This window comes from Sesamum indicum, linkage group LG1 (assembly GCF_026168435.1).
Source record: "Sesamum indicum cultivar Baizhima isolate 11 linkage group LG1, ASM2616843v1, whole genome shotgun sequence".
Lineage (NCBI taxonomy): Eukaryota > Viridiplantae > Streptophyta > Magnoliopsida > Lamiales > Pedaliaceae > Sesamum > Sesamum indicum.
The window spans coordinates 4374069-4446157 of record NC_142657.1 but is presented as its reverse complement, the minus strand read 5'-3'; the positions used below and the strand labels follow the sequence as shown (position 1 = coordinate 4446157).

The 72089-nt window shown below is 38.0% G+C and overlaps 3 protein-coding genes across 5 annotated transcripts; 1 reads left to right on the top strand and 2 right to left on the bottom strand.

Annotated features, from left to right (window-relative positions):
* Positions 1-24563: 24563 nt before the first annotated feature.
* On the bottom strand, positions 24564-24944 carry LOC105157005 (uncharacterized protein At4g02000-like). The gene has a single exon (XM_011073296.1). The coding sequence runs from the start codon at positions 24942-24944 to the stop codon at positions 24564-24566; it is 381 nt and encodes a 126-aa protein (XP_011071598.1).
* Positions 24945-26237: 1293 nt separating this feature from the next.
* On the top strand, positions 26238-27451 carry LOC105156996 (cytochrome P450 monooxygenase 76AD94-like). The gene is made up of 2 exons (XM_011073283.1): positions 26238-26663; positions 27263-27451. The coding sequence occupies exons 1-2, from the start codon at positions 26238-26240 to the stop codon at positions 27449-27451; spliced, it is 615 nt and encodes a 204-aa protein (XP_011071585.1).
* Positions 27452-57253: 29802 nt separating this feature from the next.
* LOC105156986 (geraniol 8-hydroxylase-like) lies at positions 57254-63854 on the bottom strand. Of its 3 annotated transcripts, XR_016064088.1 has the most exons (4): positions 62905-63854; positions 61737-62377; positions 61370-61593; positions 57254-59591 (listed from the first exon to the last, which is right to left on the bottom strand). XR_016064088.1 is itself a non-coding variant. In XM_088877883.1 (3 exons), exons 1-2 carry the CDS (start codon positions 63796-63798, stop codon positions 61766-61768), a joined length of 1506 nt encoding a protein of 501 aa, XP_088734009.1. In that variant the 5' UTR covers positions 63799-63854; the 3' UTR covers positions 60582-61579; positions 61737-61765. The 3 variants fall into 3 exon arrangements, 2 of the variants coding, with proteins under 2 accessions (XP_088734009.1, XP_088734008.1); XM_088877883.1 differs by lacking the exon at positions 57254-59591 and having other exon boundaries at positions 60582-61579; XM_088877882.1 differs by lacking the exon at positions 57254-59591 and having other exon boundaries at positions 60583-61593.
* Between the last annotated feature and the right edge of the window lie 8235 nt (positions 63855-72089).

Sequence of the window (72089 nt, the reverse complement as noted above, 5' to 3'; positions counted from 1 at the left end):
ATTATCTGTGGAAGGACCCATGACACCACCGTGGACCCCTCATTGATAGATTCCCACATGGACCTGAGCTCCTTGAGCTACCGGGCGAAGCAGAACTTAGCAGTGTTATCAGGGAAGGGGAATGGCACTGGCCTATTATCATTGACATTGAGTGCTTAGAGATTACAGAGGCATTACCGACGATCCATGTAGGGAATGACCGTATTGTTTGGAGGTGTTCGAGCAGGAGACCACTACCCAGGAGCTCTATCGGCTTATGATACCAGCAGGACCGAAAGTAGAATGGACTTCTCTACTTTCGGGTCCTTTAAAGATTCCTCGCCATATGTTCATTCTTTGTCTTGCTATCTTGGAGAAGTTAGCCACGATGGATAAACCATGGCTATCCCACCTTGGGTGTTGTGTGTTGTGCAATGACAACATGGTGGAGTCTCATAACCACCTATTCTTCCATTGCAGCTACAGTAGACGTTGCCTCAGCTCTGTTCGGCGTATTGTATGATTCCAATGGCCTGATCGGGATTGGGCTAGAGATATTGGATGGAGAGCGAGGAAATGGCGAGGGAAGCACATCATCAACGTAGCCTACCGTGCCCTGGTTGGTTCGTGCGCCTATCATATTTGGAGGGAGAGAAACCTGAGACGTTTTGAGCATGAGGATAGGCATTCGATTGTTGTGGCTAACTTAATTGTGGAAGACGTCCGTCAACGTATTCTCAGTATTACGTTGTCTAGCTCTGTTAGTATGTGTGCATTATATAGACTGTGGCGCATCCCTTGGCCTGTCGAGGGAGATGTCTGATGAGAAGCACTGTTGTACTATATTTTTTCTTTCAATGAAAATTACATTTACCCCAAAACTATAATTTTTCTTCCCATAACTTAAGTCCTAATCAATTCTGATCTTAATGATTATGAGTTTCTCACTTTCATTCCTATATATTATAAGTTTTATCCTTTTGCACTTCTCTATTAAAAAGTTAACAACGAAGTTGACTTGTTGTTTAGTTACATTATTTGTGGATAAATATTTTATTTTTCATCAAATAACTTATGTATTGCATGCTTTCGATTAAATCAAACAAAAAGTTGATTTTCCTTATAAAAATTCATAAGAATAATTTTATACTTTTTCATTCAATTTATGAATTACTTTAATTTTAGTTAAATTAACTAAAAGTTTAACTTGCTTGTATAAATTCAGTTAGCCTAATTATTGATTTAATAAAATAATTTGTAATTACTTTTATTTTGAATTAAATCATTGAAAGTTTAAGTAAACTCGTAAACTATTTATACTCTAATCTTAATTCTCAATTATCATGGACCCAAATAAATTTGCACTACAACAAAAAAATGAGTTTTTGCTACACTATAAATAGCCACAACTTAAAAATCATGGTAAATTAATACTATTGACAACGCGTAAACAAAATCAAAGTAAAAATTTAAAAATTTTACCAGGATTAATCTATATTTGCCATAGTTTTTAGCTACAGCCAAATCATTTACCATGGCTTGTTTTGGCTGCAGTTGCAAAAACGACGGCCAGTGGTTGTTGTTAAGCCATAGTTAATTTGTAATTACCACGACTTTTGACTATAATAATTAATCGTAGGGGAAAAATTATATTTTTTCTAGGATTGATAGACTTTATGTGATCTCTTATAATCATTTTTAGATAGTAGTATGACATTTTGTCAACTAATTAAGTTACATGTAAACTTTTTATTTAGTGAAAAGTATATTACATATTCCTGAATGTCATTATTGAATACTTGTGCATTATGATTTACATTGAGTAATAGGTCAGGAAAATCTAAGTGTAAGTTATTTTCTTTAATATAAATGGTAATAATAATTTCAAATGAAAGTATACATTCAATAGAAATAATAATGATAAAAACTCTACAATATAGACCAAGTTTTCATATTTATAGGATTTAAACCTACAACCTCTTAGCTGCAAGACGCTAATTGTATCATTTGAACAAGATCTAAACTCCTAATTAATTCAAAAATTCAAATTATTCATCAATACTCCAATAACACATTTATTATGTGTTAAATCTTATATTGATTTTGATTGATCACCTTAGGACATATTTTTTCTAATTGTTATTATACATTGGCCAATAAATTTTAATCAAATATGAATAGAACTGTAATAAATGGGTTGCTCATTCATCCAACATGCGAAACTGAACAGCATTTAAATTATGAGATAAAAAATAAAACTTTTACCTAAAAAAATCAAGCAAATAACGATTAACGTGAGTGTGTTGGAAGTTGATGTAGGTCGCGCGAAATCAGAATTTTCAGATCGGGTCGCTAGGTCGGATCGCTGGGTGGAGATCGCTGATTCCTTTTTTCGAGTTACCTGGAGTGGATCCTGAGAACACAACAAACGTAAGACTAGCCGAGAAGCCCTCGGCGATGGCCCTCCGATGCTTAAGTTAGAAAAGGTGGGGTCGAAAATATGTTAACAAGATCGAGTGAGATCACAAATATGGTGGTAAAAGTAAGTGGTGAAAACGTGTTTGAATAATCATTCATTAGGTTATTTATACTCGTACGGTACCCTCTATGTTTGTGACCCGTGGCTCTAATGATAGTGGGCCACGTCACCCCCTGTAAAGTCTGCTCCCGCCGCTACTGTACCTGTGCACTGAGCCCCACCTGCGCAGTCATAGGGTGCAGTCATATGGTGCATGTGAAAGTGCTAAAAATAGGGGGGTATTACTGTAATTATGTAATTTCCCTCATCAGAAGTGTTCCACAAATTGAGTGTATTATTTAAATAGTTAAATAATATGATTAATTAGAAATGATAATTATATAATTAACGGCAAGGAGTATTAATGCTTTGGGAGAAGCCACTTAATATTTTTGGGTTTAGTCCCCAGCTTAGTGTTAATTAAAATCTATTGGGTCACACATTATAAGGGTTATTAACATGTGGTATATATTACAATGGAGGATGTTAAGGTGAGTGACTTGTTAAGTCTATTGGAGTTTTGTAACTCTGTTCACTCATAATGTGGATTATGAAAACCTAATTATAGTAAGGAATATTAAAACGCATAGACCATTTTGTTTGAGAAAGAAGTGGGCTGCCATGTGAGGTGAAACCACACCAAAGGTTTTATTTAATCTTCAGATGTAATTATAGGAGGATGAATGAAGAGGCACTCTCTCTCCTATTACTACTATGGCCGGCCATATGACGTTGGGGGTGAATTATTTTGCAGAGTGTGCTAATAGATTACAATGATCCTCCTCCGTTATTCTTTTACCACATTTTATCAAAAGTGAGTAGAGTACTATCCACCTACTACATTGGTGAAGATCCTAGCAGATTTCCATAGCCGATTGTTGCTAGTGGATGCAAGCAGAGGAGCTTCACTTACGGCTCTTATGCTTGGAATATTACACGTGAAATCACGCTTTAAGGATAGTACTTCTACTCAACTTTTATTATGATACACTGTATGCTTATTAACTAGATCTTGGGAAGATTACAATTTTTCTCCCTATTATAGTTATAGGTCTCAAATTACAATTATGGATTAAAAGTTATTCCATTATTTTTTCTATTATAATTAATTACTGAATCTAATTAATTCCGAATACTTGTCGAATTGTTCTTAAGTTTTCGGCTTAATTAGATCAATTTTTAAACAAAGTTGTTTAAAGGGTTATTAGTAATATCCGAATAATATTTTGTCAAAAATTGATTTTGGGATTATATAGGTATTTTATGTTGTCCAAATTTTCTATTTAAATTTCAATAATATTTGATATTAAAATTTTAATAGTAATCACCTAAATTGAGTTCCTAATCATAATGGGATTATGAATATCAATCTTATCGAAGTTTGGTTAAGTTTTAGGATCCAAAAAATTTGTTCTACAATCTGTTTTGGTTATTTTCAAATTTTAAAGAGCGACATTTTTATTGTTAAAAGTTTATTAATAGTTAATAAGTTACTTTAATAATTATCTCACTTAATTCTAATTAAGTGGGAGCCGTTTTATTTAACTATTAATGTTTAATTAAAATTATTTGATTATGAATCAAATATTATCATGAAAAATTAATATTTGATAATCTGATTATTATTCATGTTAACATTAATTTGTAAGACTAAATAATTATAATTTACAATTCATGCTATATTTTTAAATTTATTTAATTTTATATGCATGGGCCACTTACCTATAGTAATTGGGTAAATGAATTGAGGTTTTTTTCTTTTTTTTTTTTTTTACATGTTTTGTGACTAGTGTGGCCCAAATTAGGATAGATAATACAGTTTTCATTCCACATCATGTTTCCAATGTAATTTAAATACGATCTGCGAATCGTTAAATATTTTGAAAGTAATAGTTAGACTAGGTTTAATTTATTGCATTTAAATTGCAAGATCCAAATATAATGTTTGGATTTATTTTTTGAATGTTTTGTTTTGTTTTGTGGAGATAGAGAGAGAAAAACAAAGATAAATAAGTGTGTGTTAGAAATAGTATGTATGTTTGGATTTATTTATAGAGATAATTTAAAATAAGTATTATATGTTTAATGTTGTGTTTTGGGAGACAAAAATTACTATTCATTGTCAAATCATGTCTTTTTTATATATATTTATGTATATGTGTGTGTATATATGTATTTATGCTAAAACAGTTAAAAACACCTAAATAAGATGTTTGTGAATGATGTCAAATATTAGGTATGTTTTGACTTGTCTTGAAAATAGTTTGGAAATAAAAACAAACATAGTGAAAAGGTTCATTGGAATGGAGGATTAATTCTTTAGGTGAAGGGGGCCATAGTAGGAGCACTTGTGAATATATTATTTAATTTTATTGCTTTATTGCTTAATTATTAGTTTTAATGCATGCTAGGTTGTTTAAAGTTAATTTTTAATAAATTTACTTTTAATGAATTAAATTAAACAACTTAGATCCTAATAATATTGAGTTTGTTTGCTATTCCAATTAGTAACACTATAAAGCCTTCAATCATCATTTGATAGTTTCGCCAAAGACTGTCATTGATTATTTTAGGTGGTGAAAATTGGTTAAACTGAACAAAGTAGGTCATAAAAAGATGACACTTTGATCCAAGGGGCAAGAGTTAATGAGAGTTACTATTGTTGTTTTCATTATTTTGCATGTCCTTTTATTTGTAGATGGCTAGTAACTCAAATCAAATACGCTTTCAAACTTTAGTTATCGCGCTGTACTAGAAAAGAAAAGGCTTAATGCGGCTAATTTTCTTGATTGGGAAACATAGTTGAGAATTGTTCTCAAACAAGAGAAAAAGATAGATGTGTTCAATACACCACTCCCTGAAAAACCTGTTGATGGATGTAGCATGCTTGATGCTGCTCTCTATGGTCCCTGAATTGCAAAGTAATTTGAGTACATGGAAACCTATGGCATAATCATTCAACTCAAACCGTGTTCGGTAAGGCAGCTAGAGTTGAACGATTTGGGACTATGACTGCTATTCTGGAGAGCAAGCAGAACGATGGCATAATCAGAGCTGGCATGCATCACACCTAATCCACAATGTAGCTGTGGTGCACTAAAAGAAATTGCTGAAATGAGAGCATATGATGAATTGATGCAATTCCTAATGGGGTTAAACAAGGTCTTTGATCAATCAAGAAACCAAATACTGATGATGGACCCTCTTACCCAGTACTAGCAAGGCTTACTCTATGATTCTTAGAGTGGAAAGACAGAAAGAAGTTAGTTCCAGTTAAGTGCATACCTCAAAACATGGCTATGGAGGCAGCTAGAACATTTGAAAGGCAAAAGGGATTCCCAAAGAGGAGAAATTTTCTTGATAAAAGACTTCAAGTTTGTAAACATTGTGGCAAGACTGAACACACAAAGGAGATCTGCTTTAAAATCTTTGGATTTCCTGATTGGTACAAAAATTTAGTGGAACAAAGAAAGACTAACAACAAAGCATCTGTTGCCACAGAATCACAAGAATCAGTGCACAATGCAGCTAATGAGGAGTCAATTGCAGAAATAATTAGGGCAGAACTTCAGAGGTACTTCAGAAACATGGAATTGGACTTACTAGCCACAAGTGTGACTGAAGAAACTGAGTATTCAGGTAAAACACATAAAAGATCTTCCTTAAATAAACTGTGTTCAAATGTTTGGATTATAGACAGTGGTGCAACTTCACACATGTCTAGTAATCCTACATTATTTGATAATCTTGAAAGCAACAAGACTGACTCATCTATTCTTCTTGTAGATGGGACTAAGCATTCTATTATTAGTAAAAGAAATCTGCTTTTATTCAATAAGATTACCCTACATGATGTTCTTTATGTGCCTAATTTAGATTTTAACTTGTTATCTGTTAGTAAACTATGCAATAAGACTAATATTAGATTCAAATTTTACCCTACCTGTTGTATTTTGCAGGACCTGAAGACTAGGCAAATCATTGCAGTAGGAAGCCTAATAGGAAGGCTTTACATTCTTGACAACATATCAGTCCAACAAGAATACATAGACATATTTCTGGCTACCTCTACTGAACTTAGTTTGAATGTAACTAGCACTAGTTCTGAGACTTGGCATAGGAGACTAGGACATACTTCAAACAATGTTTTACATCATACCTGTTTAATAGAGAATAAAAGTTCTATTGTTGAATGTGACATATGTCCACACGCAAAGCAACAAAGATTGCCCTTTCTTTCAAGTGATACTTGTTCTAAAGATGTCTTTGATTTGATACATGTAGACTTATGGGGCCCATACAATCAATACTCAATATCTAGATGTTCATACTTCTTAACTATTGTTGATGATTTGAGTAGATGTACTTGGACTTTCCTCATGCAATATAAATCTCAAACTACTAAAATACTTATTGATTTTCATAAAATGGTCCAAACTCAGTTTGATAAGAGAATAAAAGGAATAAGAACAGATAATGGCACATAATTTCAAAGCATAGAATGTCAAGATTTATGAAAAAGGAAGGTATTATTCACCAAACATCATGCATATATACACCTCAACAGAATGGTGTTGTTGAAAGAAAACACTAACATTTGTTACAAGTAGCTAGATCTCTTATGATTCAATCTAATCTACCTAAGATGTGTTGGACAGATGTAATTCTAACTGCAACACACATCATTAATAGAATTCCTACACCTATCTTGAAGTGGAAAACACCTTATGAAATTCTACATAAGAAACCTGTTAGTTATAATCACTTTAGAACATTCGGTTGTTTATGCTTTGCCACCAATACACTTCCTAATAAATCTAAGTTTGATTCTAGAGCCTCTAAATGTGTCATGTTAGGATATGTTAACAACAAAAAGGGATACAAACTCTATGATATAAATAAAAGAAGTATTATAGTTTCTAGGGATGTCATTTTTAAAGAAGACACTTTTCCATACATAGGGCAACAAACTGATCCAATAATATGCTCTACACCTGTTTTAAGTTCAGATATAGAACAGATTGATACTGATGATGAAATATTGAACCTGAAGATAACATCACTAAGATACCTCAAGCTCAAAACACTGATACGCAACCTACACCTAATGTTCAACTTAGGAGATCCTCTAGGATTACCTCTAAACCTGCTAGACTGTAAGATTCCATATGCTCCGAAACTTCAGAGATCACAGACATACGTAGAGCCACATATAACTCAGAAACATATTTTGACACATGAACCAGAAACAAAATATTAGGCACATGTTGTTAAAAGGAAAGAGTGGAGGGATGCTATGGATGTAGAATTAAATGCCTTAGAAAAGAAGAAAACTTGGGAAGTTGTTGAATTACCAGAAAATTAGAAGGCAATAGGCTGGAAATGGGTGTATAAACTAAAACTCAATTCAGATGGCACTATTGAGAGACATAAAGCAAGATTAGTGGCAAAAGGTTATAATCAAATACCTGGAATAGATTACTTAAACAACTTTTCACCTGTTGCCAAAATTGTCAGTGTTAGGATATTGCTTGCTGTAGCAACAAAACTTAATTGGCATGTGCATCGATTAGATATAAATAATGCATTCTTACATGGCTATCTAGATGAAGAGCTATACATGCAAGCTCTTGAAGGTTACAACGTTCCAAAGGATCATGTTCTTAAGCTAAAGAAATCCATTTATGGATTAAAACAAGCATCTAGGCAATGAAACCAAGAATTCACCTCTAAATTAGAAGCTTATGGTTTTGTACAATCTAAATATGATTATTGCCTGTTTACTAAAATCACTCCCTCTGGTCTTTTTTGCCTTCTTGTGTATGTGGATGATGTTTTAGTTACAGGCCCTTCTGAGGATGAAATTACAGAAATTAAAGGATATCTTGAAAAAGTTTTCTGCATCAAAAACCTTGGGACAGTCAGATATTTTCTGGGACTTGAGATAGCCAGATCAAAAGAAGGTATGACTGTTACTCAGACAAAATACATCACTGACATTATTAATAATGTAGGGATGAGTCAAGCCAAGGCATTTGCCACCCCCTTACCAGCTGGAATCAAATTAAGTGCATATGATGAAAGGCAGCTTGAGAATCCAGAAAAATACAGAAGGTTGCTGGAAAGATTACTATACCTAGGCTTCAACAGACCTGACATTTGCTTTGCTACACAACAAGTAAGCCAGTTCATGCAACACCTCAGCAAACAACACCGGGATGTTGCTTTACATATAGTCAAATACTTGAAGCGAACCAGACACAGAGGACTATATTTTCCATCTACTGAAGGCTTTGAACTTACATCTTACTGTGATGCAGATTGGGCCAGTTGTAAGGACACTAGGAGATCACTAAGTGGCTACTGCATATTCTTAGGTGGAAGCTTGATCTCATGGAAAACAAAGAAGCAATCCACAGTATCAAGGTCTACTGCAGAAGCTGAGTACAGAAGCATGGCTTCTACAGCTTGTGAATTAACATGGATATACAACATACTTAGGGAATTTGAGGTGAAGATTCCTACTCCTATTCCATTTCTATGTGATAATCAATCAGCACTACACATAACGGCAAATCCCGTATTTCATGAAAGAACCAAGCACCTGGAGATTGATTGTCACATAGTGCGTGACAAATATAAGGATGGTTTTCTAGCTCCTGCTCATATCAAATGTAAGGAACGAATTGCAGACTTATTCACTAAACCTCTCACAGAACCATCCTTTACTTACCTCGCATCCAAGTTAGGACTCATCAACGTGCTGACAGAGTCCAACTTGAGGGGGGTTGTTGAAATTCTTGTTATCTTGTTAGCAGCTTGGTCCTGTGACCTTCATCCAACTGCAGCAGATCGTCACAGAGTTACAAGAAGGAGAAGAAGAAGTTCGGAAGAAAGTTTTGTCGCGTTTTATATTTTGTTAACACCTTTACTAGTAGAAACGCATCTTAGCCGTTGTTAGTAATCAGGCGATTCTTGTAGAAGCGTGAATACGCTTTCTGTTAGTAGAAGTTATTAGTTAGTTTTAACTGCCAGTTAGTTCTTGGCTCATCATATAAACAGCAGAAGACTTCATCTTCTGCAACTAAGAATATCTGTATTACTGCCACTTCTTGAAACGATTACTTCTTGAAGAAATAAGCTGCGCATTATCCATGGCATCTGTGTGTGTCAATTCTCTGATTTCTACATGATCAATATTACAAGTTCTAGTTCCTAGGTATTAGATACCAACTGTGTTTCTCACCTTCGTTCCAATGTTCAGAGACTCAGAAGGACCAGGGAACTTGGAAAAGGAGACGTGGACCTACGTGTTGGCAATGGAGCTAGACTCACTACTTTGGCCGTGGGGACTTATGTTTTACCTTTACCATCAGGATTGACTCTTGAACTGAATAATTGTTATTACGTTCTGTCCGTAAATGGAAATTTGATTTCCGTTTCAACTTTAGATTCTGAAGGTTTTCTTTTTTTTATTCAGAACAAATAGTTTTTCTATTCATAAAGATGCAATTTGCTATGGTACTGCTCATTGTGTGAATCGATTACACTTGCTTGATTTAGATAAACAAATATTTTAACGTAAACAATTCCAAGAGACTAAAATCAAAAGATTCTAATCCTACCTACTTGTGGCATTGTAGTCTAGGCCATGTAAATACGAAACGCATACAAAAACTCCATAAAGATGGAATATTGAACTATTTTGATTATGAATCATTAGATAATGAAATCACCTTTTAGCGGAACTAGTGAATGAGCTATCTATTAGGCCTAATACATAGGGGTGTATGTGGTTCACTGAATGCTGAAGCCAGGGGAGGATATAACTATTTCATTACTTTCACTCATGATTTAAGTACATACGGATATGTCTACTTAATGAAGCATTAGTCTAATATTTTTGTAAAGCTCGAGGAATTTAAAAATGAAGTATAGAATCAACTTGACAAAACGATCAGAGCACTTCGATTGGATCGAGGTAATGAGTATCTGAGTCAAGAGTTTATTGATCATCTAAAGAGTTGTGGTATTCTTGAACAGTGAACCCCAGCTGGGACACCACAACTCAATGGCGTTTCCGAATGCAGGAATTTGACTCTTTTAGAAATGGTTCATTCTATGATGAGTTTAGTTGATCTTCAGATATCATTTTGGGGTTATACCTTATTAATTGTTGCTCAAATTCTTAACAAAACTCCGGTCCAAAGCTGTCGAAATGACTCCATGTGAGATATGGGTAGGAAAGGTTCCTAAACTATCTTTTCTAAGGGTTTGGGGTTGTCAAGCTTATGTAAAACGTTTACAATCGGAAAAGCTTGAACCCAGATCCGAAAAGGTCTTCATTGTGGGTTATCCCAAGAAAGCCAAAGGTTATTACTTCTAAAACCAAAGCGAGAACAAAGTATTCATGGCTCGGGATGGTGTCTTTTTAGAAAGTCAACTACTTTCTAGAAAGCCAAGTGGGAGATATATTCATCTTGAAGAAGTTCAAAGCGATAAACCACAAATTACTTCTCCGGTGGGAGCTCAGGATGTAGTATCAACTTCTGTTGAAAATACTACTAATGTGGTTGACCCTATACATAGGACAAGTAGGAAATCTAATCCAGCTAAGAGGAATCCTTTAGAAGGGTACCTTGTTGATGTTGGTTATGATGTTTTCCTATTAGATATGGATGAACGTACTAGCCACAAAGTAGCTATGACGAGTGCCGACTATGAAAAATAGCTTATTGCCATGAAATCTGAAATGGAATCCATGTATGACAACCAAGTTTGGAACTTAGTTGACTTGCCTAAAGGTACTAGACCTATCGAGTGCAAGTGGATTTATAAGTTAATGACTGATCTGGATGGCAAGATAGTTGTGTACAAAGTAAGGTTAGTGGCAAAAGGTTTCAAACAAATTCATGGTATAGACTATGATGAGACTTTTTCACCAGTAGCAATGCTTGAATCCATAAGGATACTCCTAGAAATAGCCTCGTGTTTTGACTACCAGATTTGGCAAATGGATGTCAAAACCGCTTTTCTAAATGGTTATTTGGAAGAGGAGGTGTACATAACACAACTGAAGGGTTTTTTCGAGCCACGAAGCCCAAAGAAGGTGCGTAAGCTAAAAGGCACCACGAAGTGCGAATGAATCTACCCGGGAACGCGCAAGTGGAAGCGGTTAAAATAAATTGCGTAAAATAAAATGAAATTACAATGAAACCATAATTTAAAGGGGTACCCTTGGAGTTCCTGGGCATTCAATGTAGTTAATAAAATTGAACGACAATAAAAGTAATGGGGCTATTGGTAGAATTAAAAATGAGAAGAACAAAAATCATAAATTAAGAATTACCTCTTGTTGATTTAGTTCAAACTTCCTTCGTTGAATTGTACCCTCTAAAGTCGCGTTCACACCACACCGGAACTTGAGATTCCCCAATTCAATTGCTAGAAAAAAATTGAAGAAAAGAAGACACCAAGTGTGCACAAGAGGGGGGTTCAACCGAGTGAAAAAATTAGGGAGGAGAGAAAATTATTTTCTTGCTTTGTTATGTAATCATTAGTTATTCCAAATAACTAATATACATATATATATTCCTTGAATGAATGCAATAAAACATGACTAGGTTCGTTTAACCATCCATACGGTAATAATCCTTTATTCCAAATAAAGGATGACTAACATGGCATTTTTCAAAAATGATTTTGTTAGTCAATAATTTTCTTTTTCAATCATTTTCACCAACTGAATTAATGGGCTTGGGACAATTTTAATTAATTAAAATACCAGGCCCAATTAATTAAATTTAATTTAATTAAGGTCCACTTAATTAAGTCCATCATATACTTAATCCAATTAAATATATGAACCCAATAAGTCTTTATTAAATAATAAGTCTAACTTATTAAATAATAAAGACAAGCCCAATATAAATTAAATCAATCAATTTATCATTGGGTTTATCCCTCCAATTGATTTCTCTCATATATAAGTAATCCAATTACTTACGGAATTAATTTTCAATTAATTCCTTGTCCCTTCTTGGTGATTTGTGTGACTCTTTAGATTCACCTTTCAGCTAGATTTGGGCTAGTGTCCAATACTATTATTAATTAAATCCAATTTAATTAATAATTCTTGATCAACCCTTGATTGAGAAAGCTAGTCACCATGGTTGGCCGTCCAACAATGGTCCATGGCACTAGAGACTAGGCGAAAATCCATAAGAACTTTTAGGCTCCCGAGTCCATATGGGTACGATCCTTCCGTCTATCGTCTCTCGCCTCCTAGCTCTAGTTTAGGGCAAATTGGGCGTCGGTTCCCATCCTGGACTAGGCGTCTATGCTTAATACTTGAGATCCCGTGATACCAAATTGCTCGACATAGGAGCCTCCTCTACGTATTCGATCAATGACTGTGGCCACAACTTTATAAAGCTTAGACGCATCTCCAAGTGCATAGGGGATAGCTCTATCACGTTTTGATAGGGGACGGATCCTCTTCTTCGAACTCACCATCCTTACAACATACTTTGAATGCACTAGAAAAGACTTATGGTGATCATGTTTGAGACACGATCACCTCTGGCACAAATCTAAGATACAGTCATCGCATTCACGTGAATGTCATGATTCCTCAAGTCTGAGACTCAAGTCATACTTACAAGCCTCCAAGGCTTCTATATCATGATTCCCACGAGTCAGTTCAGTCAATTCGGCACTTATTCAATCGACCTATTAAGATCAACATAGATGTCCCACGTTTGTCGCGGATGAAACATGACACTCATCAAATAAATACGACTCTTAGTGCAGGTATCCTTAGAACATTTTGATGCCCATTCTCACAGTCCTCGACTTGGAATATTTTAGACCCAACGCCAAACAGTTGGTTTCATGACCGCCATCCAATGCGCAGTCCAACTGTTGCGTGGTTGTTCAACGTGGTTTGTGGGCTTTGTTATGATGTTTGACATAAATGCAAACATAAATGTAATGAGCACAACAAATGAAATTCTAATAGAGAATACTCATTTTATTCACTGAATAATATTACATAAAATCGAGTTATTGTCAGAATAGATTACAAGCATGCCAATCCAATTCGCTTTCAGGTCACCTATTCTAACATAAGTTTCAAAGATCTATTTTTGGATTAAAGAAAATATCATGGAGTTGTAATCTTCGTTTTGACGAGGTAATCAAAGGGATTGATTTTTCTAAAATCCTGAAGAAGCTTATGTTTACAAGAAATTGAATGGGAGAAACGTTTATTTTTAGTACTGTATGTGGATGATAGACTGATCATATGAAACAATATTCCTATGCTAGAGTCTATAATGGCTCGCTTGGGAAAATGTTTCTCTATGAAGGACTTTGGAGAGGCCCAATACATCTTGGGTATTCGGATCTATAGAAATAGGTCCAAGAGGATGATTGGACTCAATCAAGAAAATTATATAAATAAGATTCTTGACAGGTTCCAAATGCAAAACTCTAAAAGGTTTTTTTACCAATGTCTCGTTGAAAATATCTTACCAAAAAGAAAAGTTCCACTACTCTTGATGAACTAGAGAGAATGAGCAAGATTCCATATGCTTCTACAATTAGATCTATCATGTATGCCATGGTCTTTACTAGGCCAGACTGAAGCACCGCGAGGTGCGAGTGGATCGGCCCAGAAACCCACAAGTGGAAGCGGCGATCATAAAAATGCGTAAATTGAAATGAGATCTCAATAAAATCATAGTTCCAAGGGGTATAACCTTGGATTTCTCGGGCATTCGATGTAGTTAATAACAATAAATGACAATAAAATTAAATGGGGCTAATGGTTGAATGAAATACGATATACTAGAACGTAAATCAATAATTTGATTTACTTCGAACCATCATGATTTGATCCGTTTCACACGAAGCTTCAACGTGGAAGCCGTCTAAAGTTGCATCCACACCACACCGAAATTGGAATCCCTCAATTCACTTTGCTAGAAGAAAATTAGAGAAAAAAAAATACACAAGTGTGTATACAATAGTGGTGTTCGGCGGAGTGGTGGAGAGTGTATATGAAATTATTTTGTGTATTGTGTATTCATTCATTAGTTATTACAAATAACTAATACACATATATGTACCTTGCATGCATTAAAGTATGTCTACGTTCATTTAGCCATCCATAAGGTAATAAAATCATTTATTCCAAATAAAGGATGACTAACATGACACTTTTGAAAAGTGAATTTGTTAGTCAATAATTTCCTTTCCTAACAATTTCCACCAACTTAATCAATGGGCTTGGGCTGATTTTAATTAATTAAGATACAAGGCCCCATTACTTAAATCCAATTTAATTAAAGCACACCTAATTAAGTCCGTCATATATTTAATCCAATTAAATATATGAGCTCGAGAACCCTTTATTAAATAATAAGTCAAACTTATTAAATAATAAGGGCAAACCCAATATAAATTAATTCAATTAATTTATCCTTGGGCTTATCCATCCAATGGATCCCTCTCATATATAAAATGCAATTACTTATAGAATTAATTCCCAATTAATCCCTCGTTTTTTCTCGGTGATTTGCTTGTTACTCTTTAGTTTCACCTTTCAGCTAGACTTGGGCTAGTGTTCAATACTATTATTAGTTAATCCAATTTAATCAATAATTCTCGATCAACCCTTGATCAAGAAAACCCGTCACTATTGGTGTCTGTCTAGCAACAGTACATGGCACAAGAGACAAGACAAGTTTTCATGTGAACTTTTGTGCTCCCGAGTCCATAAGGGTATGGTCCTTCTGTCTACCGTCTCCTGGACTTCATGTAGGGCATGAAATTGGACGTCGCTTCCCACACTAGATTAAGCATTTATGCTTAATACTTGAGATCACGTTACGCCAAATTGCTTGACATAGGAACCTCTTCTTCCTATTCGATCAATAAATATGGCCATAGCTTTATAGAGCGTAGACGCATCTCCAAGTGCATAGGAGATACCTCTATCACGTTTTGACAGCGGATGGATCCTCTTCTTGCAACTCACTGTCCTTGCTACATACTTTGATTGCACTAGATAAGGCTTATGATGACCATGTCTGAGACACAATTATCTCTCGCACAAATCTATGGTACATTCATCGCATACACGTGACTGCCGTGATTCCTCAAGTTTGAAGACTACTCCCGTACTATCGGAGTTGGGAACTCAAGTCATACCAACCAAGCCTCCAGGGCTTCCACATAACAATTCTCTTGAGTCAGTTTAGTCGATTTGACACCTAGCCAATCGACCCATTAAGATTGCATAAACGTCCAACATCTGTCGTCGATTAAACACGGCACTAATCAAATGAATGCGACTCTTAATGCAAGTCTCTGTAGGACTTTAGACGCCCAGTCTCAAGGTCCTCGACTTAAAGCATTTCAGACCCAATCCAAAATAGTTGGTTTCATAACCGCTATCCAATGTACAGTCCAATTATTGCACGACTGTTAAAGTGGTCTGTGGGCATCTATTGTGACGTCCAAGCAGTGCTTGACATAATTTGGTAAGCATAAAAGATACGTATGCCGATAACGAATTATTACAACATTAATCAGGACAACATTGCTTAATAAAGATTGCTTGAATGGTTCTCAAAATCGCTAATCCAATTGGCTTTTGGCCACCCATTCCAGCAATCTTCCACTGGATCATAAAGCCAATTACTCATTTATTTCAAACTGAACTGATTATGAGCAATCTGCGATATCGACTAGGTCTTATGGGTCTACTTTTCATTTTTGCGAATGTCCTGCGGTCCAACCACATGCTACATCTTCCTATCATAGCTCCGAATAGATGATGGTGTCTATAATTTTTTTCTTGGACTTGTGATGAGATCTCGGTCCTTCTACCTTGTTCCATAGCCCAATTGTCATCCTCCAAGGTGACTAGTAGCGCGGCTATGCTAGATAGCACACTAACAGCTGGTCCCATGAGGGCCCAACCATTTTCCATTATAACTTTAACTCCCATGAGTCTTGGCCTGGTAATGTGGTAGAAAAGAGGATTTGAATAACTCCCATGAGTCTTGGCCTGCATGGGTCTTCAACACAAAGCTCTGAGCAGATATTGCCCAATCGGGTATCAGTTTCTCTACCTCCATCTCAGCAAATTTAAAGGAGGGGGATCTGAGTTCTACCTGAGATTCCTTCCACCAGGCAATGAGTTCGTTGACGACCTTCAAATTTTTCTCTTCGTCGGCTCTTGTAGTAGTTGCCTTAGCTCTCTTACTCGAGGGGCTTGATCGCAAGCTTTGGTGTTTTCTTTTATGCCCTTCGGCTACCTCTTTGCCCTTCCTTGTTAGTGGCTTAGGGTTCGATTATTCGATTGATTCCTCGACCAATGGAGGTGGGTTCTTGATCGCAGGGTCACTATCCTCGCTGGCAATCTCGTTTGGACTAACGGATTGATATTGGAGCTGGCCTTCAGGAATAGTAGAACCGCGATCCCCTTGAGATGCATGAGCATATTCAACAGAAGCCGAAAGGGGTCAGGAAGAGTCTGTGTTAGGAGTGGTAGCTGGTTGGTTGGTTTTTCTAGCGTGGATTCTCTTCATAATGCGAGCCCCCATTATAATGTGGCCTACAAAGGAGTTCATTTTTAGTTTCAGTAACTGAAAATAACAAGAGAAACAAAGGAATAGACTGATCTCTAAGGAGCCATGTACTTGGAGAGGGGCAGGGCTGAGACCAACCATCCTTAGGGTGTTCTCCATCAAAAGTTGTTTAGCTTTGTACTAATATCAGGTAAGACTGTTAATCAAGTCATCGTCTAGCCCCCCCCTCCACAAGCCTTAGGTTCAGGTTTGGAAGTACGCCACTCACAAAGAAAAGGCCAAGCCTGGTTCAATGGAGGTTGGATGAAGAAAAATTTATCCTTCCAAGGACCGATGTTTGATTTTAACTTAGAAATGAAGGCACAGTGCGGTTTAGCAGTGGGATAGAGTCACCCGACCTCTTCGAGGTCATGAACTGGTTAAGCGACCAAAAGTTATCGAAGTTAGGTGCAAGTCCCAAGTGGTTCATGACTATGATGAAGACAAGTATATAGTGTATAGAATTTGGAGCTAGTTGCATGGGGCACACTTCTAACCTAGATAATATTCGGCCAACAGGTCGAGGAAGGGAAAAACTTAAACCCGCATCTAGATGAACTACATAGATAGGACAGCTACGTAGAGGAGGTTGGTTCATCCGATCTGAAGATGAAGGCAGGATGATCTCAAAATCTTGAGGAATGTGATATTTCGTCCTAATCGTAGCAATAGTCATATGAAGAGTGCTTTCAATTTTAAGCCAAGGTTCGTTAGTTAAAAGTGTTTCGTATCGCTCTAGGGTCATGATGGGTGTAGCAACCTCTGGGTCACCTATGTTTATCCTAGCAGATTGGCCGACCTGATTTTTACGAGCTAAGGGCAAACGTGAGGTCGTAGATGTACTACTGAGTGATTGACTAGAGGAACTATCAGATGAACTAGAACTACTCGACTCAGAACTTGAAGACATAATTAAAATGAGAGGAGGTCGCAAAGAAATACTTGAGTGTGAACCTAAGCAGAGCAGATCGCAGCTAAGGAAGGCAGATCGCACTCAGAGAGTTGGAAATCGCGAGTGAATGGGAAAGTTCCAGTCAAACTCCTCTCTATTTATAGAGTTAAGGTCATGGAGATATGCGCCATAATCAATGGTTAGATGTTGAGGAAGCAAGGATGATCTGAAGGTCGAGATCGAGCGCCTTTTCGACTTCCCTTACCCTGCTTTGTACACTAAGAGAAGTGAGGGAGTAATGATGGAAAAACACTAATTTTTTCTGAGAAAGACTATTTTGCCCCTAAAAGGCCCCAAAGTTACGGTTTTACCTGGAAGATCTGCGCATTTCTAATTGGGGTAGGGCCGCTAGCAACCCAGGACACGCGGAAGACGCTATTAGACCAATAAGACCCTTATTCTTACACTATAAATACTCCCTAGTCAGTGCATTTATTGTACGCCCTTTCTACTACTCTTTGCTTTTTGGTCGCTTAGGCTCGTCAGTTCATCTACGACTACTTTCACAATCTTGAAACCAAACATTGACTTAAGCATCGGAGGGTCTTAGCTGGGGGCCACCCTGCAAGCCTAACGATCTGCTTCTCTTTCTCAGGGCTCTAACATCAGTTTGGGAGAATTAGCGACCAAGGTCACGCATATTTCAACCCGGATCACATTCATTTTCTTCAAACTACCAAAGTCTCAAGCAAACACAATAGAGCAGAACATGTGTATCAAAAACAAATGCATAAGCTTCAAAAACAAACTGCAACAAGGAAAAAAATATGCCAAAGCTATAATCACTCTTTATGAGAGAATTCAAGAATTAAAATGGGTTTAAAAGGTTAATACGTAAATTCAATATGGAAAAACCATCCTGTAGCAAAACTTTGGTTCAGTAGTTTGAAGAAGAACATAATGCAATATATTGTTTCATTGGACATCTTCTTATTGCTTTCCAACCTAGCATTTTCAAGAAAATTTTATGATTGATTTGGGAGACTTGAACTTTGACTTCTCTCCAAGAAAGAATTTCATCAAGATTTCACCGCGTGCTGCAACGAAAAATTGTATGGTCATGTTTGGAGTTATTTCAGCAAAATTAATTTACGTTTGAAGGAGATAACAATATCTGTTTATAATTCCAAAATGCAACTCTAATTGCAGGACCTACACTCCATTACAAGTCGCACTATGTATTTTACATTGGAAAATAAAGTACAATGTGTTTTCTCAAAATTAAATGTCAAATGGACCTGCTATACTCAATTGATCACACTTTGAAACTCACTAATTCAAATACAATTTTAGTTTAGTCCATTCTTCAAGGATATGTTTTTTATTTTCTTTATTCAATCCTCTTTTCTATTAATTATGTGAATAAGTAATTTTTTTTTCACATGTTGCAGACTCTTGTTATTCCATGTATCTCATCATGAGGATATTCCAAGTTCTGATCCTAGTGAAGAGGTACGTGGACAAAGTATCTCATATTGTATTCTTACAAGGGGTTCGTACAGTGAAACGCAAGTAAGATAATTTTTCACATTTGTTTTTTTATATAATTTCTTACGCATTAGACAATTTCTATTTTTGTTTTTTCTTTTTTTGGTTATAGGCTGGTGAAACAATACCTTCAAGATCTGAAATTGAATAAAATACAGGATAAAGTGAAGATATTGTATCACATGAATGTTGATGTGGATCCAATAATTGAGCTCAGATCCCAGATCATCCAAGTAAAAGGACAAAAGTGACAGTGGTCAACAACCAGTAATTTCAAAGCTTCTAAAAATTGAGCTCTATTTCTTAATTTTATATATTTTTTAAATTTTTTCTGTCGGAATAGATTTATTGAAAGTGGTGTTACAAACCTCACAAATGATATTGAAGACATTTTCACTGAGACATTACCAAGATGGCACGCAGTGCCAAAAGCATTTAAAGATTTGCTATGGGAGAACTTCAAGGTATTATATACTGTTTATATTTAATCCAATTTATTAATTGCTAAATTACATAGACATATTTTTGTAATTATTTCATGTGATTTACTATTTTGAAATGTGATAGAGGTACTGCTGGGATAATCTAACTGATGATGAAATGATGACGGTGTGGAATGAAAATGCAAGTGATCGATTTCGATAGATGATGTACAAAGCTAAGCAAAAAGCACTGAATGATGCTCATAAACAGTTAGGTAGAGAACCAGAGATGAGTGATATGATTGATAGAAATTCTTATTGGTTAAATAATCTATTATGGAATTAGCTAGTTCAGAAATATTGTGTCTCAGAAGAATATGTAGAAACATGTTGAATTGCCTGAAAAAATCATTTGACTGAAAAAGATAGTTTGATGACAGAACACACTGGTGGATCTATTCGTGTAAGGGTACATAGGCAAAAAATGGTAAGTTTTAAGCATAAAGTTTATAGATATCTTTTAAAATTTTTTGACATGTGGATTAAAAATTTGCTGGTGGGTCTGAGCAGCAACAACAATAACATTTTGAGAAATGTCATTAGTTTATTTTTTCTGTTGGTTGTTTATGACATAGTTTATGTTATTTTCGGTTGTATTTTTTACTTACTTTTTTTGGTTCAGGAGTGCAGAACTTGATATTATTTGGTAGAATTTGGATAATAAAATGACATCAATTATATTGTTGTTGGTTGTATTATGAGTATATTTTTTGTTAATATTTATTGTTCTTGGTTTGACAAATTCAAATTTTGGTATTAATTGAATATATTTGATGGTATAATGACCAGGATATTAATTTGGGTACAGAAATTAAAAACTCTATCAAAAAACCAATAAAAATTAGAGATGGATTAGAGATGAAAAATTGTGAAAGTTTAGAGACAAAATTAGAGAAGGCAATTTGTAAGGATTTACAGACAGATTAGATGGAACATTTTGTCTGTTTTAGAGACGAAATTAGAGACAAAATTAACAAATAAAAACTTTACCTTCAGCGACGGATTAGAGACAGAAAGTATTTCTCGTTATCGATGAAATCAGAGACGGATTTTCTACGGAAATCAAAGACGAATTACTCTAAAACTTTGTTCTTGTTTGTCGAAAAAATCAGCGACAGAAATGTTCGTTCGCAAAATTAGAGACATAATATATCTGTCGCTAAATGTTTTAGCCACTGCGCTTTCAGCCAAAGATTGCGATGATGGCTTTTTCCGTGGCTATTTCATTAACAGACAGGAAATAATACTTTCAAAGATGGAATTTTCCATTTCTATACCCTGTTTTCTTGTAATTTCAGTATCGGGTTCGATTGTTCGAGAGGTAAAATGACCATTCAGTGAGCTATACAGGATTGAACTACCCTCATCATTGCACAAATACACAAAAATGGATGTGAGTAGTTTCTTTTTATTCTGCTCACTCCTTACATTAGGCCTCTATTTCATTCTTAACACTGTAATGATCAAGAAAAAGAGGCTTCCTCAAGGCCCGACAGGCCTCCCAGTGCTTGGAAGCCTCATTACAATTCGAAACAGACCCCACAAATCCTTAACTAAACTTGCTAAAACCTATGGCCCCCTCATGATAGTGAAATTCTGAATGGTCAAAATGATGGTCGTTTCATCAGCAGAAATAGCAAGAGAGATTCCAAAAGAATGATCGGGCCTTCTTTTTTTTTTTTCAGTAAAGGTAAATTTCATTAAAACATAAATGTACAATAGTACAGTATAAGACGAATACATTGAGGAGGCCAAGAAATCCTCCATAATCTAGACAATGGGATGGTGCTGAGTGTAGTCGATAGTTCTGTAGTAATAATGCGTGATCTCATGTCATTTAGAATAATGTGAGAAAATGTAGGAGCATCTCTAATGATTTGCTGGTATCTTCTCCAATTACGTTCCTGCCATAAGTGGTAAATAACGGAGGCTAGAAATTGTCTATGGGTGGCATTAATTGCGGGGTAACCCCTCCATTTTCGAGAAGCAATGAGTGTGTCAATTGCCCATCCATGATCAGACCAACGGAAGCGGACTTGTCGTTGTAGTGCTGTAAAAGCATTGTCGGGTGTATGGGCATTAAAAGAGCAAATGCTGGTGGGTCTCCAATTCACCTCTTGAGCAGAGAACACAAGAGCCATCCGACTGATTCAGCTAATGCTTGTCCATGGTAGAAAGTCATTCCTGTAATGCAAGCCATAAGATGAACGAGTTTTTAGGAATCTTGAACGGCTTAAAAGTAGTGAAAACCAACCTAGTTTTGGCCAGATGTTAAAAAAATATCATATATTTTCCGGTGGTCGAGAGCCCCACCATCAAGTAGAATCGTGTCACGAGAACCATAAATCGCGGGAGGCTGAAGAGTGATATCCACTATAAATCTATCTATAATACGAGTTCAGTTCCATGCACTATCCCGAATGACAAAATCAAGGTTATCATTTGAGAGTGTACGGGTAAGAAGGGGGCCACATGCAAACCGCTGAATTAAAGAACCTAAAGAATGTCAAGGATCGTGCCACAAGGAAAATAGTGCACCATCTCTAATCCAGAAGTGAAGGTGAGGGAGAAGGGTCCTATGCAGTAGGAGTAATTTTTGCCATCCCCATGCGCCCGATGTAGCACTAATAGTCCAAAAGGACTTGTCGCGGAGTCGATAGTGTGGTATCCAAGTAACCCAAAAATCGATGAGGGGGAGTCCTGAATGATATACCAAACGTGTTGGCTCATAAATGCCAAGTTAATGCCAGCAATGTCCTTGATGCCCTGGCCACCCTCTTCGATTGGAAGGTTAACTTGTTTCCAAGCAACTTTTAGATAATCAGCTTATGAAGAGCCCTTCCATAAAAAGGCACGTAGTTTCTTTTCAATTTCTTTGATAGTACCCTTAGGCAAAATAAATGCTATCGCCTATTAAACGTGCAGTGCCATCAGAACTGATTTAATTAGTTGGATTCGAACTGCAAATGACAATTGACAGGCATCCCAACCCTGCAGCCGTTTGTCAATCTTCACTAACAATGGTTTACAATCGACAATGGTCAACCGAGAAGAAACAAGAGGTAAACCAAGATAAGTGAATGGTAGCTTCCCTTCTTGAAATTCGAGAATATCAAGCAGCTCATTCCTCCTGTTCTGGGCTGATCGTGAAAGAATGAGGTGACTCTTGGCTGCGTTAGTGTGCAGCCCAGAGAGTGTAGAGAAATGATCCAATCCTCCCTTAAGTAACTGGATCGAGCTCACATCAGCGTGGCTAAAGAGGAGAAGGTCATCTGCAAAGCATTGCTAAAAGAGACTTATATCTTGACACCTCCAGTGGTACAAGAAACCTGGATCTTGATCAATGAGCTATTGGAATAACATTCTGAGCACTTCCATAACGAGCACAAATAAGTAGGGGGACATAGGATCACTCTGCCTTAACCCCGGTGCATGCAACTTTTGTTTTCTCATTGCCCTGAACATCGACTTGAGTGCATGCAACTTCCTCGTAACTGCATACATTGATGTCCCAGTAACTTGATGTCGCCAAAGTGATTGTACTACATCTAAGAAATTATGGGATGAAGCCAAGTAGTTACCAAAATCTAAAGATACTTGGTTAAGACGCGTTCCTCCTAGGAGCAATAATGGTGAATGATCCGAAGTTAGAGGTATGAAGCTCTGGTAATAAGCCGATGGCCAGCATTGCAGTACTCATCATTCGCATGTCTGATATCCCCCAAGGCTCCACACACTTCACTCATGTCCACCACAGTATTGAAATCGCCCATGATAAACCAAGGTTCCAGCAAAACCGCTCAGCTAATATTGCAAATGTCCGCCCGTAGTGTACGCCGGTTTATGACTTCATTCATGCTATAAATGATAGTTAATAAGTGTTGTTGTTATAAATGAATCATCTAGTTACTGACAGTCACGATATCAACTCCTATTTCCTCATCATTCCACGCTAACGAAATCCGATTACCAATTGTAGTATAATCAACAAACCATTTCCACGAAGGCAATAAATTATTTTGAATTTGTAGTACATTATTAACAACAACACGAGTTTCTAGTATACCAAGAACAGTAACCTGTGAGTAGTTGCTATGTCTTTTACAGCCAATTGGTGATCAAGCTGATTAAGCGCTTAGACATTCCAGAAAGTTGTAGGAATTATGTATCACCCTCGGAAGGGAACATATGTTAGGCCCTCATTCATTTTTTCTGCATAAAAGGACTTTCAACATTCAGAGTTCAAATGTGTTATACAAGACAATCTCTTTACCTTTGCTCACAAGGAGGGATTGCTTTTCTCATCCATCTCTTTGTCGCTCACTAGGCCCCTGCATTATCTTAGTCTTGGATGTATTGGAATGAGCATTGGGCTCGGATGTTAAGGGATGAGCAAGCTGCAATTCAGGCACCATCTGACGAGGTTGTTGCACATACACATTCACTGGAGGCCTCACTTTCAATCTGACAGTAGGGCACGTTCGTACGTCATAACCAAGATTCATTCATGTGCAATATTTCAGAGGTAGCCATTCACATTTAACGTCCACCCTACAAGGCACTTTGCCCCCATCTTCAGTAGGCATTAAAATCACCATTTGCTTCGGTAGTTTAGAAGTAACATCAAGCATCACACATAAACGAGTGAAATCTAGTCTCGTGCATGCTTTCATGATAGCATCAGGGTATAACAGCTTCCCCACTCCACCGGCTACAACACTAAATCCATCTGGCATCCAGAATTCCGCAGGTAGATGCCTCAATTGAATCCACACTGGCACTTGAGTATGTTTATGTTTCCTGAGTGCTATTCCCAGTTCCCAACGCTGGAGGACGGTAGACTGTCCTTGGAACAACCATGGCCCTCCCTTAATGATGTCCTCCATCGTTATGTCATTTTAAACAAAAAGAAGTAAAAACCGTTCGATGGTGCAATAACATCCTTAATAGCCAGCCAAACCGAACGAACGTAATCATTCAATTGACAAAAGTATGGCTTTTTTCCCAGAAAATAACCAACAACCATATTTTTTGATGGTTTGGATCCTTCACGGATCATATTTATTGATGGCCGAATTACTATCTCGCCAATTTGAGTAGATGGTGCAACAAATTTCAATGCTCGACAACCCGAATTATTAAAACCAGCAGTGATCATCAATCTCATTCAGACTATTCGTAAGGCGCAAAGTAACATTACCTCTATAAATTATCGAAGGTGCGTGCTCAGATGGTGGTGTTTGTGGCCGCAGTTCATTGAGCATTGGTGCAGCCATGATTTCTAGAGGTATAAGCGTTGGTTCCTTATTATCCGTTGTTCCAAATGATTCATCAACAACCATAGGAGGCATGTCCATAGGGGCAGAAACCCTAAGGTTTGCATGCGCCGCCAATTGCAATCGTTGAGTATGGTTTGGTACGAAGTTACTGAGGACTTCGGGCGCTTGCTTCGGTTTGGGAAGTCTTGGAATCTGTCTAGGAAAACATTGTACTTTGATCGGCCTAAACGGGGCAAGTTGATGGCTTAAAACCAGTATAAAGCCCTCGCGATTTTTGTCCCCGCATTTTGCGGCCTAACGAATTTGAAGCTCTCTAATATCAGCCACGGATTCCTCATCACTGCTGTCAATAACCTTATTCGCCAAGACAAGAAATTATTTGATGTTGAAAGACTTACGGATGTGTTCTTCGCCTTGTGTCAATCTTCCATGGAAATCGTCTTCAAGCAATGAATCTTTCATGTTCGAGCCCTTCCCATCAATGAGTGTTGATGATCGTGTATGGATGCGTTATCCTCTCTAGAACCATAGCCATCTGCCTCCAAGCCATCCTCTACCGCTTGATCTTCATCATTTCCGCCGTGTAGAGGGGTGTGTGTGTCTTTAATGTGTGTTCCAAGTGGTGTAGGAGTGTGAAAGAGAATTAGAGTCCTTCATTTTTTTGTTTAAGGAGTCAGTTTTCTTGGGTTTTATGCGATTTTATTAACTAATGATCAGGCCTTCTTGGGGAGGCCCACTCCAGAAGTCGAGGTTGCTGAAAAGGATTATGACATGTCGATGGTGTAGTCGTTAGGGCAAAGCCCGCACTGGAAAAAGCATAGAATGATCTATTACAATCAGCTTTTTACGACTCAAACATTGGACGCTTGCCGAGAATTGCAGCATATGATGATGCAAAAAATGATCGAACCGGTCAATGAGGCCCGTCAAGCTCGACAACCCCTTGATGTTGGGAGGTTAGGTTTCGACACCAAGTTGAACTTTCTATCAAACATGATGTTTTCCAGCAACATGTTTAATATGAACTTGAATCCGAAGATGGAAGTAAAGGAGCTAATCGGTGATCTGATTGAGTTTGTGGGCAAGCATAATGTTGCTAATTATTTGCCTTTCTTGAAGCCATTTGACCCACAGGGCATCAGGCGTGGCCTCATGTTGTTGTATGAGAGATTGTGGAAACTCTTAGATGTGATTATTGAGCAAAGGATTAAGCACATGGCCTATGGAGTAGATAGATATGGGGATTCCTTGGATGTTCTACTTGATCATACTAAAGAAAATGGCCCGCTGGAGCTTAATTATCAAAGTATTAGTGTCTTGCTCATGGTAAGCTTTTCTTATCTTTTTAATTCTCTATTTCCTACTCGCAAATACGGTGGAGAAATCGAAAATGCATTGAATACAGGGGAAAATATTAGTAAAATTGGGGGTTCATCTTGAAACTTTCAACATTATCTTTTCAATCTAGCACGAACTGATGTTATAAGTTGGGTAAACTATAGTTTTGGTCCCTGTATTTAGGTCAAAATTGATTTTGGACCTAATTTTTTGAAACATAATTTTGTCTTTAATTTTTATAAATTTTTATGATTTTGATTTTTATACTTTTTTAGATACGATTTTGGTCCTTTTTTTTGGAAAGGTAAATCATGTATAGATTAAATGGCAAGATTGAGAATCAACAACAAAATCAAACCAAGGGGTATATTAGAAGAGTCCCCTTCCAAGTTTAGAACCTATCGGGCTAAATGATGAGCTACTGAATTGCCCGATTGGCCAACAAAAGAAAATAAAACAGTCTCTAATGGAGCTGAACAGGATACAATGTCAAAAATGAGGGGACCAAAGAAGAACGATCCTGATGAGTAAAGGAGAGCTTTGATATGATTATAGTTCAATCCCCTTTGATCGTTACTCTACGCCAGGATGTTCAGCATGCCAAAAAAGTTGCTTCTCTTGCTACAAGAGTCTCTACCAGAAAGGTTGGGCTTTTCCTGTCAATTCGAAGTGAAAACCACGCAATGCAAGAGCACAAAGAGTCACGAGCCACCACACCAATACCCAAAGAAGTTCTTGCTGCCAGAAGAGTATCGTCAAAGTTAATTTTGATGTAATTCCCTGGGGGGCTGCCAAGAATGATGTAGCACAGGATGGTTGGGGGGGGGTTGATATAACAGCAATCTGCACTTCAAAAGCATGTTGATAGCTCCTTGCAACAACAACTTGTGGGGGTAGGAGGTTACTTTTTTCAACAATTTCAAGTTTCTCGACCACCACATCGTCCAAAAAATTATAAGAGCACATGCGAAATCCCTCGAGTACAAGTTAATCGAAAGGTTAATGAACCATTCCTCGGCTGAGGGGGCAGGATGATTCAAGTTTTTCCAACAAATATTCGATAAAGCCAATACCTATCTCGTGAAATAACACCTCAGAAGTGCATGCAAAGTTTTTTCATCCGGTGTAAAACAAAAGGGGCAGCCAATTTCCTCATGTGGTAGTCTCTTTCGAAGGTTGTACACGGTGGTAGAGCGTTTCTAATTGCTAGCCAAGTGAACACCTTGACTTTTTTTGGATCTTTTGATTGCCAGAAAGTCCTCCACAACTTTTTAGACCAAGCGCTCCCATAACTAGTGCCTGTAGGGAAATCTAGTGAGAGTGCAAGATGATACTCACTATGAACCGAGAAAAGGCCATTGTTAGAGTAGTACCTAATCAAGAGATCAGGCTCTCTTTAAATGCTAAGTGGAATCTCTAAAATACCCTCTCCATCCACGGGCCACAAAAGGGAATTAATAGTTTCCACATCACATTCCCTAGACGCTGACAAAATAAGATCACAAACACGCATCTTTTGAAGATTATATATATTTGGTGTAATGATCATGAGAGAGGGCATCCAACGGATCCACGGATCTTTCCAAACATCACCAAATGTCCTATCCGAATCCTCTATCTACAACCCAAGCGTAGGAGGTCCCTTGCCTCAATAATACTTCTCCAAGTATAAGATAGCCATGTCCCCACCTAAGTTTCAAAAATATGGTCGTAAGGAAAATATTTAGCCCGCAAGACCTTACTAAAAACCAATATGGGAGGGTGGATGCGCCAAAGATATTTAGCGAATAGCGCCAGATTGAATGCATTAAGATTCCAAAAATCGAGGCCCCCCTCAAGCTTACTTCAACATAATTTATCCCATGCAATCCAATGAGTGCGAAGTGATCTCCATCATGCCAAAAGAAATCCGCTGCAAGTGACTAAAACTCCTTGAGAAGTGTTTTCGGTAGATGGAAACAAGACATTACATAGGATGGGATTGCTTGCACGACCCACTGGATAAGAGTAGCTTTGCCTGCTTGAGATAAAGTTTTCTCATGCCACTCGTAGGTCCTCTTACAAATTCTATCTTTGAGCAAAGCAAACAACTCTTTTTTTTAGGCGAAATGCAACTACTGGGAGACCGAGATACTTCTCATGCTTGTTCTCAAGTGGGATTCCAAGGAGATCAGCCAGGTACCTCGGACATCTGGTCGAGTGTTCCGACTAAAAACAATACAGGACTTTTGGAAATTGATCTCCTGACCTGAACCATTTTCTAGTAAGCAGGGATTCCAAGAATATGTTGCAGCAATATTTGATTAACCGAATAAAACATCGTAGTATCATCTGGCAAACAACAAGTGAGCAATTGTTGGGGCGCCGCTGCACATTGTAACACCTAGGACCACACCACAGCCCTCAACTTATCTGGACAACGAACTAAAAGATTCTGTACACAAAAGAAAAATATAGGGGGAGAGAGGATCCCCTTGCCGGAGTCCTCACTGTGGGGTAATGGAACCATACTGTGTACCACTCAAAACAAATAAGTAAGAAATAGTAGAAATGCACATCATAATAAGCTCAATAAACGAAGAAGGAAAACCAAGCTTACCTAAACCCACTTGAGAAACAACCATTCGATCCGATCACAGGCCTTGCTGATGTCTAACTTAAGATTCATAAAATGCTTACGTCCTTCAATTTGGTATTAAGGAAGTGGTTAAGTTCAAAAGCAAGAAAGACTAATGATGCTCCCTGGCACAAAAGTTGACTTGGATAGGAAAATGATTTTATCCAGCCAGGTTTTCAGATGGTTAGCCGTAGATTTGGAGGCAATCTTATAAACCATGTGGCACAGGCTAATTGGACGGAAATGAGCAAGAGCCTCGGGGAGTTTGTTTTTTGTTGTGCAATTAAAGCCAACAGGCAAGATATCAACATTAAAATCTAAGGGAACAATGAACAACATCAGACATTACAACATGTCAAAATCTTTGGACAAAATAGCTGGGGCATACGGGGCCGAGCAATTTCAAGGGAGCATATGAGAGAGGACTTTCAATACCTCGTCCTCTGTGAAGGGACGTTTAAGGTCGTTTGCCATAGTCGTATCCACCAATGCTTGGAGATAGTTAACGCCTCACTGGATATCATCAGAATGGGGCCTGTTGGATGTGAACATGTTCTGAAAGTAATAATTTGGTCCTAATCTTTATAAATTTTTACGATTTTAGTACATCCAATTCCCTTCGTCTTAACATCTTTAAACCCAATTCTAACGATTACACAAAAATCATAACAATTAATAAAGATAATGATTAAAATTGTGCCTAAAAAAATTATGGACCAAATTGAGTTTGACGCAAAGTATAGGTCTAAAAAGTATAATTTACCCTTATATGATAGTTAAAAGTTTTTGTAAATTTATTTTGCAAATTGTGATTCGTAGTTAGTGTTGTTATATTATTATCACTGTAAGAAAAACATATAACACTAACTACAACATTGAGTGTCCTTATTAAAATTATGACGAATTATATCTATTAACCAACAGTACAAGAAAACAGAGTTTCACAGACGGATTTTTCCATCTCTAAAGCCTATAATTTCGTCTCTAATAACATCAAAGATGGAAAATTTTCATAGAAAGATCTGTAGATGAAAGTCCAATGGCTGATTCCGTAGCTAAATTCACCTCTATATTTTAAGATGGAAAGTAATTTGTCTTAGAATCTGTCATTGTTTCAAAATAAACTTAGACAAAATACGTCTTCGAATTTTTCTTTAATTCGGCTTTAATTCATCTTGATTTCCATTTTTTATTTTGTGGCTGATTCTGACTCTGAATCCATCTCTATTCCATAGCTAAAGACAAATTTCCATCCTCAATTCCATCCCTTTTGTTTTCTTAAGCAAAGCTGGAGTAGAATTAGACTAAAATGAGACAAAATGAAATACCATGACATAGCACAAATGCAACAAGCATCCTTCATATCTAGAAAACCATATAGAAACAAATAGACCAATTAATATAGTTACAGTGGAAGTGTGGCAACCACTATCATTGTCTACAAAGAAATACGATGCTTCATATTCACAAGTACTGTACCAAATATAAGCACAAAAACTTTTGAAACTCCACATTGTTCAAGATCTTGTACTCTTTACTTAAATCCTAGGATATCATTATTTATGGTTTTTCCCATTGTTCTCTAATTTGCTTTACAGTCAATGTCAACAACTTGTCCATTGCTCAGCACAAATTTCTCAGCATGGCTTGTTGAGATGATATTTTTCAGTGGGGTGGCTCTCATTTTCCACTAATGCTAAGACGTCTGCATGAAGAAATAAGGATTAATTCTAAATAAATCACAAGAATTGACATACTTATTTCTGCACTGTTGAAATTGACTTAACCTGAAACACCTTTCTCATTGAGCATGGAATTGTTAACACCATAATGCTGAACTGGTGTTAACACCAATTTGTACTATGCATGTTCGATGTTTCCAATGTCCGTCGCCATGATCTTACAAATAGGAGTGTTCCCATTCTTACTTAGAACCTTCAAGCTTGGATGAATTAGAACGCCATGCATGGATACCCTGTCCCCAATATCCAGATTACTCCGATCTACTTCAATCTTTGTAGGAATGTGCTCAGCCAGACACAAGTACTTAAAACTAGGTCTTATCTGACTTAGACGGTGCCTGTATTTGCATAACAAGATGATTGAGTTAATGTCAACATTATATATTACTGTTTTGATCAAAGAAATAAAGAACACAGAATAATTCCATCCTTCTCATGGCAAATAAATAATTGTTATAAATTTATTAGACACAAAAGTGAAGACAAAATTCCCTAAGGAACAAAAAAAACCTCTTCAGAAAATAGCAAGGCTAGCATTTATTCAAAGATATAGCAGAGATACTAATAGGTTGGATGACGTGAGAAAAAATTACTACCACAGAGATCATCTTTAGATATTATCTGAATTGATGGAGCTTAAGGACAATTATTGAGTGAAGGTGAATGTAAAATTCATAATAAATCAGTACAGGATATGCGTCCATGTTTATGACTAACCTTTGTTCCAAATAATGTCAGGTACCCATTTCCAACAGCTGATATCAAACTTCACTAACTCTAAGAATTTCATTCTATGAAAACTATTTGAATCATGTAGGATTCACAATTCAAAGAAGCAGTAAATTTCCATACTTGTTCAGAGAAATCGCTAATCAAAGGCATAAGTTCCATTGCTATTTTGAAGTTCTATTACAACTAAATGAAGAAGAAGAAGTTTGTTTAAATAAACAGAGTTACTGCCAAACCGTCTAACTAACCAACAACCAACTAATCAGCCTACGTGGCCCAATAGCATAGTTAAAAAATGACCTAAGCGCTGACTGTTCAATGAGGCTAAAACACTAAAGAAAAACGTGAACACGTCATGTTCCTGGAGTGCGAAATGCGACTAATCCTATCCATTGTCCAACAGATCAACAACAACGCCAGCGCCAGTAGCAACTTGACTTCATCTCTGCTGCATTGGCAAGCCATGGCAAGTAGAGATGATATGGAAGATGAAGTCTGAGTTCCAACAGCCCCCCCACAAGTGGGATCGGGGGCAAAGCACACAATGCCAACTTGGAAATAAACGAACTGAAAACCTTGAGGGAAACAACTTTACTGAAGACATCTGCAATCTGAGCAAGGCTTCAAACCAGAACAGGGGTGATATATCCCTCCTTATACGCATCATGGACAACATGACAATCAATTTCAATGTGCTTCGTCCGCTCGTGGAAAACTGGATTTGCAAGAATGTGAATTGCAGCTCTATTGTCGCAGGAGAGTGAAATTGGTAAATTGACTAAAATCCAAAAGTCAACAAGCAAGTATGACAACCAACGCAATTCACACACTGTGGCGGCTAAACTACGATATTCAGCTTCGGCGGTCGAACGAGACACGGTCGACTGCTTCTTGGTTTTTCAAGAAATGAGAGCCAGCCCAAGGAAGACACAAAAACTAGTCAAAGAGCGTCTAGAATCAGGATAGGATGCCGAGTCCGCATCACAAAAAGCTTGAAGGTCAAGAGAGTTGGCAGCAGGAAGAAAGAGACCAAGTGAAGGACAACCTTTTAGATAACGCACTACATATAGTGCAGCCTTCCAGTGGGCTTCGCAAGGCTGGTTGAGGTATTGACTTAATTACTCCACGGAGTAGAAAATGTTAGGACTTGTGAAGCTGAGGTAAAGCAGTCGGCCTGCTAATCTTCTGTATGAATCAAAGGCTGGGAGCAAGGGACTAGTGTTGGAACTCAATTTGTGTCTAGGTGGCAGAGGCGTAGCAGTAGCTTTAGCTTCAGTTAAACAAGTGTCGGCAAGATTGTCCATCACGTATTTGGTTTGAGCTAAATAAATCCCTTAAGAATTGCGGGCAATTTCTCAATGTCTAGAAAATAACGAGCTTGGCCAATGTCCTTAATCGTGAAAAGTTGATGCAGGTGGACCTTCACTTTCTTAATATCACCGATATCAGCACCTGCAAGGAGTATGTCATCGACAATCACAAGGAGAGAGAGCAAGCCATTAGCAGTGTGCAATAAGAAAAGGCAATGATCACGTGCGCTTTGAGTGAAGCCAAATTGTTGCAGCTTCAGCATTAATTCGACATTTCATTGACGCGGGGCTTGTTTCAAGCCATACAATGATCGCTCCAGTTGCAAACGAGACCTGAATCTACCTTATATCCAGCAGGAGGCGTAATGTAAAGTCCTCCTCTAGGTACCCGTGAAGGATGGCGTTATTAACTTCCAATTGTTTAAGTTCCCAACCACGAGCTGCAGCCAAAGCGATGAATAGGCGTACAGTAACTGCCTTTGCCATAGGCGAAAAAATTTCTGTGTAATCAACCCCTTTGACTTGATTGAAGCATTTAGCTACTAGGCGTGCTTTATACGGTTCAATGCTGCCATGTGCCCGTAGTTTGACCTTGTATACCCACTTAGAGCCCATTGCACGTTTTCCAGCAAGTAAGGTTGTTAATTTCCATGTTTGGTTTCTTTCCAAGGCCTGCAGCTCAACATCCATTTCCGCTCTCCACTTAGGATGCTTCACAGCCTCAGCAAAGGAATAGGGTTCTTGCAAATTCGTCAATGAAGCCACAAACGAAGAGTAACTTGTAGAAGTTGGAAGCAGAGAAGAGGATGCATGGTGACAGACAAAATCATCAAGCCAAAGTGGTTTACAAGTGACTCTGGTGGACCTACGAAGAGGTGTTTGAGTACTTGAGGCACTGTTATCCTGCTGAACTCCACTACTGGGCACAGGTATCGAATCAAGTGGATCTGCAGACGCAATTGGACTGGAAGCAATATCCTGAGCGTCCCTGTAACTAACCCCAGCTGCAATTGTTGGAAGAGGACAGTCAAGGGACTCTGGAGCCTGTTCTTGGGCAAAAGGGAAGACCAATTCATGGAAGATAACATCTCTGGATTCAAAGAAAGTGTGATCCTCTAAATCGTACACTTTGTACCCCTTCCGTGTTAGTGAATAACCAAGAAATATACATCTGTGAGCTCTTTTTTGAAACTTAGATTTTTGTGGGTTGGTGTTCATAGCAAAACAGAGACATCCAAAAATTTTAAGATGACTGTATGTAGGCACAATACCAAACAACATTTCAAAAGGATTACGCCAATGTAGAATGTGTGTGGGAGTTCTATTAATAATATAGGTTGCAGTCAGTATTGATTCGTTCGAAAATCGAAGGGGAAGAGTAGCTTCGAACATTAATGCTCTGGCAATGTTGAGTAATTGTCTATGTTTTCTCTCAATTCTCCCGTTTTATTGAGGAGTGTAGACACAAGATGTTTGATGTATAATTCCTGCTTTGGACACAGATTTTGACTGTGTACATTCAAGAACTCGGATCCATTATCCGAACAAATCACCTTAACCTTAGCTGAAAATTGTGTTTCAACCATAGTTGTAAATGCATGTAAAGCAGAAACCACTTGATCCTTTTGTTTGAGAAGATAGGTCCAGAATGATCTACTATAGTCATCCAAGACAGTCAAGACATAATTGCAACTTGTCAAGGTAGATGTCTTGTATGGACCCCAAACATCCAAATGTACCAGTTCAAAAGGTGAAGTAGTGTGTGAGTCACTGCACTTAAAAGAAATTCTGGACTATTTGGCCTTAGGACAAGCTTCACACTTCATTTCTAGTGAATCACTCGAGAGTTTACATTCTTGAATATGCTTGATAGCTGCCGTAGAGGCATACCCCAATTTGGCATGCCGGAGAGTATCATTACATTCAGAAAATGCAGTACAAGAAGTAGGAAAAAACTTGGTGGAGGCAGTCGAATATCCAGAAACAGAGGCCTTCACTTTGTAGAATCTCTTGTGTAGCATTCCCTTAACCAGCACCCTCTTAGTCACCTGGTCCTGCAACACGCATCCAAACTTATTGAACGTACAACTGTAGTTACTTCCATTGCAAAGTTGACTCACAGAAAGAAGGTTGACAGAGAAGTTTGGGATGTAAAGCACTGACTCAAGCTTAATGTCATTTGTTAATCTCATCGTTCCAACATAAGAAGTTGCCTTCTTTGATCCATCAGGAAAATGGATGTAGTGTGCATGAGTAGGGGCAGAATAAGACTCAAAATTCGATAAATGCGCACATATATGGTATGTAGAGCTAGAATCAATTATCCAATCACCCATTCCAAGTGTTTTAAAAATGAAGGTGTTACCTGCAAATTCCTCGTCACATGGAATGTAGTTCACGATGTTGGAAATAAGATCTGATGGCGTCTGTTTATTCCTCATGAGCTTCAGTAATTCTGCCATCATACTGGAAACATCCGTTTGTGCATCTACCTTAGTTGATACCACATTTGTTTTGTTCATCTCTTTAGTGTCTATGTTTCCTGTAAAGTTGTAGGTTCCACCAGGTTGTTTCTTCCTCTATTTTAGTGCTTTATACCATTCAGGCATGCAATGTATTTGAAAGCAAGTCTCCCTTAAACGTCCTTGTTTATGATAATGAGGACAAACCATCCCTTGCTTATCTTTCTCCAGTGATGTTCTGTGCCTCTATACTTACCTTTGTGAGCCCCTGTTGTCTCTTAAAGCCACCTCGTATGCTGTATTGTTGGCATTAGTAGCAAGGTGCATCTACACATTACGTTGCTGCTCCACAGCGAAAATCATGGAGAAGGCCTTCTCCAGGTTAGGCAATGGGTCCATCATGAGTAGTTGGCTTTTCCCCTTGTCAAAGCTCTCATGGAGCTCCACGAGAAACTGCATAAGTTGCGTGGCAATATACGTTTCTGTAATTGCTTTGTTTATACCACAAGAGCACCCTCCACAAGTACACTTAGGTGATGGTGCTAGGCAAAAAAAGTTCATTCCACAATTTCGTTAGCTTCGTCAAGTAACTGGTTAATATCATGTCTCCCGCTGTAACTGATAGATTGTGGGACCAGTGCTACGTCCATATCTCCCCTCCATCTCCAGCCAAAGGTCACGAGAAGAGCTCACATACATAAAGCCTTCTACGATTTCTTTAGAAATCAAATTCCATAGCCACGAAGTAACCATGAGGTCTGCTCTCTGCCATTGTTCAAACAGAGCAGATCGTATTGCCTGTTGAGGAAACGTTCCATCGATAAACGCAAGCTTCATCTTGCATCCAAGAGCAACATGAACTGCTCTACTCCAGGTTAGATAGTTAGAGCCGTTCAGAGGTAAAGAAGCAAGCACAAAGCTCGAATTATCTGAGGGATGAAGATAGAAAACTTCCCTTTCATACTGATCGGTTTTCAGTGTTTGCGAATCCACCATAACTTGGCTCCTAATCGCATCAATTTACAGAAATAAGATCACAAGAAAGTCGTATCAAGAGACCTTCAAGATGAAGGCTCTAATACCATGTAGAATTTACAATTCGAAGAAGTAGTAAATTTCAAAACTTGTTTAGAGAAATCACCAATCAAAGGCATAAGTTCCAATGCTATTCTGAAGTTTTGTTACAACCAAAAAAGAAGAAGAAGTTTGTTTAAATGAACAGAGTTACCTCCAAACCGTCTAACTAACAAGCAACCAACTAATCAGCCAACGTGGCCCAATAGCGTAGTGAATAAATGACCTAAGCGCTGACTGTACAATGAGGCTAAAACACTAAAGAAAAACGTGAACACGTCTTGTTCCTGGAATACAAAATGCGACTACTCCTATCCGTTGTCCAACAGATCAACAGCAACGCCAGGACCAATAGCAACTTGATCTTCATCTCTGCTGCATTAGGAAGCCATGGCAAGTAGAAATGATCTAGAAGATGAAGTTCGAGTTTCAACAAATCAGCTGAAAAGTGAAAGTTCTCCTTTAGTATAGAATAGCTCAACTTCTGACCTAACACTTTAATCCAGAACCATGCATTTTTTAATTCAATCTTGAGTTCGCTTCGATATCTCATAGAACTTCGGAATGAGTTCCATGGTTGTTTTTGCAATTTGCTTCCTTTTTTAGTCAAGTTAGCCAATTTAGCATTGGATTTGAGAAGTTCATTTCTCTTTATCGAAATGAACAAAAATCTTTACCTAGATAAAAAACTATAATAAGAAATGAAGATAACAAAGAAGCTTGCAATTTCATAGTGATATCAACACTATATCAAGTTAAAAGCTAAGTATTAATGTTGCTTATATAACCCTTAAACTATTGCTGACACCTAAAACATCGACAGATAGGCTTCCGAATGATGCTTGATACCATTCTAATTGCATATAACCTTCTCTGGGCCCAAGAATGAAAAATGTTTGATGTAAAAATACAGTTAACTAGCATATCGCAATACAATAAAATGTAATCACTATAAGACCAACCTTTCTTTATATTGGGGTATACATCTTCTCCTTCATAAACAATTTGGCACATCCATCTTCTCAAAGCAACGAGAATGCGAGTGGATCAACCTGGGACGCATAAGTTGAAGTGGTAATATAAAATCAATTCAATATTTTTCAATAAAGATTAGCGAATGGCAAAAAACCAATCCAATTGGCTTTTTATATCCCATTCCAACACAAAATCCATTGAAATATGGGATTGTGGAAAAAATCATTTCAAAATAAGTTACAATTTGAGACAGTTTAAGTACTTAGAAATACTTGTATTACAATACATGTTTCTAAATATGATATTTGTTAAAAATAGTATGGGTTCCAAGTACCGTTCAAACGTGAGCTACAATTTAGAATGGTCTTAGTAGACCATTAATGTTGTATTATAATACACGTTCCAATATGTTACAATGGCTAAATTTTAACGACTACTTTGTCGTTCCTAAACGTGTTCTAGTATCCGTTCCTAAATGTGATGCAACAGCTATTTTCGGAGTTCCAAACATCATTCAAATGCCCATTTTAAATTTTCTTATATATATATATATTTTATTCTTATACTCTTTCTCTTTTTCCTCAATCTCTCTCGAATTTTCAGTGATATTTGAAATATTTTGACCATATAACAACTCGAACCCTTTTTGGTCAATTAAGATACATGCAATACTTATTAACTAGTTATATTTTTTCTACTTTTGGTTAATTATTGATAAAAAAAAATTATTATTCGTGTGTAGGTGGGCAACTTCATCCAAAGAAGTTCGTCATCGCTAAGGCTCAACTGACGAGACCGGTATGGCTGGCTGATGAGGTCAGGCACTAGCTATAGTTGTACTAGGCCCATGGCCAAACATCCTCAAATGACTTCATACTTGGCGGACAACATCCCCACACATCAGGGAAGTTCCCATATGAACAGTATTGCTATCTCCAATCGGTAAAAGTCTCTGCTCAAAAACCATTTGCGCCCTTGCGTGTTGGCCGGCATCCCCTAGCCGCCCGCACGTCCTCCACAAGTCACTGCCGACCATCTAGCCCAAGGTGCAGTCAGTGACACTCTCCCCCACTCAATCTGTTGACGTCCTCGTCAACTCATACAAGAAGGATCGAGGTGTATGCGGTGCCCAATACTCTCTCTTAGTATCACACAACCCTAGACCGACCTCCTGCTCTTCGAGCTCTCCAGTCGTGAAGTGCCCCTCCAGCACAATACGTAATCTCCCTCGCAAATCGTATCTCTGCTGCACCCGATGCGATCAAATCAACCCAAATGGAAGTCCGTGTACTCGCTCACACCCTCTTCCCAAATCGGTGCCAAGCTCCCCCACAAATATAGTGCCTCTGATGCACTCATTCAACACGAAACTTATAATAGAAGTTTGTGCCTCTCTCTGCACTTTCTTCCCAAGGTGGCAGGTAGCTCTCAACTAATAGTGCCTCAAGCGCACTGCATGATCGCCTAAAGTTGGATGTCTGTGTACTTGTCTACACTCTCTTTCCAAATGTGACCCACATTAGAAGTCTGTGCCTTTCTCTACACTCTCTTCTTAATGTAGCCTACTAAAGTCGGAGTCTGTGCCTCGCTCTACACTCTCTTCCCGACTGTTGCTCACTGAAGTCGGAAGTCTGTGCCTGGCTATACACTCTCTTCCCGACTTTCTCAACTGTGCTCCAAGTCATTTCAAGTACGCCTCTGAAATCTCTGATGTCCCTCAAGGCAGTGCCTCAAATACACTTAAATTGATCTGGAACGAAAGGAGTGTCTGATGTTCCTCAAGGCAGTACCTCAAATACACCCAAATTGATCTGGAACCAAAGAAGTGTGGAGTCTGTGTCTGTTGTCCCTCAAAACAATGCCTCAAATAGACTCGAATTGATCTTGGAACAAATGAAGTGTGGAGTCTGTGCTACGCACACTTCACACTCTCTCCCCCACTCGAGGTGTTGCCATTCTCGGTAAACACGCAAACCAGCCTCCACAGTAGACCACACTTAAACACTTGCAAACACATAGGCCGGATGCCTAACTATCGGAACCACACTGCTCGTGGACCAAACGCCTCTCAAAAGGGTTCTCGCTCAACCCAACATGAAAATGGGACCTCTGCCCCAAATCTGGCCGACAACCAAGCTCAAGTCCTACCTCGACCACAAAACTCAATCTCATGTCTCGGCCCGAGCGCCTGACTGCAACTGCAAGGATAGGATTTTTGAATCCCCGTCCGGCAGCAAACCTCAAAACGCAAGTCCGCATCGGTCCGATTGCTAACAAGGTTGGGGTTTCCATCTCCCCAGCCCGGCCGTAACATCAAGTTCAAATTTGGCCTGCACGCATCATGTATAACATCGATCGGAAGATTAGAATTTTCCAATCTCAGCCTGTGCAAAAGTCCCGCTCAAGTCTCAACTCGAGCGCACCATGCCGCTCATGGTGTCAATAGAGCCTGCTGCTCCCCTCGAATCTCCACAGGGAAGTCCCCCTCAGAAATCTTTAGACCAAAGAGCAGGGTTTCAGAATCCCCTCGAGAAACATTCTCAATTCAACTCAAACTCGTGCTCCTGATGAGCACCCAACACACGGCTTTGTGGGCTTCCCCCACTCAAGCTCCGGACAAGTTGCCTTTCTCACATAACGGATGCCTATGCCCCTTGGTTCTTGAAGCGTGTCGTCTCTCTCTAGACGCACCATCATCTACCACAATAGCACTTCATCCCATAATTTTGCTCGACCGCAGATGACTCGCACTGACAACTGCCCATAACAGAAGGGTTCTCAACGTGCACTCCTCGTAGCCCCACAGGGTGGCTTGTTTCATGCACCTCATGTGCAATCGTGCTTCGACACCTGAATATTCAGCACATCCTTCCCCGCTGGAAGGTTCTTCAGACTGATGAGAAGGTGGCCCCTCATCCACCACTCTCAACTCAAGGTGGTATCTCGCCTACCAAAATGGCCTCGTCGCCTAGACCACCTCCTGACTTGCGGCAATCCGTACACATGGTTGCTTTTCTCTCGTAGTCCACCCGACGCATCGGCATGTCCCCCTCTCGCTCAAGGAAGCCAAGTGAATTCTGAAATCTGAATATCAATTTGCCGAAAAAAATATTTTGGACCATGGTTAACATCTCGCTCAACACATCTGCGACGCTCACATAACTGCCAACCAACAACAACAAAGTTGGACCGTAGCCGCTTGCTCTCTCAAGCAGCCCAAACGTGCACAAAAGGACTCTACCCAACATAATCTCTTCGGTAGACATCCCCAAAAATCATATTGTTGTTTGATGGTATGTTTTTGTCTCAACTAATAACCACTCGACTCTACCTGACGTAGAGCTCATGTGCCACTTGTCGACCGGGAGGTCTCGTCCTCCAAGTTCTCAACTTGTTTCGCCCCATGAAGGCAACGAGGCTCTGGTACCAACTGCCACAGGCGTGCTCTTTTCTCTCGCAGCGGAATGTAATTCTCATATATTTTTCGCCTGTGCTGCATCTCAGATGCCTAACCTTCGACCAGCCGTCGCACATATCAGAGTACAGCGACAGTCTGTCGCGTGTCGTCGACACCGAAATTTGCTAGCGCGACATCTGAACGCCTCCCTACACGGCACTCGTGTCTTAGCGTCTAGCACACAATCTCGGAACTTGCCGGCAAGGAGTATCCTCGTTTTGCCTCGGCATTACGGCGCTACGCATGCGCCCGCAATGCCCATCTCATGCCCAACACTCACTCGGTGCATCCTAGGCGCACGCCTTCATCATGGCCACTTTTCATGCCTCGCCCGAGTAGGATCATAAGTCTGAGGCACATTCGATATGCTGACATCTTGCCTTGATCTCACTCGGCATGCCCGAAATGCACTCTTGCCTTTCGGTTTGGCTTCACAATATGCCCACAGTGCGGCGTCGTCCCATAACCGCTCATCTTTAGCCAACAAACCCCCATGGACGGCTAGAACTCGATAGCGCATTCCATGAGTTGGATCACGAGGTCTTGGAATGCTTGCCTCGATCACCCATTCGCACGAGAGGTGTTGCCCCTGATATCTCGCAGCCTGCGGGGCAACCTTGTGCGTCACACAGAGCCTCTCGGCAGTATAAGCGCCCAACGTAGGCCATCCTGGCCCTACGCTGCCCGTCAGGTGTCCAAGCCCTTCGGGGCCTCTGGTACTCCTCTTAGCTGCCTAGAACCGGCTCCTAAAGGCCACAATCATGCCCCCAAGAGAATGCTCATTTAGTGCAGATGTCGTCTCCTGCTTCTGCCGTCGTGCACGGGGAGGGCTGGCTGGAGCTCATCCCTGCATGCCCCCTTATATAGACTTAAAAAGATTTTTTCTTATTCCAAGAGTAGAATACTGAAAGGGTCGAGGAGTGCACTTTCTCCGCATCTCCTTTGGCCGACGTCCAAACCACGTCCCACTTGAACTATAGTGTAGCCTACGACTTGCACAACATAATTATAGAGTTTCAGCCCCATCCGATCATCCATGGCTGAGGAATTGTCTCCACCATACTATGAAACTACAGTCTCCCACTACACTGGCAGACTCTAAACATCGTCGTCGTTCCCTACTGAAATGGAACCGTCTACGCGTGAAACATCTTGGAGGTGCTCCCAACACTCCAAGGATCTCGCAATTAAAACAGTATTGCAAATTGCCAAGGATAAAGTACTCTGCTTCACACAATTCTCTCCTACTCGCGCACAAGGTGGCGCTTGATCATCGCCCTTATATCTCCGTGGCCAAACGTTATCGGAATGATAGCATCCCCACACATCAGGAAAGTTCCCATACGAACAGTATTGCAATCCCCAATCGGTAAGAGTCTCTGCTCGAAGATCATTTACGCCCTTGCGTGCTGGTCGGCATCCCCTAGCCGCCCGTACGTCCTCCACAAGTCACTGCCGACCGTCTAGCCCAAGGTGCGGCCAGTGACACCGGGACCTTGAGTAACAGCCTCCGGGAAACTCTTATGCCCCAAACGATGACGACATGGACCACGTTGATGAGGGAGGCGAGGGATAGATTAGTTTTTTTTACATTTATAAACATAGAATTTTTATATTTATATAATTTTTTTTCATAATTATTTATGTTTTCATATTAATTGCATCCCATTATTTAGTATTTATTTAATTAATCAAATTATGACAAACTAATTAATTTTACTAATTAATTATAATTATAAAATTACTATTTCAAAATTAAATGAAATATTTTTTTAATAAATCTAAAAATTAGGAATGGGCTTGTCAACGGTTAATGAATGTGTTTAAGCAAAATAAAATCCGTTCCAATTGTAATGATTAAAGATCGAAGGGAATCGAAAAAAGCCTATAATTGTTCTGACCATGAATTCCAATCAAAGGACAAAGTCGTTCCAAAATATATTCTAATGAAAGGTTCAAATTATGTTCCAATGAGCGTTCTATAATATTCAAACAAAATAAATGTTATTCCAAATTTAGTGACTAAATATCATAGTAACTGTTCCAAATAAAATCTTACAATCATTCCAAACATGTATCCCAAACAAAGGACACAATCATTCCAAAGTATATTCCAAATGAAAATTCAAATTGTGTTCCAATGACCGTTCTAAGATATATTAGTCGGACATAGAACAACCTTGCCAAAATATATTTCTAAAAGAGTGGGAACATGCATCTTTCTTACATTCAAATTTATGTAAAAAAGTGTTATAAATATCATTTCAAAAATATTTGGAAAAAATTAAACCATTCCAAATAGACAAAAGTGTTCCAGAAAAAAAATTTATATTTTTAGATAGTCAAACGTATGTAGAAACAGTAGATGAATAAGTGGTTCAATATCCATTACTAATTAGGAAACGTTACCACCCAACCATTCTAAATAATAGGGACACCGTCTATACGACAGAAGGGCTCCTGGTACATAGTCGTTCAAAACTCACAGTGTCAAGCTATTAATTCTGGTTTCGTAAAAAAAAAAAAAACAAAAAACGCATTCCTCATCCCTCTCCAAATCCCACATTTTCTGTAGTATATGAGTTTATAAAATCGTTTAAATAAGCTAGCCAAACACCTATTTGTAATTTAGGCTATAAATTGTTAGTATTTTTTCCAGCGATGTCAAGCCTTGGTGGTAAAATTAAAATTCTATAAATTTTTATTTGAGAGAGGTCTTGAGTTCGAATTCATGTATCGGGCATTTTTCAATTTGTATAGTTGATTTTTCTGCATGTATTATGTATTTATGATGATTTGTTATGTTTCGATGTATTTTTTGAATTTATTAATGTACTTAATATTTTTGATGTTTATATATTTATTGTTTCGATGTATTTTTAAATTTATTAGTGTATCAACTAAATTAGGTTTTTAAGTGTTTGTGTGTCGAGCTCGTCCAAAACATAAATATGTGTAGATACCATGTTTGGTGCATTCAATTAAAGTCCAACTAATTCCTCTGTTGGCCCTTACACTCCACAATTACTTTAAATAGTTAATTGGGACTACCAAAGGACATTGACTCAATTTGCATACTTAAATTTCAGCTTTCATTTATTGATTTACATTATCCTGTTTCAAGATATATAGTTGCAAAATTGGAACTATAAAGTATATATAGAATATTCTGTACTTCATTTGTAAGGATAAATGCAATTTAAATATTGTAAATGGAGTGTTGATGTTAGTCCTCTAATTTTAAAAAGTATGGCAATTTTAACCTTTTTCGATTATTTTGATTGAAAAATTCCTCGGCATCCCATGTAACACCTAAATTGAGGTTTCGGATGAATTTCATGACATGACAATATCCATAACATATATTTTTTAGGAAAGAACTTGGCAAAAAGAAAATTACCACTTAATGATATGATAAGTTTTTCAAAGTTGTAATTTTCTTTTTACTAAGTCATTTTCTTCAAATATATATATATATATGTCGGAATACGATGTGATCAATTCTCTGAAAAAGCCTCAATTTAGGTGTTGACATGGCTGATGATATGAAATTTTTCAGCTAAATTGGCTAAAAAGAACTAAAAATTACCATAATCTTTTAAGTTTTAGGATCAAATTATGAATTTTAATTTGAACATGACAAAAATTGCTGCCCCCTACCTAATGGGACTACAATTATTTTTTTCCTCATTTATATTAGAAGCTTAATTTTTTTCGGTATATATAGGCGTAAAAGGTAGTATTACTACCTCTTATTTTAAAGTTAGTAATTAAGAATATGAGTATTAATATTGAGAAGATGAATCATTTGGTAGTATTTGATCCCAAGTTGGGGTATAATTTTGTAATATCTAATTCCGGAAGGCATCCTTTGCAATCTAGTCTTATATGTCAGAGATCATTCTGTAAGACTTCTAATGTTTTTGTTCTTATATCTTCTTTTATTTTTACATAAATGTTCGAATTTATTACTTGTTAAAAGTTAATAAATAAGTCATTTCATCCCTCTATTTTATTTTTTAGATCATCAAAGACCGAGGGTGGGGGGAGGGGATGGGGTGGGGTGGGGGCTATTTTTTTTATTTCTGCAAATAATAGTTTAATTTTTTAAGTTATAATTATACATATAAATTCATTCAAGAATTGTTAAATTTTCTTTCCTCCAAAACATATCCAACATGTCTTCCAACTCATATATAAAAGTAAATAGGATTAAAAACCCCAAAAATTGTCCAACTCGGCTGCCATATCATCTTTAGGCCAAAAATTAAAATTTCGGCAATAGGAGGACTATTTCTCAATATTTTTGTAACTTGTGGGACTGAATAAATAAAGGGTATTTGATCATCTATTTCAAAGCAGAGAAAAAATTAATATATCATCAGCGTTGCTCGTTTGACTACACTAGTCAAGTTCATCACGAGCCGTTTATATAAAAATAGAGAGATTAGTGGGTGAAAATTTATCCGAACTCCACGTTTCCGTGGTGGCGAAGGCTGTGGTGGTTGGTGATGGCTGTACAGGGTTTTGGAAATGGGGGCGGCTGCGGTAAAGGTAACTGTGGCAGTACTTCTGGCCTTCAACGACATTTTTGCTGCACCTCCATTTTTTACCATCTGTTCTCCAGCATCTACTGGGTTGTTTGTCAATATTGTCACAACCATGATTAGATCATTACAAATGAAAAATTTATCCGAACTGCACATTTCCATGGTGGCGGTGGCGGTTGGTGATGGTTGTACATGGTTTTTGGAATGCGGGCGGCCACAATGCAGGTGGTTGTGGCAATACTTCTGGGCTCAGGGTCCATGCTGCCTTTAGGATCGCAGCAAGGAGGGTTGTTTGTTAATACTGTCACAACCATAATTAGATCATTTCAAATGAAAAATAAACTTATATATATGATTTCTGAAAAATAAGTATATAAAATTAATCTTCTTAATTATTGCATTATTAAAGTATTCAATTTGGGGTAGCTTGTAAGATTTGTACAACATTTTGTAGGTACAATATGTAGGTAAATGTTTCTACGAGATGATTTTATATTAGGGGTCCTATAAATTTATTTCAGAAAAGTAAAGAATTCATAACTTCTTTTAACATAACAGCAGAATCTTTTTGTTTGAGTATAATTTATCTATAAATTACCATCACAAGCATTTGTTAATTAAGAGCTCACAGATATAGTATAAAATTTATAAATTTATAAGATTTTTAAAATAAATTTAACCAGACATCCTTTAGTCCGTCTATTTATATACTTCATTTGTCCCAAAATCTAAACACTCAATTTATAAGCACGTTAAATGCAATTTACCTCATTTGATATTAAAAACAAATAATTTATCTCTCTATAAAAAAGAAATAACAATTTATTCTATATGTTTTTAAGAATAAAGCAATTAAGCATGCCATGCACTTTCATGCAATATACGCATATTTTTCTAATTTTGTTGTTTTAAATTATAAAATTATATTTGCCTTATTTGATGACTATTGGATCTTGATTGAATTGAAGGTTCAAATTTAACTAACAAAATCAATAATTCAAATTTCACTTCATTTGAATCACTAGCCTAAATTTAGAATGTATATTGACATAATATATATTTATATAAAATTTAATTAAAAATATATGTATTGTATACTTATTTTCAATTATAATTATATATAAAAATATATCTGTGGAGATATATATATGGGGGGGGGGGGCGGTGATGGGAGGCTTGGGTGCGATGGCGGTGACGGAGGGCTGGGGAATGGGCAGGGGGGTGACGGGGGACTGGGGTGCGATGGCGGCAACGGGGGGTTGGGGAGGGGAGGCGATCGAGGGAAGGGAAATAAGGAGGGGGCGGCGCTTGAAGGAAAGGGAGGGGGGAGGCGATGGGGGAAGGGGAGGCAATGGTGGCGACGGTGGTTTCTTTTTCTAGTTATACATATAATTTAATATTTTTAATACAATATATGTGTTATTATAAATAATAAATATTATTTAATATTCAAGAAATAAAAATAGATCAAAATCTTGCATAACATGTCTACCAAGATTAAAAGAAATCGATCCAAACAGGAACTCCTATCTCAGTACCCTCATAAATTTTCAATTGATAAAAATTCTCTTAAAAGAGGCTTTCTTTCAGATGTAAATACGTCTAAACAGAAAATAGTCTATGAATAGTTTTTTTAATCTCAAAGTTCAAATATCGGATTTGAATGGTATGAATTTATTATATATCTAAACAACATGTTTCTTTTTTTTCATATTTATTCCAAGCATAAGGAGAAGACAAACTAACAGTCATCTAAAAAATCCTCAAAAAATGAATAAAAATGGATGAATCAATAATCTCCGTGAGCATTTGCCATTAGGGAGATCTAGGATTTTCATAAAACGTCAAGTCATCTAGTGCAGTCCTGTTAGTGATCCAAACATCAAGGAGGTAAGCACTGCTAAATTAAACAACATACTTTTTAAAATTTAGCTCTCCATTCTATAGAAAAACAATTAGATTGTATTGAAATCAAAATTGAAGAGATTTCAGAAAAAAGAAATTCAAAACCATCTTCTTCTATAGTTACTTCCAAAGATTCAACCTTCCATATTACTGCTAAAAATCTTCCTTTCTAAATCTTTAATTATATAACAAAAGTAAATCCAAAAAAATCCATTCTATCCATGCTAGAGCGAGACGTTGGAAACAACAGTTGTTGGGTATTTTTTGGGGAAAAAACTCTATTTTTACCACCTCAAGAAGTATGCCAAATCTATTTGGTCGGCGCTACAAGATGTCACAGCCACGACGAATGGGTCCTTTTTCTTTCAGTTTAAAACTGTTATTAATATGGAGGAAATTATTCAGGGTGGACCGTGGTTGTTCCAGGGACAACCTATTGTCCTCCAAAAATGGGAGCCGGGGATGGTGATGAGAAAATTGAAACATACGTAGGTACCCGTATGGATTAAACTACGGCATCTATGGACAAAGGAGGGTCTTAGTACGGTTGCTAGTGGCATGGGAAGACTGTCTTATCCGGATGCGATTACTAGAGCATGATGCTTGTTATTAGCTCCAAATTATCGAAACATATCATTATTATGACGCCTGATGGGGATGGTGGGGAGTCACCCTATAAAGTTGATGTTGAATACGAATGGATTCCTCCAAAATGCACTTGTTGTATGATTTTGGGCCATGCCGCTAAGGATTGTACGCTGAACAAAGCTCCCAAAATAGTAAAGCCACCTGTGACAGTTTATGTACCAAAAGCGGGTCCATACCGAGCGCCAGTAGGGGTGGAGAAACCCTCCAACACTGTCACTGCACCAGAAGGGGGGGCATCGAGAGCCCCTGTGATGCCTGAATGAGATAGGGACCGACCTACGTTCATATGGTGGGGGAGGAGATAGAGAAGCTTGAGAAACCTATTACTATTCCTAGTCCGAGTCGTGATCATAGGGGTAAAGCTCTTATTGTCTGTAATTCCTTTGACGCGCTACAATTACTTGATGATGCAGTTGGTTCTCCAAGGGGTCCTAAAACGTGCAACTCCAAAAGCGTTGATCCATGTTGAATGCGGCTGTATGGTATGTTCGTGGCCTGAACAAGAGGGACCACCAACTAGCTGTCAAAAATCTAGTTTCTTTCAGGTTACACTTTATTGGTCTACTTGAAACTTGTGTTTGCATTAACAATGTCTCTTGCATTCAGTCATTTTTATTGCCCCAGTGGAAATGGTTTGTGGATAATGCGCCTGTTGGTAACTGTATATGGCTTGCATGGGACGACAACTTTGTTGATGTTGATGTGTTAGAATTGAGTTCACAATATATACATGTTCGGGTTAACATTCTAGCAGTGCATGGCCTATTATCTACTGTTATTTATGGTGCGAATGAAGTAGCCGATAGGAGGGATTTATGGGATTCACTTGAACTGCTTGCTACACAATATGTGGACTTACTATGGATTGTTGGAGGTGACTTTAATGCGGCAAGGGAGTTAAGCGAGGTCTGTGGCTTGTCGGGAGATATACGAATGGCAATGGAGGAGTTCAATATATGTGTCCAAAATGCTGGATTACTGCCATTACCCATGCAGGGTAAATGGTTTTCATGGCATAACTGTAGTGCCAGCCCGCGGAATCTATAGAAGAGGCTAGACCGGATGCTCACTAACGATACCTGGGCGGCGAGGTTTTCGATAGCATTCTATTCCTACCTTACACGCACATCTGATCACTCGCCGATGGTAATATTAGGGGATAGTCAAAGACAGTTTGAAGGTATGTTTTGGTTCGATAACTACCTTACTCTCTCACCGGACTTTATTCACAGTGTGCAGAATATTTAGCAGCATGAAGTTATAAGAGCTCCCATGTATGCAGTCACCCGGAAGTTAAAGGCTCTCAAACCTATATTTTGGGAGCAGCGGCGGAAGAAGGGGAACCTGACACATAATGTACAACTTGCAAAAGGATTCCTAGAGACGACACAAATTTTGGCCAGCTTGAATAGACAAGAGGAGTTGTTCATATTCTTGGAACACTGCTTTCGCCTTATTTATTCTAAGGCGGTAAAACTTGAACAAATTATGCTACAACAGCGAGCTAAGATGGAGTACATGAAGGGAGGGGACCAATGTTCTCGCATGTTTTTCTGCAAAATTGCACAGAGACGGACTACGAGAAGGATTCTTCAAATTGATGATGCTCATGGGACCACTCACATGGAGCCGAACGCTGTGAGCCATGAATTTGTAGCTTATTATCAGTCCTTATTGGGAGGAGTTCGACGCCGTGAGGTTATGGATTTTCAATACATGAGACCATGGGCGCAGCATGTATTATCTGATGAGGAGGCCTCGTCTTGCCATTTATGCTGGAGGACATGAAACTTGCGGTTTTTGATATTGCTAACGACAAAGCTCTGGGGCCTGATGGTTTTTCTTCAGGATTCTTTCAAGCTGCTTGGCCGGTGGTGGGTAGTGAGGTCACTAACGCTGTTCTGAATTTCTTTACAACGGGGAGGCTACTGAAGCAAATTAACAGCACACTTTTGGCACTTATTCCTAAGGTACACTCCCCTATGACTATTCTTGATTTTCGCCCTATTTCGTGTTGTAATATATTGTATAAGATTATTGCAAAACTACTTGTGCAAAGATTGATTGTGGTGTTGGACAAGTTAATTAGTCCCTGTCAGGCTGCATTCATACCTGGTAGAAGTATTAGGGACAACATTATGTTGGCACAGGAACTCTTTACCGGCTACAATCAAATGCGGTTACCACGGAGGTGTGTGTTAAAAGTGGACATTTGCAAGGCCTATGATACAGTAGAATGGGATTTTTTGTTAGATGTGTTGTAATTCTTTGGGTTTTCAGTGGTATTCATGAAATGGATTGAGGAGTGTGTCACCACTACCTCATTCTGGCTAGGGATGAACGGAAAATGCATGGTTTTCTCGCAGGTGCCCGGGGCCTTCGACAGGGCGATCCACTCTCGCCATACCTATTTGTACTTGTGATGGAGGTGATGCACCTGGTATTCTTACAGATGATCGACCAGGACGGGGGCTTTACCTTCCATTGAAAATGTGAGCCTTCTCGTATTTTTTCAGTTGGGGTTCGCTGATGATCTCTTATTGTTCTGCAGTGCTGACATTGACTCCGTTAGAGTATTCAAAGACAGATTGGATCGGTTTGGGACGTGGTCGGGACTACGATTTAATGTGGAGAAGAGTCATCTTATTATCTCCCGATCTGCACAAGGAATGAAAGAGTAGATGTTAGCGGTGCTTGGATTTCAGGAGGGGCTTATACCAATGAGGTACTTAGGCCTTCCCTTGATCTCTTCTAGACTGTCTATTTCTGGCTGCCAACCTTTACTGAAAAATATTGATGAACGTATTGCTGGTTGGGAGGGCTTGATACTCTCATATGTAGGGAGGGTGCAAATTATTTCATCTGTACTCACAGCTCTAAGTGTTTACTGGGCTTCGACATTCATACTACCAAAAGGGATTATTAAGAATATTGAGAAATGCCTTTGGACTTTCTTATGGAAAGAAACGGGGAGCAGTGGTTACGCCAAAGTGGCGCGGAAGGAGGTTTGTAAGCCACTAGTTGAAAGAGGACAAGGGCCGAGGAATATTAGCACAATTAACCATGCTCTCATATGCAAAAAATTATGTGATGTCATCCGGTGTGATAGGACTTTCATTTGGGTTGATTGACTATACCCGGGGCGACTACGTGATGCTTCAATATGGACTATCCCTGATCATAGAAGCTCGTGGGGTTGGAAGAAAATAGTCCGTCTGTGAACATGGCTGCGACCAATGGTGGAATACCATATTGGAGATGGAGGTGACTTTTAACTCTGGAAGGACCTATGGCATTATCTCGGTCCTCTTATGGAGAGATTCCCGAGGAAGCCGATCACCCTTGGTCTTCACGAATTCATCAGACTTAGCTCTGTCATCCAGGGAGGTCAGTGGCAGTGGCCTCTCATTACCGACATAGAGTACTTGGAGATTACTCACACGCTTCCAACGATTCATAGGGATAATGATCAAATTGTTTGGAGATTTGCCGGTGGAATCCCTATGACCCAGGCTCTATACCGATTATTTAATCCACCAGGCCCGAAAGTAGGTTGGGCTTCACTACTTTTGGGCGCTTTAAAGATACCTCACCATATGTTTATCTTATGGCTTGCTATATTGGAGAAACTACCTACGACGGACAAATCATGGTTATCTCACTGAGGTAGATGTGTATTATGTGATGAGGATGAGGTCGAGACACACACACACCTATTCTTTTGATGTTGATACAGTCGCCAATGCCTTCACGCTATTAAACGAGTTGTACACTTTGCGTGGCCGAATAGAGATTGGACGACAGATGTTGAGTGGGCTGCAAGGAAGTGGAGGGGTAAACATATCGTGAATGTGGCTTATCATGCATTACTGGGTGCGTGTATCTACTATATATGGAGAGAGAGAAATCTTAGGCGATTCCAGCACAATGAGCGGAACCCGAATATTGTAGCTATCTTAATTGTCGATGATCTTAGACAGCGTATACTTGGCATTACCTTAGCTAGCTCTATTAGTACACATGCACTTTATAGATTGTGGCTTATCCCTTGGCCTGTCGAGGGAAACACTACTTGATTCATGATTGTTGTACTATATCTTTTCCTATTTATGAAAATTACATTTATCGAAAAAAAAATTCATTCTATTAGGAATCCAAAATATACTAAGAGATTTAGGCAAAGAAAAAGTTATTTACAATGAACAAAATTCTAAAGTTTCAAATAATAAATAAATTACAAATTCAAATTACCCTGTTCGACATTTACAACCTTATAGAAATTATGATAAACCAACTCCGCCTGATCTAAAAATTTAAAGGTCCAAAACATTAGGTTCTTTAATGGAAGTTCAATTTATGAATGAAATTTAGATACTTTCTATGGATATAAAATCCTTCGTCTGTGTAAACAAATGATTATGATTACAAATATTTATGAAGAAAGAGCACGTCTAATAAATGAAATATTGTAAACAATCTTATTTTATGTTTCATGGTTAATTAAAAGGATGGTGGGTTAACACCATAACTCCTCTGATACCATTCAGTACCAGGATATCACAAATCACGAAAAAGATCTTAATAAATAATGATTAGTACAATATATAAATAGGAATTGTAACAAGAATAAGATATGAAGCTGGAATTAAAGATAATTGTAGAAAATTTGCTGGATTTCAGAATTTCTGTAGAATGAATTTTTATAGAATAAATGGATGTTCAAATATATTAATTATCAAAGACATCCGATTTCTGTATCTTGAAAAAAGAACTGAAAGAAGAACTAAATGAAGAACAAGAAGAATAACTTGTGATAAGAAGCAAATGCTAGAGTAGAGTGTGTGAGAAAAATGCTCTTAAGTGAGTTGTGATTTTTCTCCTTCAATTGCTCCATTTATAGAAGTGGATGATCCTCCTTTCTTCATCTGCTTCAGTGATTTTGCAAATCATGCCGTCATTCAAGTCTCAATAATGCAGGTAGTGGGCTGGAAAAGCTGAATTTTTTAATATTTTTTTAATTTTGATTTTTTTTGAATTATTACATCATCATCAATTTCTATGGAGTTGGGCTAAATATTCCAAAGCAATCATCCTCATTTTCATCTCCAAGGTTGATAGGCGATGGAGACTCTTCCCAGTCACTTTATATTTTTTCAATAATTTTTGGCATTTCCTCTGTTGTGGTTGCTTTGGCTATTCTTGCTACTCAAATTGTTTTTCCTCAGTACAAATTGCTTTTGATCGAAATTGATCTCTTTTCCAAGAATTATTGATGTTTTGCACATTATGGGATTTTGTTTGAGCCATTCAAGAATTGTTGTCCATCAAAAGTTTCTGTATTCATTTTGTCCCACCATTTGATACAACATTTATTCCCCAAAGAAAATATAACTATGTCTTCGTCAATTTGGAGAGATTTAAATTTTGGTTCAATTTTCAGTATCCAGGTGAGATTGAATTGAATGTAAAATTTGAGCAAATTGGGAAGGTGTTGTCCTGGATACATACTGATTTTCAGGTACTCTGAAAAAAATTTGAAGGTTTCTTTAACTGATTTTGGGAGAATTTGTGGTTCTGGATGAAAAAAACTGCCACCATACAAACCAATTTGGGATTTTTTCAGGGGTAATTTTGGTACCAAAATGAAAATAAAAGGATATGGTATTTTTCTCATTCTGTTGAGGAGACAATATTGGAAAGCTTTGATATAATCCCAATAAGAAATCAATGGATATTTTTTATTTGGAATGTTTTGAAGCTCATATGGACTTTTTCCCCAATCGGACAATGAGAGAATGAAATTTATGAAGATTTTTCAGTAGCCAATTTATGATGAGTTGGCTGGGGCTCCTTTGGGAGCCATATTTTGAATGAAAATGGATCTGGTTGAGAAAAGAATGTCCTCATAGAATTGCTGAGTTTTGAGGTGATCTTCACTCATATTTTTTATATTCATTTAGTAAAAAATAATCCTATAATTCATTTAATATAATTCTCAAAGTAAACATATCTTAAAAAAAGAGAATTCTAGACTCAAATATATTTTAACGTTAATGGAAAATATGTGAATAAGACATATATCACAAGTTTATATAATTTTTTAACATTAACCTTTATGACAGCAGAACTCTGTGGATAACGGTATGATATTTTCATCTTATGTGAAATATATGTGCGATCAAATTTATTTATTTTAGAAAAAAAAATATCAACCAACTCTTATTGAGTCAATCCTATAAAAGGTCTGGCCTTATAGCAGGAGAAATTATTTTAAAAATGCAGAAAAATAAGAAAATTAAAGATTTGAAGTGATTTGGAAACTTTTAAAAAAGTAAGTCATAATTTTTATTTAAATTTTTTCTTCTATGTCACCGCAGTCATTAACCGGACTGACATGGATTTTTAAAAAAAAAAAATTTAATGCGCCAATGATTATTTTAATTAAAAACAATAAAACAGTTGATCAGGTGCTGAGCCACCGCGCTTAGACAGTGCGGTGGCTCAGCATTTATTTTGGCCACACTTGCCGTGACATTGCAGCTCACACTATTTAAGTGGGGAAAAGTATTATTTTAGTCCGCTAAGTATGCCTAAATTTTAATTTTAGTCCGATAATTATGTCCATTTTTATTTAGATCCAGTAACTTAGGAAATTGTTTACTTTTAGTCCTCTGGTAGATTTTCGGACAATTTTACCCCTATGCAACTTTTGAAAGGCAGTTTTAATCCATATGCACTCATAGGAATAAAATTATCCGAAAATCTGCCAAATGACTAAAAGTAAGCAATTTCGTAAGTTACTGGACCTAAACCAAAATGGACATAGTTATCGGACTAAAATTAAAATTAGGCATACTTGGCGGACTAAAATAATACTTTTCCCATTTAAGTGTGGCTGCAATGGAAGTGCTCACAGCACATCTTAAACATTTTTCCTCTCTGCATTCTCATTTTGTTCTTCTTCTTGGCCAATTTTTCTTGTTCTTGTTCTTGCACAACATTTACACCTTTCTCTTTAAAAACATTTGAAGTGAGTATGGCTAATTTTGACCCTACTGATACAAGTGTTTTGTCTGGGCAGTTAAAAATCATCGGTTAGAAAATGTGTCCGAAAATCTGCATACAACTTTATCCGTACGACGCGGTGACATAGCTTTCTTTCGTGTCCTTCAACTAGTCCCACGTCACACTCGTGTTTTGCAAGTACTCCAAAATATGGGGTTTCTTTGTGTTTTACAGTGTGGGCATATTGAAATTGACCCCCACTTAACTACTGCATAGTAGAGTGATGGCGCCCCGAGACGCATACTTTTCATGTATCGGTTGGCGAAGCAACTATCACATTGCAGGATATCGCCATCATCTGGGCACTCCCGATGGAAGGTAATCTTTTTACTGGGGGTAGATACAAGGTATAGTACTCAGCGGTGGCAAAATTATTGTCATCAATGATTGGGTTTTATGCCAAATGAAGATGCTTTTAGATGGTCAAGAATAAAACTAACAGTATTATATGAATATATACTAGAAAATACATGTGATGAAGATAGCCCGTTTGAGGCTGTATTACAGGAGGCACGTTATATGTGCCATGTGCATTCTCGGTGGGGTGTTGTGCCCTTATGCTACGGTGAACACCATGTCATTGTTGTATCTATGGCATATGAAAAATATACACGAGGAATATACCTCAAATTGGGGTTCAGCTGTGTTGGTTTATCTATATCGGGAGTTGTGTACAGCATCACAATGAGAGAAAACTAATATTGGCGGTGCCATGCAGTTATTACAGATATGGGCATGGTCTCGCATCATAACACTTGTACCCATTCCTTCGAATGAAACTTCAACTCTAGTGCCAACCATAATGGACCCTAAAAACATTCTGCCTAGCCCTCCATATGTTGCACGGTATGGACATTTTTATTTATTTATATAGTTATAAAGAATTTTGATTTAACTTACTTTTCTTCATTTTGATTTTAGGTGGTCGTATCATATATCTCGTACTCATACGGCGCATACGTATAATAAGAAACGTGTTGGATTGTATGCAATTAAATGAGATATACCATTGCGATTGATTTTTTACATTTAGTGTATTTCTGAGGCATTTGTTCAAACTATAGTGATTGGCGTTATATGGTATTCTAGTTTATTTAGAATCCGTATGATGATAATGAACTCGAGCTTGGGGCATTGCCCTTTTATGCAATGCACACACCGTGGAATATACACTGCCCATTGATCAATTATTCGCTGGTGGGGATGCATCACCCGGAGAGAGTTATTCGCCAATTTGGCTATGTGCAAGATATCCCCCCAAACCCATTGATCAGTGAACGGCGTCTAGACACAATAGACAGGCGGGGACGTCATGACATGGACTGCGCAATGTTTCACTCAGACTATGTTACGAAATGGAACGATGTGCAATCATTGGTGGTGGAAGGACCCGTTATTGAAGGTGGTCGTGATACCGTTCCTGACATATGAACTGGTATCACGACATTGCTCGGATCCAGATTTCACATAACACATTGTCTACGAACATGTCGGGCTATCGACCAACTGACGCCCGCGATTGGGAATATGTGGTAAGCACATTGTATGTTTTATTGTTCATTTATTTTAGCATGATGATTACGCTGCTAATTTGATTTTGTTTACCAGTATAATAGAATGGAGAAGCTAGTTATAGACTGTGAAAATTCCGGAGATGATCAGCAGTCATTAAGAGAAACTCGAGCGCGAGCCCGTACGATCGGACGTGAAATTATGAACTTTTCCAGTTCACGGTATCCAAGTGTTCGAGTCGAACCAGTTGACACAGCTCGTGGCAGCGCATTCACAGGGGCTGGCCATTCAAGTGTACATGCATAGAGGCTGGACCATCGAGTTTTTACCCGAAAACAGGTCCATCAACTATTTACACTCCATATGCTCCATACATGCCATCATTTGATGATATGTTTACATATAATGTTAACCCATAAATTCGAAGACAATATGTTGCATCACCGGTTCCATTCGAAGGCTCGGAGAAACAGAAGACGTCCACATTGTGGCACTGGAGGGCATTATTAGAGTTGTGTATTACATATGGAAAGCATAAGAATATTGCATACGGTTGTAAAAACTTTGATGTATTCGTACATATTTTCTCATTTGTGACAAAAGTAGAGTTCATTTTCTTACACAACTTCATAAATTCGTGTATATATCAAGATAGAATCATTCCCGAGCTTGACGAGCCTGATATTGTTGGCGAGCACGTACTTGTGGTCTATCCATTTCGTTCTGTGTTCGAGTAGATACTTGTCTACCCGGGCCTCGACGAGCTCACACTGTGGGATTGTGCACAAGTTCAAAATCCACCGGATCCCAATATTCTTCATCGTATACAGGCTCAAACCTCCCCTGATATATTTTCTTGTATGATTGTACACTTTAATATTGAGGAATAAAATTTGACGCATTAACCCCAAATGTCGACATGCCTGAATGGCATGTGAACATGGAATTCCATGTGTACCCCACTTGCCACAAGAACACATATGATGCTTCAACTTGACGACATAAGTATGGGAGCCCTGCCCGATCAAGCTCAGTGTTAGTACTGAGGCAGATTGTTGGTTGTAGTCAAACTTCTGAACAATGTGACGTACTGCCTCAGCTTGTCGGGCCTCGAAGAACTTGAAGCAAAATCAGCCCATTGTTGATTTGCATTGATTATACGATTACACCATGTAGAGCGCTGCATGAAATACTGCACTGAGTGGGAAAATGTTATTTGCATAATAGCCATTATTGGTAAGCGTCTTGCACCTTTTAATATTCTATTTATGCACTCTGACATGTTTGTAGTTAGGATACCCGTTCTCCAACCATCATTATGCGACAACGTACATTGAGCCTTGTCAATTCTCCCAGCCAATCGTATGCTTTCTCGTTCAATGATTTGATTTATTCCATTATTCTATCAAACTTTCAAGGACTGACTTCTGCTCCTGCTCTCCAGCACATATCCTTCAACTAGATGTTCTTGAATTTGGTATTAAAATTCGAACAGACATGCCGTAAACAAAATCGATGTACTCCGCGAGGAAATTTGAACGTGGGAACATAATTTATAGCATTGATCAAACCAGCATGCCTGTATGAAATCAAACATACTCTGTCATCCTCACACGGCAACAAATATTTGGAAAGCATTTGGAGGAACCGACGCCATGACACAAGCGATTCTTCGTCCACGAGTGCAAATGCTAATGGCAACACCTGCTGATTTGCATCTAAAGTTACTGCTACCAGCATCTTATGCTTGTACTTCGTGTACAAATGTGTTCGGTCTACATTTATAACGTCACGAAAAATAGAGAAATCCTTCAATGTATGGTATGAAAGCCGAGAAAAGATAATTCAACATGTGTCGTCCTGGACTGTCTGTTTCAACATGCAATCACTCCACAACGGTCCCAGGATTCCATTTTCGCGAAGCCGCCATACATCTAGTCAATTTCTAAACAGAACTCTCCCAAGTACCGTACACTTGTTCTCTAGCGGCTTTCAAAGCATGCCAGGCCTTATGACATGGGACTTCAAAACCAAATTTATCTTTCACAATCTTCTGGACATATTTTATATCACAAGATGGGTCTTAACGAACCATACCCAGCAGATGTGTTGCGATCATACTCTTCCCTAAGTTACCATGGCCAATAGAAATCTCATTCATCAGATATTTATGTAGTCCGACATACTTGGTAACTTTAAATAATCCCATACTTGATTTGAATATGGCCCTTAGCATCCAACAACACCCAGTCTGTTCATCATATTTGCAAGCGACTTTTCATAATTTTTTATTGCTCTTCACCACTCGGTATTCTCGTTCTGCAAATCGGACCGAATAATCTTGTACACTTGCTTTCAAATGCTCCTTACTTTTAAACATCATTTCGTTGGCAAGCTCTCCAGTATTTGAGTCATAAAAATTACCCCATTTACCAGTAGGGATATCAATCAAGTCAGCAGGGACTTCTGGATGTGTTGTGCTGAAAAATGAAATAACCGGTACAGGTTCATTTGGTCAGGCACGGCAGGCATATTTAAATCAAAATGCTCTTCTGCATTCCCACCAAGAATATCCATCATAACAGGTATGCTTACATCACCATCATCGTCATTATTTTGGTCAATCTGGTTTTCTACTTCGACCTCATCAGGTTCTGAGTCAGCTTGCTCAGTGTTCAACAAACTATCGCTTCAAACTTGGCATTTTCATCATTGTATTCAGATGAACCCGTATAATCTGATGAACCTTAATATGCAGATGGACTTCCATATGATGATAGGCCTGCATACGACGATGGACCTGCATATGATGATGGACCTATATACGATGATGGACATATACGTTCCCCAATCACCAACAGCTGAGTCATCTGATACAACATTTTGCAGAACTTTCACCGCTTCGACAAAAATATCAATCGACATATCCATTCACCGGATTTAAAAAAAATTGCATAACACGATCCTTCTTAATTGCCAAAAACATCTCATTCCTTTGGCCAAAATTAAACGTTATGTATTTAAAAAATATATGCAACTTAAAATTATTCCTATCCACACCAATTTCTTCATACAAAATTAACTCTAACTCAGCAAATGTAGTACTACGATAAATTTGCATAAATTCGAGTGGAGGATGATCATAACTTATAAAACCATTCGAATTGATTTGTTGACCTCCAAAATATATAACAATATTAACGGTGTTTTGCTCCGCCATATCATCAAAACAAAATAAAATACACATCAATATAAATTTTTTTAATAATATAATAAGATATTTAAAAAGGAATAAATAACATAAAAATTTAATAAATAACTTACTGTGTGCCTTTCAATCCTAAACCTTCAAATAAAAAGTGAAGAAATTTGAGAAGAATGCGAGATGTAGTGGTGTATGAATTTTTCGAAGGATGGTTTTCAGAGTGTAAGCAATAAGAAAAAACTTAATGTTGAATTTTTCTAACACTGCTTCTGCGTTCGATTTTTCAATATGAATGTGAGAATGAAGTGTGATTTATATAGCTAAAAAAATCGCATTAAGAAATCGCGGTGTCACAGACAATAATGCATAAAAGTTGATTGTCAACGCGCTATCTTAGCGCGGTGACACAGACTGAAAAAAATTGATTGGGGCTGCCGTAAATATGAGCCTCCGTGGTAACAGACTGCGATGGCTCATCTTATTTTTTTTTAAATATAATGTAGCCACCGCGGTGCGTAACTGCAGTGGCACATTAATTTTTTTTTTTAAAAAACAATGTCACCGCGGTTGATTACCGCGGTGACATAGAAATTTTGTTTTTTTAAAAAAATACAAATTGTGGCACCGCGGTTACTCACCACGGTGCAACTTACTTTTCTAAACATTTTGAAAACACCTCAACTTTTTAATTTTCTTTATTTTCTGTATTTTTTAAAAATAATTCCCCCCTTATAGCAGCCCAAGTCAGCATGAAGGATACACATCCGACGGATGCCTCAGAAGGCAATTACAGGAACCAACAGAAATATTAGAATAATGGCTAATTTTGTTGAAAGATGTAATAACCACTTCCTCCAAAATACACTTAACATGACTTACGTGCATATAATTAAAGTAAATCCTTTTTATACTTATTTTTTAGTACTTAACAATTTTTATAATCGTAACTACAGAAATTCTATTGCTATACTCATACTATTACGTCGCGGTTTTGCTCCCCCTCGTGCAGCACTTTGTCCTACATAACACTTAGTTCTTGATTTTGCTTGGTCGTTGCTTATGTCACTACAAAAGAACATAGTTATAGCAATAGAAATTTTGCAACAGAATACTTTCATTCTAAATTTTCAATGACTTTTGCCACGACTTTGAACGAAGTTTCAATTTTTTTAAATTTTTGTGGCAAATTCCATTCCAAACTTATGACAGACCTTTGCAAGGGATTAGGTATCATAATGTTCCAGTGCGAAATTTGGTCAACCATTCGATGATCAATAACTGTGATAAGTCGTTGCATTGTGGCAACAGGTTGCCACACGCAAATTCCGTCGCAAACTTGAATCGGAATGTGCAACGGATTGAAATCGTTGCAAACTTGCAACAAATTTTTATATTATATCTGGTGTGGTCCAAAATGAAGGATAGCCCCAAATGAGATGGTACCTCAATGAATATGTAAGCCCAGATCCATAATGGCAGCCAACTAGGCACTTGTCTTGGTGGATAGGGACCAGTGCATCCAGGTGTAGCCAGGAGATCCAGGAGGATAGACATGTGAGGACGTAGACTCTTCCCCTATTTGAAGTATGCTAGTCTCTAAACATCGCCATGGAAATGGGAAAAGTTCTGCCCTCTGGTTTCTGGAAATACTATCTGGATATTTTGAACTTGCAGCATGATTTCAGAAGGAAAAATCAAATTACCCAGTTTGTACGATCAACAACATTTATTTGTAACCATAAGAACGAGTCTATTTTGGTACAATAGCAACACATGCACAACATGAAGAAGAGAAAGATTGTTTACTTACTATCAAAAGCACGAAATTTAGATTTTGCATCAGGTTGTAATTCTCACAGGAATGGCCACAAGTGGTTCAGCTTTGTGGAGAGTCGCACCATATTTCTCCGTCATGTCCATGTCTTCAGGTGCCATCCCATTCGGCAGCTTCCAGTCAAACGTCTTAACGAGGTTAACAACAATCAGAGGCACTATTCTTAAAGCAAGATTCATTCCAGGGCATATACGTCTTCCAGCACTAAACGGCGTGAACCTGAAATCATTGCCCCTGAAATCAATGTCCACATCGAGAAACCTTTCCGGCATAAAGCATGTTGGTTTCTCCCAGTATGTAGCATCCCTGGAAATCGACCAGGAATTCACCCAAATTTGAGTGTGTTTCGGGATGGTGTATCCCTGAATCTCTACATCTTGCTCGGCCTGATGGGGCAGGAGTAGTGGCGATGTTTGGTGCATCCTCATTGTTTCTTTTATCACTGCAGTTAAATATGGAAGTCGAGCGATATCTTGTTCTTGAACTATTCCTCCAGGTGTGATTATCTCGGAGAGTTCTTGTTTTGTCTTGGAGAGAATGGTTGGATTGTGAAGGAGCTCTGCCATAACCCATTCCACCGTTGTGATGCTGGTGTCTGTGCCTGCTATGAATATTTCCTAGCATTTATTTTAAACAAGCTCTTTAGGATGGTTGGGTTTTTGCAATAATTAAAGATAGTTAAATTACTAGGGTTAATTACACAGTTTTTCTCAAAAGTTGTGTAATTATCGACCATTTGTTTCCTCCTTTCGAATACAAAGATTTTTCTTCTAATTAATTTTCACATTAACAAAAAAACTTGTTCTTACTTTCATTCTGATTTATATACAGAATAAGTACATTCCTTTAATTTTCAAAATAAAATATAATATCCCATCTATTTCTAAATATTACTATTTGCTTAAATGAAAAGGGTTTGTATGTGAGATTTTAGAAACTCAAAAAAGAGGATGATTAAGGGAAAATTCTTGTCAAATCAGGTTTAATCGAACCAAATTAATTATATAGCAAGCGTGATATAATTGTTACGTAATTGGTTCTTTTTTCTTGAACTGTAATTTAATTACGTAGTAAGTGTATTTTACTTGTCATATAATAATATGATAAAATTAATTTTTTTCAAAATTAAGTTAGTCCAGTTTACCGCAATGAGAAGCTTCACATCTAGACGCGTAAGCCCATCAGGCCCTTCGTGTTCAGTATAATCAAGAAGAACATCCAAGACGTCTCCACTCCTCTCTGATGTAGCTCTCCGACGCTTCATCCGTTGATCAATCATGTCATCGATCAGCTCATGCCACCGATTGTATGACACTCGGATTTTGCGCCTGATCCCTTGAGGATCAAAAGGCCTTAAGAAAGGGAAATAGTCGACAAGATTAGGCTTCGCCACAAGCTCCATTATGTTGGTATTAAGCACTTGTAGCTCTTTCATGGCATCAGATGCAGGATCAAGCATGTCTGCAGAGAACAACATCTTCGACAACAGCTTCATCACAGTGCTGAAAACTATCCCTCCAATGTACATTGCTTTGCCACATTCCTGAGCTTCAACCACACGTTCGACCATCGTTTTCACCACATCATGCCGCAAATGTCTCAGTGAGTCCAGCTTCTGTTCCATGAAAATGTGGCTGTTGAAAATCTTTCGTAGTTTCCTCCACTGCGGTCCGGTCGGTAGCCAAGGCAACGCAAGCTCATACCCCTTCTCCGCTGTGACAGCGTCGGGAATAGACCGTCCCACGAATTCAACATCGTGTTTCTGCAGAATTTCCTTGGCCATTTCTGCAGATGATGCAACGACAACATTAATGAATCCCAGCTTTATAGTCATGAGAGGTCCATAAGTTTTGGCAAGCTTGGCTAGAGACTGATGGGTTCTGTGTCTAATTGTGATGAGGCTCCCAATGAGTGGGAGGCCAAAAGGGCCTGGAGGAAGATTTTTCTTCTTGATGAACACTGTATTTGAGATTTCATGGAAAATATAAGTGGCTAATAAGAAGGTAGAGATCACAAGTAAAAGACCATACAGTTCCATTTGCAATAGGGTCTTTGTTTTGCCTCTTGCTTGAGTAGTTCTATGCCATGCGTGTCAAGGCTTTATATAGTGAAGGCTGATCATGAATTTTGTTCAAAAGGGTATGTCATCCTTGTGTTGAAGTCAAACAGCCTAGCAATAAAGTTTTGTCCACTTTTCGATCTTATTAAGCACGAGATTACAGATTGAATTTTTTATATAATACGCAACATGTATATAATTTTTTTTTTTAAATAAAATTAATGACGTACTGTTTATATACAAGACATGTGTGCAAAATAAAATAAAAGATGTAACATAAATTTCAATAAAAAATTCAATCCCACTGGAATATATAGTAGGTCCAAAAGTGATTTTAAGCACTGATTTGTATAAAAAACAAATTCAGTATTGGATGAATTAATCAAAATATTAATCAATGCAAAATTAATTTATAAAATTAATATTCAAAGTAATAAATAACTTTTGGATAGAGGGTGTTTACAATATCCTTGAAAAAATCACAGGTTTATATAATTTTTTAACTTTAACCTTTATTATGACATAACTCCGTGGATAACGGTGTGATATTTTCATCGTATGTGAAATATATGTGAGATCAAATTTATTTAATTTTAGGAAAAAAATATCATCCAAAACCTGATATTCGTGTGGCGTGCCTAAATCATTTGCAGCCCACTCAGAGAACAACACATTGAGCAGCCACATCAGCACGAAGGATACACATCCGACTGATGCCCCAGAAGGCAATTAAAGGAACCGACAGAAATATTGGAATAATGGCTAATTTTGTTGAAAGATGTAATAACTACTTCCTCCAAAATAGACGTAACACGACCGACGTGCATATAATTAAAGTGAATCTTTTTTATACTTATTTTTGTATGATAAGAACTTAAATCGAAAAATGTGAGATGTGGCCAAGTTATATTTGAAATATAGAAGAAACTAAGTGGAGCCAAATACATTGTAATTAATGTTTTTCAACTTTTGTCAAATTACAAAAATTCTATATGAATTTGATTTAATGAAGTTGGATCGAATATTGGCTAAAGTCAAATTAATTAACTTAATTTTCATACATATTATATTTTATTTCATTAACACGAATTCTTATTGATTTTGATGGCTTATTCAAGAAAAGTTTATTTATTAACTTATTATTTAAAGAATCAAATCACTAGGAAAAACAAGACAACTGCTTCATCCTATTCGTAACAGATGCTCATATATTGGTATCTATAGCTATAAAAATGGTTGTATCTATATCTAAAAACTATACCTCTTTACCTAATTTTAGCTACAATCCATTTAATTTCTGCACCTAACTCATGATTTCGAGTTTCTGTAGCCTTTCTGTAGGTATATACTATATGCGAAGGTTTTGTGGCCAATTTTGTACAGTAATAATGAAATATCCATTGCAAATATTTAACAATTTTTGTAATCGTAACTATAGAAATTCTATTGCTATACTCATACATATTATATTTTATTTCATTAAATGAATTCTTATTGATTTTAGTGGCTTATTCAAGAAAAGTTTTATTTATTTTAACTTATTATTTAAAGAATCAAATCAATAGAGAAAACAAGACAACCGCTTCATCCTAGTTGTAACAGATGTTCATATATTGGTATCTATAGCAATAAAAATGGTTGTAACTGTATCTATAAACTATATCTCTTTACCTAATTTTAGGTACAATCCTTTTAATTTCTGCACCTAACTCATGATTTCGAGGATCTGTAGCCTTTCTGTAGTAATAATGAAATATCCGTTGTAAATTTACAATTTTTATAATCTTAACTACAGAAATTCTATTTCTATACTCATACTGTCACGCCCCGATTTTACTCCCCCTCGTGTAGCACTTAGTTCTCGACATTACTTGGTGATTGGTTCTAACACTATTTGTCGCATCCCATGCCCGCGTGCTCGTTAGACGTGTGAATTGTCTCTAAACCCACCCGAGTGCATCTTGAAATTCAGTTATGAACAATTTGCCAAAAAAAGGATATAGAATGAGACGTGATCAATGCTTATATATTTCTTACCTTTTTAGTTCATAATCAATGTAGAACGAGACATCACACGTAGTAACAAAAACTTTGTAGCCACTGTCCTCGCAATGGAAGCAAAAATCTTTTAGCAATTAAATTCCAATGCCATGGCTAAGAAAATTATATAACAAGTTTTCTACCAAAATTCCTTACCAATGATGTCACTATAGAAATAGAAGTTATGTAGTTGTTTTCATTACTATAGCAATGGAAATTTCTTAGCCATTTCTATAGCGATGGAAATTTCATAGCCATGTTTTCATCCACTGTGGCAGCCAACTAGGCACTTGTCTAGGTGGACAGAGACTAGTGCATCCAGGTGTAGCGAGGAGATCCAAGAGGCTAGACTTTAGAGGATGCAGACTCTTCCCCTGTTTGAATATCCGAGTTGAGAGGTACTCTTGCAGGATCCACCAACTTAGTCGAATGTGGATGACCCAAAGACACTTATCTGGATGCAACCACCTTCCCTAACCTTCTCGGAGGCTAGTCCTCCTCGCCACTGGGGGACTCTAACTATAAAATCAAGTCTGGCCCCCTCACAGTGGAGGATGTGTTTTTCTTAGAGCATTCACCTGCAAAGTTGATCTTTTATGCACACTATTATTGCATGATCATCATAACTCACCATCTTATTATTACGTTATTCTTTATTTCAAAATTCTTATTTCGTTATCTCGTACTGACTTAGGCATCGAAGTATTAACCTCTTTTTTTCAGGTCCCAACTATAGACTTGCAAAATATTTGACCCATCAACGAGCTTCAATTCATACTCAGTTGGATCTATAAGTTTTTGCCACGTATCAAATGGCGCTGTTTGTAGGAAACAAAGCGAAAACGTGAGGACTGATGGAAGCACCCAGTAATGTGACGTACAAGCAAAAGGCCTTAGGGATTTCTAGGAATACTCAGGCTCTCTAGGTAGTGGCAAGCACAGCCCTGGCCCCTACGACGGGGTGATGAGTGTTGAACCAATCAAAAATATTTTTCTACTAAAACTTGTGAAAGGTAGGGTCGAATCCATAGAAATTGATTTCAAATTAATTCCTTAAAGTAAAATAAAAGAGGGGAGTTGTTTAAATTCTATGTCTAAAAATGAATAAAAAAGAGCACCCAAAGAGAGATTAAATATGAGAAAAATATTTCAGTTAAAGAAAGGTTCATACTTGATTCCACGGTTGGTCATTGATGCAAACATAGCGATCATTCATAATAGATAAATTGGTTATGGTCATTGGTACGACCTAACGACCGCAACCTTCCTTACCTTTTCATTAGTCAAGGAACATCCGTTGGCTAACCCTTTAATCAGTAAACAGCATTGAGAACGCCCTTAAGATTTAATTTACCCACAACACTAATAACTTAGAAAAACTCAATTCTAACCAATAAATTCCTACTAGGATTTGTTTAAGTTATATTATACATTCCCCATATAATCGACCACTATTACTTTTAAATTATGTTGTGTTACCACTAATTATTAAGCTAAACAAACAATTACATATTTGAAAGTTCAATTGGAGAGACAAATATTCTTGACCATAAACAATGGGCCCTATCATTTATAAATCAGATTATTAGTGAAAAAAGCATAGAAAATAATACAAATACCCATATAAAAGAAAATATAAAGCATAAATTAGATCTTGAAAGCACTTCGAAATGCGAGTGGATCGGTCTAAGAGCGCGCAAGCAGAAGCGGTAATATAAAAATTACATAAATCAAATACGAAACGTAATAAAATCATAGTTCCTTGGGGTGTACTCTTGGAGTTTTGGGGCGTTCAATGTAGTTAATCATAAATGGTGTAAAATTAATAGGGCTAACGGTTGAATGAAAAACGAGGCATACACAAATCATAAATCAAGAACTACCTTTTGATTTGATTTACGTCGAACGTCCTTCGTTGATCCGTTCACGCATGGCTTCAACGTAAAAACCCTTTAATGTTGTGTGCAACCCACACTGGAATTTGGGATCCTTCATTTCTCTTTGCTAGAAAAAAATTAGGGAGAAAAATACACACCAAGTATGTATTTAAGAGGGGCCGACGAGAGGTGGAATTAGGGCGTAGGAAATTATTTTCTTGCTTTGTTATGTATTCATTCATTAGTTATTCCAAATAACCAATACACATATATATACCTTGTATGGACACATTAAAATATGTCTAGGTTCATTTAACCATCCATAAGGTAATAAAATCCTTTATTTCAAATAAAGGATGACTAATATGGCACTTTCCAAAAGTGAATTTGTTAGTCAATAATTTCCTTTTCTAGTCATTTCCACCAACTTAATTAAGGGGCTTGGGCCAATTTTAATTAATTAAAATACAAGGCTCAATTAACTTTTTTAATAAATGTAATTCAATTAAAGGCCACTTAATAAAGTCCACCATATATTTAACTTAATTAAATATATTGGGTCAATAAGCCTTTATTAATTAATAAGTCCAACTTATTCAATAATAATGGCAAACCCATCATAAATTAATCCTATTAATTTATTCTTGGGCTTATCCATCCAATGGATCCCTCTTATTTATAAGTAATCCAATTACTTATAGAATTAATTTTCAATTAATTCCTCATCCCTTTTCGATGATTTGTGCGTGTCTCTTTAGGTTCACCTTTCAGCTAAACTTGGGCTAGTGTCAAATACTATTATTAATTAAATCTAATTTAATTAATAATTCTTGATCAACCCTTGATCAAGAAAGCCCGTCACCATCAAGTGGCCCTCTAGCAACGATCCATGGCACTAGAGACTAGGCGAATATCCATGTGAACTTTTAGGCTCTCGAGTCCATACTGGTACGGTCCTTCAGTCTACCATCTCCCAAACGTTAGTCTAAACTTTTATGCTTAATACTTGATATCGTATTACGCCAAATTGCTCGACATAAGAACCTCTTATTTCTATTTGACCAATGACTGTGGCCACAAGTTTTCAGAGCGTAAACGTATATCCAACTTCATAGGAGATACCTCTATCATGTACTAATATGGATGGATCCTCTTTCTGGAACTCGCCGTCCTCGCCACATACTCCGATTTTACTAGATAAGGCTTATGATGACCATGTCTGAGACACAGTCACCTCTCGCATGGACCCAAGATACAGTCATCGTATGTATGTGACTGCCGTGATTCATCAAATCTGAGGGCTACTCCCGTACTATCAGAGCCATAGATTCGAGTCATACCGACCAAGCCTCAAAAGCTTCCATATGATGACCCCTACGAGTCAGTTCAGTCAATGGACCCACTAAGACCGCATAGACGTCCCACGTCTGTCGCTGATGAAACATGGAACTCATCATATGAAAGAAACTCTTTTAATGCAAGTCTTCATAGGACACTCGATGCCCATTCTCGAGGTCCTCGACTTGGAAGATTTCAGACCCAACCTTTGGCAGTTGATTTCATGACCGCCATCAAATGCGTAGTCCAACTGTTGCACGGCTGGTAAAGTGGTCTGTGGACATCTATTGTGTCGTCAAAGTAGTGTTTGACGTAACTTGGTAAGTACAACAGTTACATGTGCCAAATACGAATATTTACCATAAACGTCGGGAAAATATTGCCTAAATAAAGATTCCTTTAATGGTTCTTAAAACTTCCAATATAATTAGTTCTTTGTCACCTATTCCAACAATCGCGTTACGCCAAATTGCTTGACATAGGAACCACTTTTTCCTATTCAACCAATGAATGTGGCCACACGTTTATAGAGCGTAATTGCACCTCCAAGTGCACAGGAGATACCTCTGTCACGTTTTTTTTCTTTTTTTTTTCAAAAAATTGCCTGTGCCTAGTCTGGAGGTTTGGCGGACACCTACCTGTTAATTACCTTAGAAATAATTATAGTGTGTATAATTGAAAAACAGAAAACAAGGCGTACATACTCCCTTTACAGTCATAAAATTATAATTTATGTGTAAAATCAGTGATTAACACTAAAAAACAAAGTCTATCTGATTCTAGTAAACAAATAGAATTTGACCTATAGACATGCCCATCCCTTTTATACAATGGTCGGACCTGCTGCGTAGTGCTTCCCGTCAATCTCTCCCCCAATGCCCTACCAAAAATCAATCTCAAAGCATCACACAAGCTCACCAGCGAAGGTAGGGAGTGCTCAGTTTATCAAGTCGGGTAATGCCTCGCAGTACTCCCATAATGTCCTCCTGATACATAACCCAAGTCAATTGTCGAGAAGCGGCATCCTTCCCAAGATCATCAGCCGCTCCATTAGCCTCTCGAACAACATGTCGTACGTCCGATCCTAATTCCTGTTGGAGCTGCATAATGCGCATGATCAAATGTTGCACCTCCCACATCTCAGATGCTCGTGACTGTAAGAGTTGGAGAACTACAGTAGCGTCCACCTCAACCACTACGAGTGCTAAACTGTGCGCTCGAGCTAGCTCTAAACCACGCCAGACAGTAGTAAGCTTTGAGACCACACTAGTGGCTGTGCCTAAAGCAAACTGGTATGCTAGACGCACCTATCCAACTACATCCCGAATAATGTCTACCGCTGCTGCTGGCCTCGGGTCCCGAACGAGGACCCAACTGAATTAAGCTTGAACCACCCCGAAGAGGGGGTACTCTAACACACCACTCTGGGTGCCTGAGGTACCATTAGCCTAAAGCAGAAACCCATAGCCAATGCCTGGTGCAAGTCACCCTTCCACTGTATACTCGTCATGATCCGTGCAGCATACAGTGTGCTGAGATGGCGTTGAACCTCCAATATGATGCCCGTGGCCGTAAATTGTACCCCATGATATTTTTCAGCATTCCGCTGCGTCCAAGTAGACTAAAGGATAAAAAATGGTACCATAGTGTGGATATGCAAATCTGAGTGAAATGGAGTGGAGTATCTCCATAAGTGCACCATACGAAGCAGGTCCCTTCACAAAGCCGAAACCCAAAGACGTTAGAAAAGTACTGCCACACATCCAGAACTACTGCAACTTCTACAAACAGATGAGAGATGCTCTCCTCTAACTTGCAACATTGGCATTTTGATGGGAAACTAAAGCCCTTTCGCTTCATGCGTGTATCCACTAGGATCCAATCCTAGAAAAGCCACCACAAGAAGACAAACAACGTTGGCCGCAAGAAAATTTGCCATATATCTGTAAAAAGTTGCCACCGAGGGGAGGACACTTGAATATTCTCCCAAGCTGATGTCGTGAAAAACGTCGCATTACTCACCGCGGTCTACACAATTTTGTCCCGCTGTCTCGCTGCAATAGGAATTCGGGAAATAACCTGTGCGATCTATGGCGGGACTATCTTGAAGATTTTCGGGACATTCCATTCTCCCTCATGCAAATAGTAGCATACCGGTTCCGTAGTGTCGGGAGCCCCGTGAAGAAGCTGGGCTAAAGGCTTCTCACAAAACTAATTATCATGCCAGAAAGACATTTACCCCTGGCCCAAAATCCAAAAGATGAGAGGGTCTGCACATCCCTGATGCGACATAGGCGATGCCAAATAGAGAAATAGTTGCGATTATAAGGCACATGAGTAGGGTGAAAGGTCCTACAATAGCGGTCATCCAAGAAGTCCGACCACAAAGATGATTTTAGCCGAAATTACCACCACTTCATGGAGCCAGAACATACTACGCTAAACTCCGGATACTCAAACCACCTTATGCTACTAGGCTACACATCTTATCCCATGAAGATCAATGAATATGCCGGCGGCCATTATACGAGTCCCAAAAGAAACCATTGAATATGCTCTTAATGGTTATCAAGACAAACTTAGATGGATGAATTACTTGAAGCAGATGTAAGGGCATAGCCTGCAACACACTTCGAATCATGGCCAGCCTCCCTCCGTGGGATAGATTTATCATCGCCCATCTCTGTAGCATGTCATGTAATCTGGAGATGAGCAAATCAAGCACCTTCCAATTGTCGTTGTATAGAGGGACTCCTAAGTATGTGACTGGGAGATATTTCAGCTGGTAACCTATAACATGTTGTACCTCCTACAACTTTGACGACAGCACCTGCCGGTCAGAATAAAAGAACTTTTTGCGCTATTTATCAGTTGTCCCGACACTCGCTCATATGCGTGGAGAAAATCACGGAGTAACCCCATGTGTTGCCTACAGATGTTAGTAAAAATCATCATCTCATCAGCATATCTAAGGTGGGATACCCAAACTGGACCTGGTGATTGGTAATACATTGT

Excerpts from the sequence above, each read along its gene's own strand:
- LOC105156996 (XM_011073283.1), top strand. The coding sequence starts at position 26,238 with ATGATCGAACCGGTCAATGAGGCCCGTCAAGCTCGACAACCCCTTGAT. Across the intron at positions 26,664-27,262 it reads GTATTAGTGTCTTGCTCATG|GATGTTCAGCATGCCAAAAA; the intron begins GTAAGCTTTTCT and ends ACTCTACGCCAG.
- LOC105156986 (XM_088877883.1), bottom strand. The coding sequence starts at position 63,798 with ATGGAACTGTATGGTCTTTTACTTGTGATCTCTACCTTCTTATTAGCC. Across the intron at positions 62,378-62,904 it reads ATGTGAAGCTTCTCATTGCG|GAAATATTCATAGCAGGCAC; the intron begins GTAAACTGGACT and ends AATAAATGCTAG.
- LOC105157005 (XM_011073296.1), bottom strand. The coding sequence starts at position 24,944 with ATGGAGGACATCATTAAGGGAGGGCCATGGTTGTTCCAAGGACAGTCT.